The 72,089-nt window shown below is 36.9% G+C and overlaps 1 protein-coding gene across 1 annotated transcript; it reads left to right on the top strand.

The window, feature by feature from the left end:
• Positions 1-1,065: 1,065 nt before the first annotated feature.
• brinp3a.2 (bone morphogenetic protein/retinoic acid inducible neural-specific 3a, tandem duplicate 2) lies at positions 1,066-57,652 on the top strand. Its single transcript, XM_008406674.3, has 9 exons — positions 1,066-2,122; positions 19,645-20,010; positions 35,347-35,537; positions 39,615-39,805; positions 44,205-44,310; positions 44,527-44,763; positions 46,961-47,183; positions 53,085-53,427; positions 56,392-57,652. Exons 2-9 carry the CDS (start codon positions 19,790-19,792, stop codon positions 57,160-57,162), a joined length of 2,283 nt encoding a protein of 760 aa, XP_008404896.2. The 5' UTR covers positions 1,066-2,122; positions 19,645-19,789; the 3' UTR covers positions 57,163-57,652.
• The last annotated feature ends 14,437 nt before the right edge of the window (positions 57,653-72,089 follow it).

Here is a 72,089-nt window from a genome sequence, read left to right on the forward strand (position 1 = left end):
ATTGTTGAATTAACGATATATTGCCAACTTTTTTTTTTTAGGTTGTCACTGTTTGCCCCTTCGTTCTGATCAGAACTGGCACTTAGGAGAATAAAACGGAGACTGTGTCACGCCGGATCAGACACAAACCTCAGCAGGGACGCGACATAAATCAACTTCAGCACCACGGACAGCTCCAGTCCGCCACAGCATACTAAATGTCCGCTGAAACACACCGGGAAGTGGGTTAATTAGCACCACACTGAGGCCGCAGCGCCTATGGAAGAACTCCAGTATCTGATGGCTCTCACAGATTAATTTTAGTCGTTTCAGGGCAGATTTAGTCCATTTCCTTCCGGCTCAGCAAAATAACCAGGTGAACCTTAGACAGCACCACTGTGATATATATATATATATATATATATATATATATATATATATATATATATATATATATATATATATATATATATAAGCGTATGAGAAACTCACTAAGTTTCTCTACAGCACTTTTAATTTGTCCATGGCTTTTCATAATTAACCCAGTGATAAACATCTTGGATGTATTTCAAGCACACGGTCCTGAAATGTACCTGTCAAGAAAAAAAGTGTCCGTCACTGAAGGATGCACAATCTTTCTCTGCTGTAATTCTAACACAACACTTTCCTTGGCTCTAACGGGACATTAATTATTCCTCTGAAAGGCGTCACTGAAAGAAAAGGCGCTAGAAAGGCAACAGTTTCCCCCCCTGAGCAGTCAGCATGCTCCATTCTCTGGAGGTGATTTTGATCAACGCAATCTAAAATGAAATCATGTGCCTGGTTACAGCGCTGATCCCAGCCGCTATAATGTGTACTGTCATGCTCATTATGAAAATGCCAGTCCCCATTCGTTCACTCTGTGGCCACATCGCCGCTGCGTGATGGTTTGAACAGGGCTGCCTTTGGAGTGCCCACTTAATGACTCATGGTTCATGCATAGGTGTGATCGGAGAGGATTAGACGTTGTGCTCAACACCTTTTCTCTCTTCAAACTAATGTGACAGCTCAAACCGATAAGGACTTAAATGTTGACATCTTCTCGGGAGAGGGCGGGGGCGAAACTGTTCAGGAGGGGAATTCATTTCATTTCATTGCTCAAATCTTCAGAAGCAAATGCTGCATTAAAAGAGGCAGATTAAACTTAAAAGTCAATGTCATTTTCCCCGCAGGTCAGCGTTTCAGCTAACGTGAGGAATGGAAATGACTTTTCACAAAGCGCTTATTATTATTCAAGCCACGTCGCCTACCTCTGTCCACCCTCCTTTGGCAGCTATTACAGAGAGCTACTTGTGTTTTAAACATGTGACAAAGTGAGAGAGGGGCGCAGGGGGAGAGCCGAGGCGCTCATGCCTGCTCTGTGCCGAGCGCCTGATGACAGTTCCTACAGGATCCGGATCCTGCGCTCCTCCACACGGCGATGCGGAGTGGGCGAATCAAGTAGCACAATACGCGGGGACCAGACCGAATCCGCAACGGGATATTTCACAGTCTTCTTCTTGTTTGCGTGTCTTTCCACGTCCTTGCATTCCATCACATCTGTCCGACGCTGGACCCCACCGATTCCTGACCGCAAAGACTGCACTTAGGGGTCCCTCTAATCTAATCGGCAGGTCCTTTGCGCGCCTGGTGGCTCGCTCTTCCTCCCTTCTCTCCTCCTCCTCCTCCTCCTGCTACTCGTGTCTTCTCTTGACTCCATCTCCTGCTGGACGATTTCATTCTGTAAAGTCATTAGCCACAGAAAGATCAAAGCCTCCGCTTCCTGGAACCTCGTTTTGCTCTGGGATAAGCTTGAGAGTCGCCGTGCTTTCTGAAAGTTTGTCATTGGTATAGAACCGCAAAGGTTGCTTCGGCTGTTCCGTGTTGCTGCCTTTCTTTGCAAATCACTTTTACCTGTTTTCGGAGCCGTGCACGTGCATTTTTTTTGTTGTTTTTTTTCTTTTTTTTTGAGGTTTTTTTTTTCCATTCTTCTCTGTGGAGTGGCTGTTGAACACCAGCAAACTGTGAGATGAGTTTCGTTGCCATTCTGACTACTGACAACGCCGAGATTCTGCAAGAGAATGGGACATACTGAGTTGAACTTTAAGTGTTGTTCCAAACCTCGGTAAGTAACTGGTAATTATGCTTCTATTTGTTGAATTTAACTGTCTGAACAGCATTATTTATTCATTTATTTTTTGGATAATTGCTCTTAAGTTTTCTGGAGTTTGGTCTTATGCATGAGATATTGTGTTCCTGATCACAAAATAAGCAGGGACTCTAGAATGCTGGCCACATTTGCTCCACTACAGACTCACACATGTGCACAAAGTTCTGTATTTTCTGAGGTTCAAATGCATACACACAAGCTTTGCTTGCCAGAGCACACTCTTTTTCTCCCCCCCGCCCTCCCTTCCTACCTATTCCCGCCCCCACCACACCCCTCATCAACACTGCCAGCCTTTATCTGCCTTTCCAAGAAACATCTCTAATCTATATTACTTAGGGTGTATTGGCATTCTCCACCCGAGGAGAATCAGATCTCCAACACTGATGTGTGGACATAAATGGGGTTGCACAGCATCAGCAGTGAAGAGGAACCTGCCTACTGTTGTTCCAAAAAAAAAAAAAAAAAAAAAAAAAAAAAGCTCCAACTGATTTGATAATTATACATTTCACCCTTAAGCGTCCCCCTCAAAGGCGGAATCTGAGTCAGAGTAACCTCATGAGATCATCAGTGGAGGCTGTGATAGCGAGCCAAAAGCCCTCAAAGAAAGCAAATAGGATTTTTAAATGTAAATCATTCTGGCAAAACTGCAGTTTGGCTTGGGTGTTATTGGTATTATTTTAAACCTGACTTCATATAAAACCCCATATTTTGGAGACACTTTGACACTGGGGAAAAGTGGGTTGTTGTTTATGTAGAGCTTTGTAACATAAAAAAAAAAAAAAAAAAAAAAAAAAACGGGCGTGCAGCAGCTCTCTCTGCCACTGGCTGAGTTTGCACCGAAGTGCCAAAGCTGGTTCTCTGTTCTCAAGTGTCCCTTATCAATCCCCAGAGACCAGTGAACCTCACCACATCCAGGCCTCAAAGGCAAACTGTCTCCTTCAGAGGAGAGACAGATTTCTCTCCTATGTGTCAGTCAGCAAGACCACAGTCAGCACACGTCCTGAGTATCAAATATGAGTTTGGGTTGGATATGTTTGTGTCCTATCTTTTGTGTCAGTTCATTTGTTTACCAGGGCGACAAACGGAACGCCCTCTGTTTTTGAAGTTAATATACTGTACATGAGAGGAGACCAACTGAGTTAGCTAACTCAGTTGGTCGTGTGCCTGAGTTGGAGCACATGTATACTTGAGAATAATGCCTGAGGCAGGAATTACATCCTTTAGAGGGCTCCTTGTTCTTACAGCTTAGTGTTGGAAGGCTGATAGGGCCGAATGCAGCACCATTTGTATGTTTGATGGCTGGGAAAAGAAGGAAGAAATGGGAGGAAACAAAAAGGAGCTTTGCCAGCCTCCTCCCACAGAGTACGCAAGTAATTGCAAATAATGCTCTGCAAAAGGGTTCTCCAGATTATTTTTGGATAGACAGGCCAATGCGTTTTTTTTTTTTTTTTTCTCTTCAGTGCGGTGAATAACAGCCCCTGCTGAATGCTTCGAATTAAAGCTAACCATGACTGATGTCTAATTGTAGGTGGGAGTATGAAGATTGAGGTAAAATCTGTGCTTAAAATAGATGTTAAAGGGGAGAATATTGGAGTCATAAAAGCTTTGGGGTTCGGGGTCTATTTCAGGGTCAAGTTTTGTAAGGATATGCTGAATGTCCACTGCCCATTATTTTATGATAATGAGGAAGCCAACGAGTTTTACTTCAATGTAAAATTGAAAAGAAAGGCTGCAGGGAGAAAGAGATAAAGATATGAGTGTAAAGGAAGGAAAGGAGAACATCATAAAGAGGTGAAAGAAAAAATCTCATTGAGGTACTTGAGATAGACTGGACATTAAAATAGATTAGTTCGCATTAAGAACAGCTGTGGTATTAAACTAAAATGTCTCTCTGACTAAGACAACTGGTAATTGCTTGTAGAGACACATCTTGGAGATTGGCAGACGCAAAAACAACAGTGTTTGTTACAGCAAATTAAAAGTTTTATTTAGTGAAATGTGCTTGGGTAGACTTCATTTATAATGAAATTGTACAAAAAAAAGAACAAAAACATAACAAGAAGGTTATTTGGCTATTTATGTCTGGTGGTTTCTGGTGACCACTGGGCTGTAACAGGGAACAACACCAGCAAAACAGAAAAGCAAGCAATGAGCAGAGAGAAAGGAATGGGTCCCTGTAATTTAAGATGGACCTTTGTCCCTGTTCACACAAGGCCACCACTAGAAGAGATCTATTTGGGATTCACTGTGATTTATAGAAGTGTCACTCTCTGTATATGCTCTCTGCCGCTCAGTTATATGCAACTATAAAAAAAAAAGCACGCAAGTGAGAAGTTTACAGTCTGAGCTGCAATTATTAAAGCGACCCTTTCCCCTTTTAGCTTTTGACTGAAGCTTTTATGTACCATAACTCTAAGATTTACAATACAGATGCAGAGGTAAACACTGAGTTTTAACTTGCGAAAACCAAGTAAATAAAAAATGGAGGGTTCTCCGTTAGATCACACAAAGGCATTTTTTATTTTTTACAATACAATTTAGTTGCTATTTTCTTTGTTAGATTTCCGATTTTTCCAGTTGGGTCTCCATTTCACATGGAAAGAGCTTTTTTATTTATTATTTGAACCATGTTTCTCTGTTGGCCTGGGAGTTGTCTGCTGTCAAGTTTCTAGCTCTTAAAAGGAAATTCTGACATTTTCAAGATCAGATTAGATTTTTTTTTTTCAAAAGCACAGAGTGTTATGCTCCTTAAACACAATGACACAGTGTGCCACAGCAGAGTTGCACTGTGGATTTGTGAAAATGACGCTCGCTTTTGGTTTTTCTGCTATCTGATTCCATCTCTTATGCAGAACCGAGAGCAGATATGGCAGCCACATGAACGGACAGCACATGACATTATCCTTTACTTTTGCTTCACCCCGATATTGGCACCACAGTTACACTCAAGAACAAATACTTAAATGTGCTTTGTCAGTTGCCAATTAGTTAATCTCCCAATAATTATTTTCATCTGTGGAAAGCAATTGTATCCTTATCAGGAACGAAATCCTTGTTACTGCAACTCGTGTCATACTTCCATTCTCTCTGTTCTACAGTGTGGCAGCCTGGCTGACTGCTTGTTCATTTTAATGTGGCTCTCTGTGCCCTGGGTGGTTAGTGTGAGGGAGGAGTGGGTCTGACTGTGTGTTTTGGTGAAATCTTCTCAAGCAGGAGAACGGATGAGACGTTATCATTCTGAGATGAAAGTGTTAAATGCGTTTGGAAAAGCTTATTGGTGTTATTGTTTTTGCTAAAGCTTATTAGAGTTGTGAGTGAGATTTAGAGTTGTGCGGAATTACACTCATTGGCCCTTTTATTAATTACAGGTGGCAAATTGTTTATTAACCCAAATAGTGAATTAGTCAGTCACATGGCAGCAGTAAATTGCAGCGACATAGATGTGGTGAAAATGAAATTGGGAGATAAATCAGAATGCAAAAAAGGGCATTGAAGTGATTTAAAATGTGTGGCGGTATTTGTTGGTACCAGACAGGCCAGGCAGATAATTTCTGAAACCACTATTCCTCTGTTTTTGTATGCTCCTCCATCTCCTCATGCTTATAGAGAATAGTTCAAAAAAACATAAAATACCCGTTGAGCAGCAGTGCCCTGCATGAAAATGCATTGTTGATGTCAGAGATCAAATAAAAATTTGTGCATTCAATACATTAGATTTTTCAAAAACACCAATTTATGCCAGGAGCTTTATCACAAATTGAAACACATTATATAGATTTATTACACACAGGTGGATGCTTGAAAGCCTTTATTTATGTTAATAATGATGATTTTCTATTCACAGCTATGAAAACATGACATTTAAAATTACAATGTTATTATGGACGTATTAAAAAGTTATCTAAAAAACAGAATTGTGGGATTAAAAAAAGAAAAAGTGTTTAATGCCTTCTTAAAGGTTATTTTCACAAGTTACTTTTTAGTCTTGTAAACAACCTATCGGGACAAATATTCTAATTTACTCAATATGACTGGCTCGAGTTGGTATGGCAACAGTTGTTTAAAAAAACACTAGTTACAACCAACATTTCAAATCTAAAAGTAGATGGACTAATGCAGCAGAAGACCATATAGCATGTCAGTCTTTGCTGCTTTCAACAGGAAACTGGTCAGATTTTACACAGCTTCACCAAAATGAAAAACTTCGATGCCATCTTGTATCAGCAGTTCAACCTTGTGGGAGAGGTGTAAATGGTGTGAGGATATTTTTGGCATACTTTAGGCTGTCTCTTGATAACTGAATCTAGTCAATAGAGATCTGCAATGATTTAGGATTTTAAAAAAGTTGTCCCTTAAGTGTTGTCATTAAAAATATTCAAAAAGCCTCTTAAGAAGAAAAATGCTATTGCTTACAAGTTAAAACATTGTAATTATAACGAGTTCCCACACACAGTTAATACTCTAGCATGTAAAATTTGATCATGACATAAGCCAGACTCCCACAGGTTTTTGTGAATTTGTCAAAATTGGAACATAGCTCTTACATCTAATGTGTACAGCCTCAGTACAACCCTGCTAGAGATTCTGTTGCAACATTTAAATCACAAAAATGACCCAGTAATAATGTAATTCATTCTCCCATTACACAATGTGGTGACATCGAATAGTTGCAGCTGGAAATGAAACATGCAATGTGATAAAAACTGTTACGCTATGCTCGTTTTAAACATAATGTACCTGGGACAAATTAAAATACTAAAATGAAAATTGTTTACAGCAAAGGTTAATTTGCTGTACCTGATCATAAAGAAGGAGAAAAAAAAGAAACACACTACTCTAAAGAAATAACAGGTCTTTATGTTTGCAAAATCTCCTTCATTTTGTCTTGTTTAGACCTGTGGGGTACTTGCTTTGCAAAACACCAGCACAATAAGTAAGTAAAGATGATTTACCGAGCACCTTTTCACACAGATGTCACAACCTGCTTTCCAGAAAGGATAACCCAACAACGTACACAATACTGCACAATACAGGGAACAGAACACAATCATACATGACAAGATGGAAAACTGTGTTTCATGAGCTTTAAAGATCACCATGCACCATTCTTACAGAACTGGCCTGTTTCTAATTGGATCTACAACAACTCAAGATGTCCAAAAAATCAATTAGGAGACACAGAGTCATTCCCGCACAACTGCTTGTGCAGAAGTCCCATCCTCCCATAGCTACATCCTGCACATTACACTTCAAACTTTCATTTGACCTTCCACGGATCCACATATCTCTGATTCGTATCTTCTTGCTTCGGGCTTTAGTGTATAGTGATTATAAATGCATGTTTGCAGCTTTGTAAATGTGTGTTTAGCAGCCTGCATGTGAGCACTTTTAATGGTGACATTTCTTGCCTTTGAAGTCTTTCTCCCAGGACACCACAGCAGCTCATCCTTTGTATTTTATTTTTTTTTTTGTTTGACAGCCGGATGAGTGCGACTGGCAGTCGTGTTAGAATTTCACAAAGGCTGTGTTTTACCCCTGGTGCTGGTATGAGAAGTATTGTTGACAGTTGTAGAAGAGAAGATAACTGGGTTAATTAGGGCCAAAAACCTCATTAGTCAGCACGGAAGGGAAGTTTTAAAGTTTATCAGTTCCTGTTTCCTTATTTTGAGGATGGTTTAAGGGCTGACTTGCAGACACGTTACAAAGCGGATCCTGTTGGAAAAAAAAAACAAAAAACATTGAGATGAAATATTTTAATCAAATCCCCTTCTGCAAAGCGCTCGCCTCACAGCCATCTCATTCTCCATCATTGTTTTCCTTTTAATGTGTTCCAACTGTGAGATATCACAAATAGTGCCTCATTTCAATTTGCACATATTCATTCGAACAAAGACGATCTGCGGTGGGGAGTGTTCCCAGTCATGGATATGGACACAGAGAAACCACGCAGTCAGGTAGATTCACACACAAACAGGGCTCTGGTAGGTGACCATCGCTGCGCTGGCATCCTCCAGTAAGTGAGCAGATGTTCAGGGGCTGAATGCTCCTTTTTTTGTTCCGGTCTCTAAAGAAAACGGCTGGTGAAATTTTCAAAAAAAAGATTGAGCTTGGGAGTTCCCTCATCTCATCAAGCTTACTGTAACCTCCTGAAGACAGGCTGAGAGTCAGGGTCTGACAATCCAGTCAGTAGCCAAGCCTTTATCTCTAGAGGAAACATGTAATTTTGGCTACTCGCTTCGAAATTTGGCCAACACAAGCAAATTCAATGATTATAAGCATTGCTGGTTGTTTAAAAAAAACCAGCAGGTGAATTTTTAGGATTTTCCTTCTGTCAAACTGACAGCATTGTTAAATGAGCTGAAGAAATCAGAATCAATTAAAGGTTTTTGGGATAAGCCCTAAATATCAGGTATTATCATTCACTCAGAAAAGTTGAATTGTATTAAATGAAAAGGCTTTTTTTATCACAAGATGCTGGAAAAACAATTCAGATGCAGCATTTGAACTCAACCTGGAACATGTATTATTGCAGTCGTCTTGATCATTTGGAAGGAAAATGTTACATCAACAAAGAAACTGATTTTTACACAGATGTTTCAGATTGCCGGAGGACATGCCAGCCTGATACAATGCACGTCAAACCCATGTGTAACTACCAGCACAGCTTGTAATGAAAAGTGCCTTTGGCTCAACATCTCATCATTTTATTGACTTTCTTTTAAAACATTTTGCCTCGAGGAAAAACGTTTTCTTTAGATCATTCGTGGACACATTTTGTTATTTCTGTTCTTCACTTTAAATAATATGCTATACATATTTTATATATTATAAAAAAAACAATGTGTTTTATTCTAATTCTTTTTTAGCACTACATGAGCACTTCTGTACCTCTATCATTTCAAATCACAAAGAAAACCACATGGTTGATGGAAGTAACATGTAACAGTGCTTAAGAGTTAAGCTTCTGTTCAAGCTTCAGTTAACAAATAACGCGGGAGACCTTTTCTCAAATTCTGACATTTACTTGATTATATGTTCTACAATGTAAAAAAGACTGAAAAGAAACTGACAGAAGATTTGGCAGAATTTTTTTCCCAGTAAATAAACACCTCAGAGTTAATGTGATATTTTTACAACCTAGTGTCCCAGTGCAGCATGTGCAGCTGTTGGGAAAATCCCCTCTCCTCAATCAACATTCCTCTGACTCGCATTTTATACGTTCATAAAGTTTGGGCTGACTGAATGCCCCAGATTGCCATTTGGACTTGAGTTGACTTTTCTCCAGTATTTTTGATGTTTACATTCGACTTGATGTTGTTTCAGGTGAGTAATTCATTTAAGTGCAGAGCAAGCCTGATAAGCTGCTCTGCCTTAGCAGAGTGCTATTATTTGACTCCATTTTCAGAATACGTGAGTAGCGGATTGAATGTTTTTCAGGTTTACTGTTACAGATAAAACACTGTGACCTGTAGCAAATGCTCATTCTCTGGTGGTTTATTACATTGTTTTTGAGTTGGGAAAACATGGTTATTGATAGGTGCAAAATGATTTTAATGGTTGCAATGTGGTAATCAGGTTGTCTTTGAGGAAGGTTAAACAGTATTTAATCTGACAGCAATTAGCCATCAATATACTGCTGTTTAGATCAGTGTTTCCCAACCCTGGTCCTCAAGGCACACTGACCTGCATCTTTTAGATGTTCCCCTGCTTCAACACACCCCATTCAGATGATTGCAATTCAGCAAGACCCTGTTAATCAGCCATTAATTGAAATTATGTGTGCTGAAGCAGGGCAACATCTAAAACATGCAGGTCAGTGTGCCTTGAGGACCAGGGTTGGGAAACACTGGTTTAGATGTTGTTTTGTCCATAAATGTAAAATTCAACAGTTGTATATTAAAAAAAGCCTATTTTTCTAGCAATTGAATATTCCTGTATGTCATCAAAAAAACAACAGAACAGTTTTTTTTTTTGGCGGGCCATTGATCTGCTGGGCCTTTAGGTCGAATGAAGACAAAACATTGCAATTAATACAAGGGAGTGGGGATTTTTCATTAAGTAAATATATAATTAGATTACTACCTACTCATCAGTTAACACTGAATGAAACCTCTTGTTGCGGTGGGTGGTAGGTGTAAGAAGTTGTAGATCAAGTTGTAGATCAATTTTTGGCAGTCACTTAAATGTCCTTTTGTTTCACACCACCTCTTCGGTTTCATGTCGGAACAGGAAAGATCTCCAAATAGATATTTCTTCCCTGTTGAAATATATAAGACCTTGTCAGGTGTTGTTTGAAAGATAACTTACACAGGACAAACCATCAATTCATCGGACAACAAGCCTGAACATGGTGTGCATGGGGACACGTGCTGACCCTCAATTTAGAAAGATAATTGCTGGACATTTTTATAACTTAAATCCTGATGTCAGCTCGAAAGCATGATATATAATGATGGATGCACATTTCTGAAAAAAGTAAAGTGCACAAGATACCAACACTTACTTAGCATCTTCAGGTTTAATGGGGCGAAAGGGTGACTGTTTAGGCTTGAGGTCCTCATCAGTATTTGTGTAGGGTAGTCCATATTAAAAACTACGTACACATAAGTTACATAGTTAGTGTACACAAAACCATATAGACATAGTTAATTCAACAAGTAATCCTGTCCATAATATTAATAAAAACACTTTTTTAAAGGTGTAGAAAAACATTACCACTAGTCATAGTTCTACATTCATCACATAATAAATATGGGACAATTACCTCCAGTGAGCCAAAACTGCTCATGTGGAAGACTGTGACAATCAGACAAAGCTAGTAAGTCTTCCAAATGTATGACTTCCTTCAAACACACCAAACTTCTAACCTGTTATCATGACCAATTTAAAGTCAGTGCTAGCTCAATTCAATTTAATTATGTTTATCGGCAGCCAATTCACAATAAACATCTCATGGTAATTTAGAAAATAAACAAATAAGATAAATATGCAGAAATACTGTATATAAGCAGTTCAATCAATCATGTAGACGCATTCAAAAACACGCATTACAATTTGATTCACGTTATAAAACAGTGCATTTTATAACTTGTTTAGCTTTTTATGTCAATTGACAAAATGTTTTCTGAAACCATTGATTGCATCAAGTCACAGGTTTTGCAGTAAACCCTCACGATGAACAGCCATGTCATTATAATTTGAAGGAACAACTTTTAACTTAGATTTATCTCGAGGAGAAACACAACCAACCTATAAGAATTGAGCCAATAGTAAAAATATGGTGTGAAAAGGAGATTACAAAATGAGTACCTCCTATTATTAATAATTTGAGTGAAATGTTTGAATACTGCTTGTAGAGTAATTGTGATAATGTTTGCACAACTGCCAAACTGAAAACAAAGCAGCCCAGGCCCTTTTATGGTTTGGAAAACAAAACCCAGCTGCTTTTGCTGCAGCTCATCCTATTTTGCTTTTTACCGAAAATAGAACTGGCATCTGCATACTTAGGGGATGCAAATCTTCATTATATTTGTGTCTGGGAAATCTCTTTCTCATCATTTGCACTGTTGTCATAACTCCATTGAGAGGGCCCTGCACCATCAAAAAATGGCTTTCATTTTTATTCAGCATATCTGAACAGCCTTGGGCTATTGCTGGCACGCGTTGTGCAAAATTATATTTGAGTGGCTTTACAGGAGCCCCAGTGCTTGTGCTTTGCATCAAATGAAATTTCCATCCTGTTCTATCCTCCAACCTTTTGATATGTTTTTTTGGATTAAGGGTTTTCTTGCCTAAAGAAAGATAGATGGAAAGCAGTGTTTGCATAAGATTAGAAATTTGACATAATTCTCTTTCAAAATCCAAACATCCGATAGTACAGAGTCTGCTGATAAAGGTTTAGCAGATAACTTTATTTGAGTAATAATGTAATACTGTACCTACCTACACCAGCCTGAACGTTCGCTGGGAAAACTGTCACAGTAAGCATGTAAAATGTGGTGGATGTGAATCAAAACTGGGTTTCGGAGGCATTTGAGATTGCAGAGGAGGAATGTGGGCTGTTTGAGGGAAGAAGAAACAACCAGAAAAAACAAAGACTATGAAAAGTCGGAAGAAGGTGTTGATGAGAATAGACATGGCAGAATTTCCCTGCATCAGCTTTTGGATAGCTGCCTGGGGGCTGATCGGATTAAAGAGTGTTTTAATGTGACCTTTTGTGCTTTGTTTTGATATTAACATGCTACACATTTCCCTTTGTGCAAGGTCACATTTTCTACACAATGTGCACAATGTAGACTAAGGAAGTTTCTACCTGCGATGCAGAGAATTGAATATATGCAGCTACACTGTCTCATTGATCCATTATCATACATTTTGATAGAGCAACCTAGTCTTAAAACAAACACTGTGAGGCTGTTGCCCATAACCTTGTTGTCACATTTTGACAATACACACAAAGGGTGGCTTTTTACTGCTAAAGAAACATATGCTGAAAAAGAGGCAGATACTTGAGCTCAAACAGAGAGCATGGCAGAAGACAACAGAAATGCTGGGAAGACAGATCTCCCTCTGTCTCAGTGCGAATAAACTATTCAGTACCGCTAGTATGAGAACAGAAGCTGTTAAAGTAGTCACTCACTCTTTTACTGCTCCCACAAAAAAATGCAGCTAAGGAGACGTTGCAGAGAATATGGTTGTTTTTTATGGTGAAAAACATTTTTCTTTACACTTTTCTCTTATAATTCTATGCTGTGCTTAATCTGTGTGACTGTGTTTCATATTATATGTATAAGTAAGGTAGAATTCAAATTTTCAAAAGGTAAAAAAAAAAAAAAGTATGCAGACTTGTTTCCAGATGTGTCTTCCTTAGGTATTTTCTCATTGACTGTAAGCTACTTACAATTTGATTCTACATATGCAATCAAGATAAGTGGGGGGCAATAAGCCAAGTAAAAATTTTATTATAGAGTTATCTTTTGATCCACTTCATAAGACTGATGTATAACACCACGGACAGGCAAGATTTTCTTAGTGCTCAGAAAACACTGACTTACTTTGAATAAAAATAATCTCATTTTCTGCCAGTATTCACCAAATTAAGATGTACCTTTTCCGTGTAATCTAGCCGACGAACTGTGCCACGAAACAAAGGAAGGGATGTCGTGGATTATTTTCTAATTATATGTTTTGTGGATGTAATTGAAGACAGAATTTGAGACTATTCTAAGCTGCAACCTATGCTGTGAAAATCTGAAAAACTTTTTGTACAAATGTGAAAAAATGTTACATTTGTATAACAGAAAGTTCAGTATTGTACTCTCATAAGGGGAACAATACCAATGGATCCATTGACTAGCATGTCAGAGTTTTGATGGTTAACATTAAGGGTTTAATCTAGTTATTTACTGTGACAGTGTTTCAGGTCAGTTAGGTTAGGATTTTATTATTATTATTATTATTATTATTATTATTATTATTATTATTATTATTATTATTATTATTATTATTATTATTGTTATCGCAAATGTCAAATAATTTATTGTATTTTTTTTGCCGATTTTGGATTTTGGAGTCAGGACTGGTCAACTCTACACTCAGGCTTGCAAGCTGTCTTTCTTTCAAGTCTCCCTGCAATTTGTTTGTGCAACTGAGAACAGGGCTTTTTGAAGATCACTCCAAAACACTCACTTGTTTTCATAAAGCCACTTAACAAATTTGCTTCTATCCTTAAAACATACAAGCAAAGACCCGTTACTACTGATGTCTTGAGATGTTGCTTAAACATTTCCATGCAATGTTATTTTTCTGACATTGCATCTTGTGAAATGCAGCAGTCTTTTTCTGCAGCGAAGCAATCCCAAAACATTTTGCTGTCACCCTTATACATCAGTGTTGGCACGGTGTTCTTGGACAATCAGGGATCATTTTTGTAGCTGTTACTGACAATGTGGGAAAAAGAAAAGGTTTATTGTCATTTAATTTTCAACAGTGAGAAGGAAAATATAATATGTGATGCTTGTCCTTTTCTTAAAGTGCATGTAAATATGTAGGCATGTGAAAGTTAATGATGCATCCTCCTTCCAAATAGAGTCTATTTATAAGCCGAGTATACCAAGATATAAAAGATGATGGCATATTTTAGGTTTTCATAGAATTACCAGATCGCTTCATTCAGATTGCTTCTTATCTGTGATGTACACAGGGTAAATAAAAAAAGCAAGGTGTTACATGCTGCTTTTGTTGCTGTGAAATCTAGACATCAAAATATTCAATGCTGAGTACACCAACAACAAAATGGTTACAAAGAAAACCAGGTCCATAAAAGGCAAGGGCTGAGACAAGGACAGCCATATTCAATAAATTTCAATATTTTTGCAGAGTTCATGTATTTCAGTAACAATACACTATTCACAGAGGCTAGCCGTCAAGCCTTTATTCCTATTAATTATGATGATTTTCCACATGTAACTAGTACAAATTTGACATGACATTTAATATTTCCTTAAATTAGATAAAAAAAAAAATATTTTAATACAGAATCATAGACTCAATTAAAAGCATGCTCACTACCTCTTAAAGGGAGAGTATTATGTAAAATCGACTTTTTTTGAGCTTTACATCATATAATAATATTATTCGTTCATCCAAAACACACCTGGGTTTTTGCTTTCTTTCATGCATGTTTGAGAAATACTTAAATCTCCGCTGGTAACCATTCTGGGTACAGAAACGAGTGGCGTAACTCAGTGCTGCCTTTTCGACGAATCTCATCCCTGGAGCTTCAGTCTCCTTACCGAGCTTCCGCATTGCATAACACAATTAACACCATTCCCCCACAACTCCGCCACTCTCCTCCTTGAGCACTCAATTTAAGCTGTAGCAGCAATTAGCTGAAGCTGGAGAGTTGGAAAGAACACAAGCTTCTTAAAGAGACAGAGACCCAATTGCAATGTCAAATTTCTTTTAAGTCATGTTTGAAATGTGCAGTATTTTTTATAACTGAAGGTAACATGGTAACTTGATTGTGCTACATAATGGTACTATGTGCCTGGAAAATACATACTAACAAACCCCCAACTAAACAAAATGCAGGGATCATCACATCACAATTAAATTGTCAGAGTTTAGAAAAGTGTTGCTGTTATTTTTAAAGCAACGGAGGGGCAAACAAAAAAGCATCATAAAAACACTATGTGGGGAAAAAAAGTGGATGGCCAACAAATTAACAATGTTCTACAAAATACCTCAACAGCTCAGGGTGTTACCTACATCTTTAGATTTTATTTAGTTTTGGAAATTCTGTCCAAAATTCAGCATTCATTCAAAATCCTCTCTAGAACTGCATCATAGAAGTATTGTATATATAATATATTATATATATATATATATATATATATATATATATATATATATATATATATATATATATATATATATATATATATACACAAAAAAACACAAAAAAAACATACCTAGATAAAAGATAAAAGATTTAGAATTAGTTCTCATTTTTATATTTTGATGTGCAAATGAAACAGGTATTTTATACAGAAATGTTCATAAAGACTGACTGTAGTAAATAACATCAGATTGAAATTGATTTTCAAATTGCTAGGTGATGTAATCTCATTAAAACCATTAAACCAAAGTTCTCCTTCATACTAACATTTGAATAATCAACCCATGTGCCTCTCTCTGACAGTGCACAAACACATAATGAATGGTGATCTAACTTAACCTGTAAATGTTCCTCTGCTCCACCAACTGCTGTGCATTCTGCCTGTGCTGTCAACCGTGTTGTCAGAGTGAGGTGATTTTTCAAGCGTGCTCTCCTCACAAGCGCTCACATGGTTGACAGAATGTCATCAGAATATTGTAATTGGACTTAAGACCAGCCAAACACCAACATGCATTAGTTGACTGACAGCACTCAATACGGAGATCGAGACTAACGTGAGTTCTGTCCGGACAACAGTCTGAAGATTTACATGACATTTTTTTTTAAATTTTATAAATGTTTTTTTATTCATACAAACTCTTTAAAAAACAGTGTTCAGAGTAGAGTAATACACTGTGAGGCCCAAAAAATAAGTGGCCATTTGGATTTAACTAAGCAAATATGGACAAGCCTTCTGTTTTATAATTTCTGGATCTTTCAGTTGGCAACAGATTCTTTAGGGGCCGATTCCTTTCCATGCATCAAGTAGAAAAAAAGAGATAGCAGAAACTGCTAAAATCGGATACGGAACTTTCCGACATATTATTAAAAACTGTAAGGACAATGCTGAACCAACATTTTTCTGGAAGAAATGTGGTTGTAAAGAAAATCTGGAATGATTGTGATTGGTGATCATTTAAGCATTTGATGAAATCGAATTGAGGAAAAACAACAGTAGTACTCAGAGTGATGTCTAATAGTGGAAGCATAAGAGCATTTAGAAATGCACAATGTAAAGGGAACTGAAGTGATTGGGACTGAGCAGCTGTATAGTCATAAGAAAACCACTAATAGGTGAGGCCAACCAGAGTAAGAGGCTTCAGTTTTCAAGAGAGCATGAAGACTGGATTCTGGAGCAATGGAAGAAGGTCCTGAGTTTTAATAGAATTATGTGCCAAAGGAATGAGGTCAGCTGACTACCTAAATATACTTGAATGACCAGGTTATTCCATCAATGAGTTTTTTTCCTTCCCTGATGGCACCGCCATATTCTATAAGATGACAATGCCCGGATTCCTTGGGCTCAGATTGTGAAAGAGTGGTTCAGGGAGCATGAGACATGATTTTCACACATGGATTGCCCACCACAGACTCTGGACCTTTACCCCTTTGAGAAGATTTGGTTTGTGCTGGAAAAGGCTTTACGGTGTGGTCAGACCCTCATATCATCAATACGAGATATTGGAGAAAAATGAATGCAACAATAGACTTAAATAAGTCTTGGGACATTGAGGAAGCTTATCAAAAAAATGCCACAGCAAATTCATGCTGTAATCAAAGCTAAAGGCAGTCTAATGAAATAGTGTTTTGCAATATTTGGTGGCGACTTTGTTTTTGGCCAGGCAGTGTATCTTGCACTAAATACTTTCTTAAGTAATAAATTAGAATTTATTTATTTTTTGGTCTCAATGCGTCAAAGTACATGCAAGATTTGAATGTTTATTAATTTAACAAATACACTTTATGTCCAGTAAATATGTGTTTTACTGCATGTGAAATGAGACTCCTTGCATGCATTTAAATAGATGTAATTTATTTTTATTTTGAAAGTTTATATGCGTTGTTGCTGTTACAGCTTCCTTTTACTGCCATTCTGCTGCTGCTCTGACTTTTTCAAATATCAAGTTCTTCCAAAATTGCACATAGTTGGCCAGTGTGGACTAGCATCAGTGCTGTTCATGAAGCTTTAGCTTGATGGCTTGAAACTAGGTTTTTACTTTCAATTTATGTAGTTGTATGCTCTGGAAATAATTTTTGCTAGCAGTTTTTCATTCCCAGTGTACAAGCTTCTGATTTTCATTTGACAAGTTTACAAGGGCGTTCGAGGCTTGGTCAGTTGTATTTTGTATCTTTTTTTTCAAACATGCATCTGTAGAAGTCACTTAATGTCTTGAAAATGTGAAAGTTGTTGCCGACATCTGAAAATACCATAATAATAATCATTTTAAAAAGTGCCTGGCCAATTTAACTGTGGTTAAAAATTGCTAAGGAAATAAGTATAAATCTGTTTGTTTTTTTTGTGTCAGCAAAATTCTGTTTAGTTTATTTATATAGTGTGGATTCAGAGCAAATACAATTTCAAGACACTTGACAAAATAAAACAAGTTCAGTTCATGGACTGAAATGTGTAGTTCCTCCGCACAATTCAGCTAGATACATTTCAGTTTCAACTTAGCATAACATGGCAAATCGTAAAAAAAAAAAAAAAAAAAAAATCTAACTAAGTAAACCCATCAAGTCATTAACTTTGCAATCTCTGATACAAAATATCATGTGCTGACAGTGAAGAGAAAAGATTCCCCTTTTAAACCTGCTGAACCTAGTTTTGTGTTAGCAGCTATTTGCGTCGACTGACTGAGAGTTTGAGAAGACTGAGTACACACACACCACACACACAGCGGCACTTTACATGTTAACGAAAAAAATAAAGAGCAAAGAGACGTAGTGGCTTTGTTTAGGAGAGAAACACAGCTAAGCAGATATGCTCTGAGTCATTAGTGAAATGAATAGGATAAAAAACAGAAGGCATGAAGTTAGTAGCACCATTTGTTCCTTTAATTATTTTGCCTATAAGAGAGATAAAATGGAAGCATATTCTTAACATATCCAACTGAGAACAATAACATCTTTGTTTTGCACACAAACGGTGAAATAAATCAGGCTATGCATTAAGGGGATTTTTCCTTCTCACAGCTTCCTGCCTACACTCTCAAAGTGTGAAACAAAACATTCCTACAACCAAAAGGATGAAATAACATTTGTTTCATGGCATTAACATTCAAAAACATTCAAGTGAACAGCAATGCATGACATGGTCCAACAAATAGAGAAGCTTCTGTCATTTCTTTGTTGCAGATATAATAATTTAATGACTACTACAGTTTTAATATGGTCATAATTTTGATATGCAGAGCGAGTGCCGATAGTCAATTTTTCAGCTAAGGATATTTAAATAAACCAAGTGTTAAATTCTACTTCACTCATAACTTAGTTACGTTTAAAGTCAGTGTTGTCAGCAAATATAGGTAAAGGCTGTTTTACTATTTTTAAAAATAGTAAAACAGCCTTTTGGTTAGTTCAAATCATGGAAAATTTCTCTCACTTTAAAACTTTCCAGGCTTAAGGATGAGCTATGGCAGCTTACCAAAGCGACCTGAAGCTGTACAAACACTACATTTGAGCAGTAAAACTTTTTTTTTTTAAATAGCAATTTTCTTTGAGACTGGCAAATGATTAATGCTCTCTAGTGTGTACACTTGTTTCTAAACATAGGATCAGGATCCTATAAAACAGGCATCAGAAGAAATGCAAAATAAATAAATAAATGAGGCAGTGCAATTCCCTAATAATAAATGGTGTGATGCACTGTTAGTAACCAGGAAGTTGGATTATGGCATTTTTGCTGTGACCTTTAGCATTTTAGGCACTGTCATATATGTGTCCTGTGAGGAGCTTTAGTGAAACTCCATCCTGCAGGCTGATTATCTTACAGACATACAAAATGTGCTGTCTTGATAACTGAAAATAGAAACCAAAATTGAACGTTACAAACAAATTCTTAACAGTAATTCATTTTGTGATGACGATAGATAACGTACCTCTTAACGAGAGGTCACCTCACACATTTCATCCTATGCATGCAATGAGATGCCTTTAAAATAGTTTTTTCAGCTTTTCATTTGTTGCGTTGCTTGTATTGTGTATTTTATGGTTGCCGTGTTGCTTTGGTTGGTAACTGTGTGTTTATATTTTTTTCTAGGCGTTTGGGGGGCATTGAGGTGATGCAGGTCCCTCGGTTATCCCAGTGGACGAGCCAACTAATGACGGGTGCATTTGTCTGCTGAACGTCCCCCATCACCACAAGCCTCCATCCCTCCTCCCCTCCCTCCCGCCCTCTATCGCTGATGGCTCTATGGGGCATCATCAGCCTCAGCCTTCATTGCTGGGTGTGTTTACGACCCTGCGCGACAGCAACAGCTGCTCTAGCCAGCCTCCCTAATGACAAACCCGGGGGACCTCTCGACTGGCTCCTTTCAGATAAGGGGCCCTTCCACCACTCCCCAGAGTACATCGACTTTGTGGAGAAGAACCGGCAGGGCTTCTCCACCAGATACAAAATTTACAGGTGAGCTGTGCTAATGTGATGAAATGCCACTTTAAATAAATCTACACCTTCGCATATTTCACCAGACATCGTTTTTAGACATTAAGCAACTCTCTAGTTTCACAAAATACATTTTGAAGTTGCGTTTAAAAATGATCGCATGGCTGTAAGAACGGTTCAACATCAGTATATCAGTAAGCATTGGTATTCATACAAGTTTTTCTTAATCACAGTTTTTGTAGGAAATATAAAATCGGAGCAACTTAATCATCTCTGAAACCCTCCAGCTATTTTATTTGATTAATAAAAATGTGGAAATGACAGTGAGGAGACTTTCTTTTAATAAAACATTTATGTTTTTGAATTAATGAAGTTATTATCACAAAAAAATGTACAGGCACCGAAGACAAAGACTCTAAATTAAAATATTTCTGAAGGTGGCATAATGTAGTAATATGGAGTGAGAGCCATTCTGCATCATATTCCACTGGGGTGCATTCACCACAGCCGTGCTTTAGTCCACTTTAATGAAACGCTAGTTCATTTGCCTGGAAAGTCTACATTGTTTGGGGAGCTTTGAATGAACAATTGAACTCTGATGTAGACCAAAAGAGCAAACCCTGGTCCACCTAAAAACCTCGGCTTCGGTTCGGCTAAAGTGAACTCTGCTGTGGTTTGAATGCATATGCAAATGCCAAGCGGACTCATGACTGCTCCAAAAGCAGAAAGTGAACTATGGCACAGGGCATTATGGGTCAGTGTAACCAAACGCTGAATAATCTCACTGATGCATATTTTGAAAAGTGTAACAGAGGAAAATGCCCTTTGATGGACCCCAATCTTTCCCATGTGTACTCTTCATTTTGTCTAGTGACCTATTTCTCTCACAACGCTGTACGGCATAATGACACAGTAGCAAATGAATCAATGAATGTTTGTTGCAAGACTATTTAGATTTGTTGTGAGTGCATTGCTGAATTATTCATACCCTTTGACTTTTGTTATAAAACAAAATTAATCTAAAAATCCAAAAACTGTGGCTTACATGCGAATGCAGACCCTTTACTCTAGTACTCTAACTAAATTAAAAACAACCATTGGCCAGATTTTTGGTAGTATCAGAAGTCACAAATACTACATTTTGTCAATTTGTGTGAGTTAATAGTATAAATACAGCTGTTCTGTGAAGGCCTATTAGTTCATTAGGGAATATTTATGACAAGAAAAGAGAATCATAAAGACCAAAGAAGACACCAGGCAAGTCAGAGATGAAGTTGTGGAAAACATGTAAGTCAGGGTTAAATTAACAAACAAAATCTAATAGCACGTGGTGGAGAAGTGGCGTGGCAGCCCCAAACACAGAGGCTGTTATTTCTTGATGCAGCTGTTCAGGGTTTGATTCCAGAATCTGAGATCTTTGTTTCCCCCATTATCTCTCTCCTCATTTTCTTTAAAACATTTAGATTTAATTTTATTCATCTTGTGAACCTTTTAAGTTTAATTTTGAGCTCATTAGCCCTTTAAATATGTTCAATGTATTTTGAGCGTATTTATTTGATCTGCTGCAAATAAAGGCCACTAGAGGCAGAAAAAAAAAATACAAAATTGAAAAAAACTTAAAAAAGCATTGGACTTCTCATGGAAAGCTATTTTTATTATATTATCAAACAATGGAAAGAAATGGCCACAACTGCAAACATACCAGGACTTGGCGATGCTCCCAAAGCAATAGACCAGGCAAGGAAAACATTAATCAGAAAAACATCTAAGAGGGCCAAAGCAACTATATAGAGCTTCTGCAGTCAGGGTGGTGAAATGTGTTAACATTATTATCTGTTGATAATTATTCGTTTTGCAATTCACAAATCTGGTCTTTATGGAACAGCAACCAGAAGAAAGCTATTATTGAAAGAAAGAAGTCACAAATAGTTAGCCTAATAGCATAATTGCATAAGATTCCTCTGCAGTTTGCATCAAAACATATACCAGACTAAGCAAATATTATGTAGGAAAGTGTCCTGGTTAAATGATATCAGTTTATAACTTTTTGGCATTATTGCAAAATGCAGTGTGTAGCAGGAAGCTAATACTGATTCCATACTTGCCACCTTGTTACCACAGTGGACTGTGATGGTGTGAACGTCATGCCACAGGGATGCTTTCCCCTCTTTTCATAAGCAGGGACAGAAAAATTATGCAGTGTTAATGGGAAGAAAAGTTGGTCAAAAAAAAGAGCAGACCTGTGAGAAGTTATTTAATAATAGAAAAGAAAGGTAGGACCTGGGAGGAAAATACAGTTTAATTAGTAAGTAACCATGTGTTCCCAGCACCCTTAAAACCATGTGCTTATCAGTAAGTGTTGAGATTTTGTAGGAATTAAGCTAAGTTAAAATAACAACTTAGGAACAAACAGAGGGAATCCAAAACTGATGGGTATAAAACATCGTAAAAGTAATTTAATCTATTAATTTATATTAATTTGTGTGTGTGTTGTCATAGAAAATTACTTTAACAAGAGAATCAGTGAGAAGAAGTAACAGATTTATCAAAACCTTGCAAGGTGAGAGCAATTATACAGAGCCAAGGGAGTCTGTCATGTCTGCTCTAGCTAACAGTGATTCTGGCTGTCTTTTATAGGTTGCAGTCAGATCTTGTGACAGCAGGTTGTCACTTTTTGTGGGTATTTCCCAACAAAGAGAAGAGAGGCTTGATTGAACTAAAGGCGTGAAGTGGTGGATCGTTATGCACCATGTGCTTCATGGAGCTCAACAAATCTCCATAAAGCTCAACTGTTTGCCTTTTGTTAAGAAAAGAGTGACGTCTCTATTTGATGGTAAAGAGGATAGCTTTGATCCTGATAAGTCCAGGACGGTAACGCAAAGATTGGTCTCAAGCATGAAGGATCAATTCCCTGCTGTTTTTGACACAGATGAGAGAGCATTTGACCAACCTTATAAAACTACAGTATTCAGCAACTCTAGAAGAAAGTAGGGATGAGGAGCACATCATAACACTTTCTATTACAATGTGCATGTATATAAATCTCTGATATGTGTGTATTATGTAAAAATATATATTGTTGAGCTTTACATGATGCTGTGTTGTTACTCCTTCGTAAAAAACATAACCAAAATATTGCTTTGATTCTTTCATGCCTTTTTGTGAAAACCTTGAATCTCCTATGGCAGTCATTCAGGGGTGCCTAAATGGTTGCTGTCCCTCAGCACCACCTCCTCTCTGAAGCTGCAGTCTGCATCTGAGATTACACTTCACAGACCACTTCTCCCCTGCACCTCCCTCACACAGCTCCTCCAGACTAGTGGCAGCAGAAATTAGCAAACACCCGGTAGAACTGAATGTTTGCTGAGCTCATGGAAGGTAAAGTCCTTGATTCTGAATAATGTTCCTGATTGCACCCCATAAGAATCAGTGATTCACTCATTCGTTCACTAATTCACATGCTCATGCTGGTACTGTGCTGCCGCGGCTGCCCTAGTGCACATTGCTGGAGGTGTGGCTTCCATTCCATCAGTGCCACCGGGCCCTTTGACCTCAATGGCAAGTGAAGTGTCTTTCCCAAGGACAAAACAACCGAGACAGATGGAGTGGGCGTTCCAGCTGGCAACCCGCCGGTTTCATGACAAACCCCTTGAAAAACCCTGTCAAACCCCACCAAAGACTGGAAAATTGATAGTCACACTTTACATCAAATCTCACTTGGTGCAAAGTGGGTAATACAAGCCACAAAAGGATTATTTATTGTACTGAATTTAAATTATTGGCTTTTCATATTTTTAATTCGACTGAAGACATGTCTTTCATCTTTTCAACTATGCACTACTTGTGAGTATGCCACATAATAATACTTTGAAATACATTTAATTTCATGGTTGTTTAACACTATGTGAGCCTCATAGCGTTAAACTGGTGCAAGGTCTAGACTTCCAGCAATACTTAAGGGTCCAGACCAGCTGTACGAAGAAAGGCATAGAACAAAGGGCTGTTGTTTTTTTTTTTGTTTTTTTTTACCAGGCTATTAAAGCTTAGGTAGCAGAGAAAATATTTCATTTATTAATTGCAACAAAGCTTCCAAATGGGTAGGAAGGTATTTAATTAAATGACAGAGATGAAATGGAAAAGGAGTATATTTTATTTAGCCTGTTTGAATTAGATGCAAATTTACCAAATGTGAGTCCGAGGACAAAGATTCAACTCTAGTTAGGTACATGTTTTGTCTTTCTGTGTTAATTCCAGTACACATACTTCGCACTACACTACGCTGATGCGCATTTGAGTTCTCCCCTATGTATTTTGAAATATTTTAATTACTCATACGTTTGCTTTTAGAGACTGCCCTTATTAAACTAAAACCGATAGAGGGAAAAGAAAATGCAGCTGATGTTGCACAGTGGTCAGAGTACTTTATGAAAAACCCTTTTATGGATGGGTTGATGGCAGGCTGGATTATTTGGCTTGCGATTCCTCACAGTCAGGCTTCAAACAGTCTGCCGTATGCAGACAGAATCACGATGTGCTACATGCTTGCATGAAGTTATCAGATGACTGTATATCACATTCCTCTGGCTTCCAGAGCCTCAGGGGTCCACCTGATCATGTGGTCAAATGAGATATGTTGATTAGTGGTGCAAAAGAAAAAAAAAATTGTCATGACAGCAACACAGTCTTAGGTGCTGGAACACAAGGGTATTAGTACGGATTGTGTCATGAATCACATCCGTCGTCACTAAAAAGGATGTTGTCCGGGCTCCTGGAAATGGATAGACAGGGTTCTTGACATCTATGGATCGCTGTAGGGATGCTTTATAGCTTATGTGATCAGTTGCCATGTTTAAGCTTTTTAATATTTCCTTCTCTGGCAAATGGCAGTGGTCCATTGGAGCTAAGCTGCATGGGCGGCAAGATTAATAGTCTTATCATGTGGCCAAGTGATTAGTGAGCTCTTAGTACTTATTACTCTGCATTATCACAGAATCCCCTGAGAGGTTTCTGTCAGCTGCAAGGTTGTGTTTGAAGCCCTCTAGATTACCACAATGCGGCACTGATTAATAGTGTTGATATTAAAAGGAAAAACTAACCTAAAAAGTAAATAGCCTGTAAATCTCCCCAAATTGAATTCACTTGGATTCAGTCCCATTCGATCTCGTAAACCGAACCAGACAGCTGTGGGATTGTTTCTGTTTTGGCAAATAATAGCTTTGTTTCAGTGCCTGTGTGGGTGAACTGGTGATGATTTTTGAGTTGGCTTTCAAATAAAATAATCAGTGATATTTTTGATAAAAGAAATAATAATAATAATAATTAAAAAAAATAAATCACAGAAATATTTTTGTCAAGGGATAGTGCTGTTCTTAACTAGTAATATTGGTCCTTAATTGCAGTTAAATTATGTACTTAAGTAAAATAATTAATTGTGACTCAAACTTGGGTTTGTCAAACATTATTTTTTTGTTAATAATCAATCAATATAAAGTTAATTAGCACAAACTGATCCCCTAAGCATCAGACATCTATCCATAACCTAAAAAGCTGCATTTTTTTTTCTGAGCTCCTATGTAACAGATCTCCCCCAGTCCGACCCTCTGATTAAATGAGTGTCTTGCTACACATCATGTTTATTGAGTAATTCACTAGATTTACTCAATAAGTGTTTTACCTGGGCTTTAGTTTGGCTCAAGAGTGCAAGCATGGCTCTTTTTAGGAGTGAAATTTGCCATGGGAGCTTATACTGCAGCAAGGTCTTTTGTGATATGTAACACCTGGCATTCCCTACAACCAAGGCCATTAAAATCACTACCTATAGTGATTACCATCTCTCTCTGTGTTGGAGGGAAATGCTGACAGTACACTTTTACAATTAGTGGCTGACTAGCCAATCTCGTTGTGTTTCTTGAATTTGGTTTAGATAAAAAAATATTGTGTTTTATCATCAGCATGTACAATCTTTGAGACAGGGTTTGCACACTATGTTTGTTGTTTGTCTTGTTTGGGCTCTCCATAAGTTTATTCATCAATATGTCTGATTTCAGAGTTCTAGGTAGCTGCTGACTGGAGTCTTTCTCCACCATGTCACAAAATGTTTTCTACACCACACACAAAATATTGTCACAGTAATCTCAGCCACTCACAGCTTTTCAAATGTTGTCACACTGTACTCCATAATAACTAGGAATTCAAAATGAGCAAAAGATTCATCCAACCTGCATATACTGTAGGCTCAACATAAAAAAAAAATGGAGTTAGATGTATTCTGCTCTTCATTTTGTAAATCAAATATATAAGAATACCTTCACAGATGCCATTGGAATGTTTCAAACATATTTAAAAAAAATAAATTGACATAAAATTCGACTCGACAAACACTTTTTTGAATGATTCATTTCTTAGTTATTCAGAAAGTACTGCAGAGGCACTGGTTATCAAGAAAGATCTCTAGGCATACGTCAATTGCAATGCGTTTCCACAAAAATAATTATCTTTGGCTTGCAGAACATGAACTTTGATGTACCTCCTCGGGTTTTAACAAGTTGTTGTGTCGTTTTTCAGATGCGTTACCTGTATATCAATAAATAATGAGCCATGACAGCGGGATTCCAATAATTCACCAGACACAATTTATTTAACAAACCAGGGCACATATGGTGCGCCCTCCCTCTGAGGTTGATGAGATCAAAAATAAAAGTAACTTTCTGTTTGATACAGGAGGCACTTCAAGTACAAGGAACAAGAGCAGATTTTGTAAGCCGCAGGTGAGTCTGCAGAAGCTCTGAACAGAGTTTAGGTGAGAGTTATAAGGCAGACTCTCCCGATGGTACTTCTTAAACTCCCAGAGCTGCATTTTTTGCTCATGTTTGTCACTTCATTTATTTTCCTAAATTCTTCTTTAAGGGTTTTAGTTGTTACTTGTGGCAACATGTACTCCTAAGGGTTCTTTAAAAACAAATTTGACGTCAACCTTAAGAGGAATTTTCAACCCCTTTTATCATTTTGTAGAACTGGATACATTTAATCAATTCTGTATATCATAGTCTACCTCATTAATTTGGTTTATTGCTATAGGCTATAAAAGATCAATATTTCTCTTGAAGATTACAAAGGACAATGATGACGTTATCAGTTATACTATTTTTAGTGGTGGGGGGTTTTAGACTCCCCATAGGTCTATGGTTAGTCTGCACTGACCACACACAGCTCCTACAGACTGCAGAATATTTCAAACAAAAATAATGAAATGGACTGAATTTAGTATAGACATTTCTTGTCCCTTTGGGGATTCATTAACTTTCCCCCTAGAGGTACCAAGCACTTGGCATTTTGAATGAAACCTCTCCACACCTTGAGATTGCATTTTCTTAAAGTCTCTAGGACCTTCTTTGGGGTGAATGTTTAAGTTCAGAAAATACTCCGTTTAAAACAGATCAGCCTAAGACACCACGATGCCATCAGTTTTGGAAATTGCTGTGTTTTCTGCAAAATAAAGAAAATAAAGTACAAAAAATGTATATCACATATTTGTGAGATTTGCTGGGTTAGTTTGACATTCCGATAAAAATATTTACCATATCCAACATCTGACTAAGTAGAAATGCAAACTTCATAAAACAATTTACTCCGGAAAATCAGCTAAAAACAAGACTTTGTCAAAAACAAGACTTTGTAAAAAGACACAATTTGTCAAATTAACACTTTTGGCAACCTGTGTATATTGCTCTCTCTCACACTCTTTTTCTCTGTCTGTCTCTCCCACACTTTGCATATTCTTGTACTCATTTTCACTAGACAAGGACTCTTAAGCATCGTGTAGCACAGAGCTCTTGGGTAAAAAAAAAAAAAGAGGAGGCGGAATCTGTCCCCACAGAAATTAGGCCGATGTACTAATTTCACAGTGTTACATAAGAACGGTATCCCTTACCTGGATTCATTGTTATAATCTGCAAGTCTTGTTTGTTTTGGACATGCCTTCTACATCTTTGCAGACAAGAGGCTGAAAAACAGCTTGTTGACCTTGTATGAGACATGAAGACAAAACCCTCTCATCATTATTCTTGTTAATTTTAACCAAGCAAAACTCTCCAAGAAATTTCCAAGGTACAGTCAACAACAAAGGGTTCCACCATGTATAAAAATAAACAGGATCATTGCTACACATCTTTAAAACATACATATTATACTGTCACCAGCAGATACTCCCAAACTCTGGGAGTTTGGGAGTATCTGCTAGTACTCATTCCAGCCTACAGACAGAAAAAAATAATAATGGAGGAAAACTTCTTTGCCTTTGATTTAGACTTTTAGAAACCAGACTGGGAAGTTAAGGCCAGAACTTCAGACTCGCTTTAACTCCACATATTGAAGTTCTGTTGTAGCTGTAGCTAGTTACCTGGATGAGCTTGCTGATCATCACACACTGGGTTTTCTGAGGACATGTATGTGCGGTTTGCTTTGTGGGCACACAGTTCTGGCAGATGTTGTATAGTCAACCTGGAATTACTCTTCATCCTGCACAATCTCGACCACCTAAGGAGATACGGCAGAATCCTGTTCATGGATTTCACCTCAACCTTCATCATCACCAACACAAACATGCACCGCTATAAGCTCATAGTGTCGCCTTCTACCTGACAGCTTCCTGACTGACTGGCGGCAGCAGCTGAGACTGCGCAGCAATATCTCCCACACAAGAACACTGCCCACTCTCCCCACTCTGCTTCTCTCTTTACTCACTTGACCGCACCTCCACAGACCCATCTGTGAAACTCTTGAAGTTCACACAGGACTTTACTGTATTGGTCTGATCCATGACAAGTCAGCATAAAGACAGGAGGTGGATCAGCTGATCCACTGGTGCAGTCAGAATCACATGGAGCTTAACCTGCTCAAAACAGAGGAGATGATGATGCTCTTCCAGAGAACATCGCAAACAATATTAAACAATACACACACTTCATAGAAAAGACAGGACATGATGTTTTATTTCTATTCCAAGTCCATTTTACCCACGCTGTGGCAGTTTACTGATGCACAAATGAAGCTAAAAACACAGTAAAATTATGTCACCAGGTATCAAAGATTTCAAATGGTATTTTATACCAGGTGGTATATTTGTACACCACCTGGTATCCATTTCATCACGGGTGTTATAAATGGTACTTGGCTTTTATTGCATGTTTCATGTAAAAAAATTATGAGCTGTCTTTAGAGATATCAGGGCTGACTCATTATCATATTTCACCATAAAAAATAATAAATTGTGAATGCCACTTCTCCTCCCAGGTAAATCTGTAGAACTAATGCCACAATTTAGTTTTACAATGTTTTTTATTTTATTTTGCATGTCAACAAACGGCCACAATATAGTAAAAGGGCTTACCTTACACTTCTTAACAGCTAAACCAATGTAAAATATGTTGTAATATTTACCAACATAGTAAAACAGTTGAAGTTGTGTTTGGCTGTTTCATCTTGGACAGTGGCTCTCACACTATATATATATAGTGTGAGAGCCACTCACACTATATGTGTGAGTGGCTATATATATATATATATATATATATATATATATATATATATATATATATATATATATATATATATATATATATATATATGTGTGTGTGTGTGTGTATTTTTTTATTTTTTTTTGCAAGGTCCATCCTTTTGTGCAGATCAAAGAGCAGTAGTTATTGGAAGTGACAATATTATTTTCTGTTCTGGTCTTCCTCATGCACATCTCTGCTAAATTGTAATAAATGCTCAATGACAGGAGAAGATGAATTACCAGAATCAGCCCTACGAGCCACCTCAGCAGTGATAGAGTAATAAATCCGCACCACGTTATGCAGGTAATCAATTCCCTGCTTTTCTTACTGATTGAATATGAAAGAAGTTTAACTAGTGCGTTGAACTAAATGAAGGGAGGTTTGTGTTTTTGAGGAAGCATGAGCATATTTGAGTCTGTGTGCTTTGTAAATTCACTGGAAAGCATCTCCATGACTTGGAATACAAACACAATGTGGGCCTTCCGCCTGAGCCACCTGTTCACAGCAACTGTTGCCAAGGGAAAGCTGCCATGTTCACCAGGGTGAAGGTAGGAGGGATGACATAGGTTTGGCCCTTTTCTAAGCATATTGTATTAGGATAATCTCTTTGATTACTTCATTGGGTTACAATATGATTATGTTTCAGACTGGAATAAGCTTTATGGGTAGTATTCAAGCCTAAAAATGGAATAAAATAAAACACTGATATTAACTGTTGTTATGTACTGCTTAAATGCAAACCCACCATTCTAAAAACATTTAATAAACACTTGAGCCTTAACCCTGTTTTAAACACATTTCCACCAAATAGCATCAACCCTCCTCCCTATCCCACACTACGTAGTATCTGCTACTAAAGCCCCTTTTACACTGCAGTGCCAGGCCCGGCCTGGCTTCCAACCCAGGTCCGCCAATGTTTCTCGCAGTATCTGTTGGAACTAAATCTCCAGTGAGGGGGGTCACTGCCTCGAGCGCTCCAATGACCACGGCTACTGCTGTTACCTTCACCTGCCTTGCTCTCTCTCACTCTTCCCTGAGCCGACGGTATTAGTTGACTTTATTGTATTCCATTTTCCTGCTGTTTCCATTGTTTAGGACGGCCAGTTCTATCTACCCTCAGCTGTTTAACAGTGTTAAGAATGCTATTTTCCACTGCCCTGGAACGTGACCTCCCCTTTGACCTCAAGGTCTCCAGTTCTTCTAAAACTTTTATGTGTACACTTTCTCTTTTCGAAAAAAAAAAAAAGACAATCATACAGCCTTTTCTTTTGGATGCAAGTTCACACAAACTGGATATAATTAGTGCTTTCATCTTATTCTTGATTACACTTTACTTTTTGAGAAAAGTGGAGGCTCTTGTTTCCTAAAAGTAAATAATAAAAAAAATCATCAATTCTAAGAACTCTTTAGTGAGATAGTGCTTTGAGAATTAAACTTGTGAAACTGATGTGCCACTGCAAACAGGAGCAATAAAATTGATAATAATAATGACTTAGGTGGTTGTAGGAGGGATTGCAGACCCTAAAATCAACTCTGTGGTGAAACCCATTTCATTTCATCCTCTTCCTGCAGGATGAACCATTTGGCCTATCGGGGTTTTAAGATAAGACAGGGCTAGCTTATCACAGTCAGCGATAACGGAAGAAACGAACGACGGCAGGGATTTGCGAATACACTTTCTGTACCTGTATCACCCCCAACTGCCCTCCCCCTCTCCCTATGTATTCCTCTTTTTTTTTTCTTGCACAGAACATGCTGCACCTTTAAACTTCTGCTTCCATGCTGCAAAGTGGAACTCAGGAGACACCGTGTCCCATTTGAAGAGGTCATTTATTTGTATAGCATGAAATGAGGTGGAGATTTATAGCTACACTAGATATGTCTGAGCAAGAAATTAGTCAGTGGCTTTGTCTGAATACTACAGTGTCAGCAAAAAGGTCAACGAGCACCACTTCTCCATTTAACATCATTATGTTTACTTCCCACGCTGCTTATAGCTCCCATTTAACAATGCGCGCAACCGTCTCCGACTATCTTAATATGTAATAATAAATTAAAGCTAAATGCGAAGCAAATCTGTGCTACCTGCTCTTTAGGTTTTCTGTGCTGTAGTTTGAATCCCCAGTGATTTACACCTTGTATCATTTAAACATCTGTGTGTTCGAGCTTTCCTCATTACTCCTGGTTTAATGTGATATATACCCTTTCAAAAGGCCACACTCCTTCCATCCATCATCTGCAGCCAAGGTTGCCCAACCCTTTCTGATTACAGCAGTCAAGCTTTTACGGTGACAAGAGAGAAGTGCAACATTTGACTGATTGGACAATGCAGTTCATATAAATTTACTAAAGGTTTATTTCCGGCCGCACAGTGAAGTGTGACCAAAAACAATCAATCACTCAAGACAGCGTTTGATTTTCAGGAGGCATCCAGATGTAGCCCTTCAAAAATGAATGTCTTTAATAAATAAGAATGTTGTCTAATATGACTAATGGTTCTAAAAGAAACATTTTCCCTTTCATCTCATATTCACCTGATTATCTGGAATGTAGCTGCTTATTGCCAGGCTGACAGGAAGACCTAATACCACACTTTGCAACTATGAGATACATTTCTCAGCCTTTTTAGCTTCCCTTGTGATTTCCATCTGTAACTTCTTTCTCGGAATTCAAAACTTTGTAGATATCCGTGAAGTGCATTTGTGAAAAGAGAAAACTAATATCCTCAAACTGTTGCTCTACTATGGCTAAAGCTTTAAGTTTGAAAGCAAAAATTCTAAACAGCTACAATTAAAGTTGGTGAACTAAGTTATTTGTTAGTTTAGATGTAAAATACTTGCATTTCATCCTCGATTCTGATCCCACATCACACGCATGCTGTTTTACATAAAATGTAAGTCAACGTTGGTTTTAAAGTTGGATTTTTTTTTATAGTTCTTTTCTTATCTTGGTTCTTTGAAGTTCTTGCTTTGTTTCCCGTCATTCTGCTGTCCACACTAAATACACAAATTAACTCAGAAATATGAAAGAAATATAACATTTTTGGATTTGCTGTACTATTAATTATCAAGCAAAAACATTTAACTGAAATTAAAAAATGATGAAAGAAACATTTCAATAGTATTACTGGAGTGACAAGCTGACTTGGCATATAATCTGTATAAACTGTAAATCTGTAGAAACAGACAATAGAGACAGACTCAGAGCTGCATGTTTCAGTGAACTTTTAAAATAAGCTCCTGAATTGTTCCCACATGCAAAGTGGTTGAAGTAAAGATGACCAACATGGATATACATTTATGGCAGATATGTCTCTGACCTTGACTGGTTTTGTGCTAAAATTGATAATACCGAAGCTAAAGTTAAATGGAAAACGGACAAATGCCCCCTGTCATATTCAACTGAGTCGTTTCCCAGGCAACAGCTGTAATTGAAAAGGACTTTGCAAACAATACCGGACCACTTATAAGATTGTAGTTCACATTTTCCTTGGAGACTAAGTTTTCTCATAATATGGAAAAACAGAGCTACATCATTTTTTAAGTTGGTTCCAAATATGAATAATAAAGGCTGTGTTTTTCCATGAAAACATCCAAATGTGCATAATTTATGTGGTAGATTTATAATTCAATTTGAAGGCCAATATTTTCATGAGTGCGCGTACAGTAATATTTTTCTTTTTAACATTAGAAAGATGATTTAAAAATATAGTAAAAATCATGGCAAAAGCAGTTGAACATGTTGGCAATTCTGGAGCAGTTTGTGTTTGAAAGATTATTTTTATTAGAACAACTTTGACTTTTCTTATCCAGTTTCACATTAAATTGAGCTGTATTCAGAGGAAAGCTTCCTGTATGCTTGGAGCATGTAGGACAGATTTCATTGGTTTCAGGTGAAAACTCTTTTTGGAAGCAGTTAAACAACCTAATGCCGAGGCCCAGAGGCAGTTCATGTGTATATGCCGCCCTGGACTTACCCATCTTTCTGTGCCTGATTCTTTCTCGTTTTTTTTTTTCTTATCTTCTTAAATTGAAGTAAAACAAATACATTTTTCAAATAAATCTAAACTGGGTTCTAACGAACCAGTAACCAGTTCAAAAATATTTAATCTAGGTTTGACTAATCCGAATATTTAGTATTCGTTGCTGTGCCAATCTAAAGTTGTCTTGAAAGAATAAAAGCTTTATGAAAATAAATTAAAATTTGAAAGAATCTTAAATTCTGTGTAGAATAATGTGGTTATTTGATCGACTATAATACAAACCACTAAGGTTGATTCTTTTTGCCCATTGCCATTATCAATTAAAATAAATCATTGAACAAACTTGGAATATTTTGTTTTACTACATACCAGGATGTTCAGTTGTTTGAGTTTGTTTTGGGTTTTGTCATTTGTGCTCTTTGCTTATTTCTATTAGTTCTGACTTGTTTCTATTTTTACTTCAGTTCCTGCGTAGTGATTCTAGTTATGTTCATTTATTGTGTCTAGTTTAGTGAGATTAATTTCCTAGTCTGTGGTGTGCTCTCCCTAACCCCCGTGTCACTCTCTCTCTCTCTCTCTCTCTCTCTCTCTCTCTCTCTCTCTCTCTCTCTCTCTCTCTCTCTCTCTCTCTCTCTCTCTCTCTCTCTCTCTCTCTCTCTCTGTCTCTCCTTCTCTCTCTGTCTCCTCAGCCTGATTTCTGCTCTCGCCACACCTGCAACCCATTAGCTCTTCAGCCTGAGTCTTTTGTTCATCATTTAACCTCCCAGTACTTAAGCAACTCATTCTCAGTCACGCTTTGCTGATTCCTCCTGTTTAATCCTGAGAATTCCTGTTACTTGACAGAACTTCCTGGTTATGTTATTTTTGTTTTGCTGTGGCTTCCTGTGTTCTGGCTTTTTGTTGTAAGTTTTTCTTTTTTCGTTTTTTATTAAATCTTTGAAATTAACTCAAAGTTTCAGCCTGTTGCATTTGAGTCCAACATCAACACACACCATGACACTTCAACTTTAGTTTTGGTTATGGTGTTTTGAACTGATATTAATAGGATTTATGTTTGGTTAGTCTAATTGCTTATTTTTGAGAGAATATATAAGTTAGTCCTTCGCAATGTATTTATTTATCATACAATGCTAAACAAATGGGTATGAACTTGCTATTGATGTAAAATTGCTAATTTTGTGATACAAAAGTTGAACTCACTCTTTGTAGTTAATCAGTTGTTTTGATTTTAATAGGATTTGTATTTGTCTAATTATTTTTATTTGAGCTTAGGGAGAATAGATCCTTTAGGCCTTTGTAATGTATGTAAGAGCATGGGAGTCACTCTAAAATAATGTAATATTTATATATACAATTTTATGGCAGATAATGTTTGTCTTCACTGAGGGATTAACAAATTAGGCAACTAAAATATATTTTTTTGAGTAATTAATTAAACAGATTAAATAGTTTATCTAAAAAAGTGTCCATGATAAGTTCTGTTTCTATAAATAACCTCAGTTTTAATTACATTTTAAGATCAGCTTGTTTACATCTTGTTTTCTTAAGTTCCTGTTTTTGGTCAGTCATTTTATATGTTACTTTTAACTCTAAATCAATAAGGTCATAACCAAAATAAACAACCTTGTGTAGAAAAACAGCTCGTGGGTTTTAGAAGTCTGGACTCCCTGGAGAATATTAAAACATCATCACTATGCTTTTTATTTTTTAGCAGTTTATATAAAAATACATTTGCTTTCAGCAACTGGCATGTAAATCTTTGGATTTTTTGTTGTTGTTTTACTTTATTTTTTGTTCTTGTGTGACTATTCCTAACAGGGAGTTTGGACGATGGAAGGTGAACAACCTTGCAGTGGAGAGAAGAGATTTCCTGGAGTCACAGTTACCCTTAACCCCAGAGTTCATCAGAAACATTCGACTTCTGGGCCGCAGACCTACAACCCAAATGATCACTGACAATCTGATCAAAAAGTATGGGACTCACTTCTTATTAACAGCAACACTTGGAGGTAAAAGAAATTATTACTGCTTTTCTCTGAATGATCATTTTTGTGTTTAACAGCAAGAATGAATTAGGCAGGAATGCAGTTGTAATATTTTTGTTGAATGCTGCGATGATGTCAGCTGTGGTATGTCCACATGTTCATAAGTTTTCTTTCTTTTGTTTGAGATTAAGACACTTCCAACACTTACCTGAGCTAATCAGCCTCTGATCTTTTCAACAGCGTCTGGTGTGGGAATCTATTGCAGTAAATCTGCTTCCAACATACTGAATTTTTAATGGAATGCAAAGTGTGAACGCTTAATAAATAATAGCTAACACATTTAATATTCTGAAAAGTCCCCTGCTATGTTAATAGTGCATACTAAGATACTGTGAAGACAAAGCAATATTGTGCAGTCATATATGCTGCATGGATTCACCAGTTGAATTGAACTTTATTCCTTTTAAATTAACAAGGAATAAATTAACAACATTCACTTCAAAAGTGCTTTTGTACAGAGACGTTTTGAAGTCAGTTGTGCAACATTTTTTCTTGAAGAACCCTACAGAAGTGTGCTTTTTTTATAGCAAGGCACTAAACCTTATGAGGTTCCTGGTGTGAGACAAGACCATTATAGACTATAACAGCTCTACAGCTATTATTGTGTAATTTATGAATGCAAATATGAGTAGGTCAGAAAGAGATTTGATAAACTGTCACAGAAAGGGAAGCTATTTAAATACCTTCTTCTTTGGTATTCATTTTTTTTTATATCTATGTTTCACTGAACATCCAACAGTAATGCAACGTGAAATGACAACAGATGTTGTTGTATGTATGATATATATGCACATCAGGTGCAGCTACAGAGTTAATCAGGATTTTTGTTTTTCTTTTTTATGCCATTGGCTTAAGACAAAGTAATAAAGCCACAAGAATGCACCTTCTTTTCTTTTCTTTTAATTATTATTTAAATTTTTCACAGAACAAGCATTTAGTTTATAAAATATGGTATGGCCCAGGGGGAAATGTTACTGAATGAATTATTTTCATTGATGATGATCTTGGCTTCACTAAACTGTGCAACTTGAGATAATAAAATCTTCCAGGTGTTCTCCGTGGACAGCAGATGGTGATTCACATTACTGGAGTTTACTTAAAGTAACCAAAAAAACTTCATAAAATAATTTAATATATTGGCTTTGGTTGCCAGGTTGAACCCCGGCGGTACTCCTGTACCCCCCCATCTATCTCAATCGTGTTTTTCGGCAATACATTTTCCTTTCTTGCCTGCTGGTGGTGGTCAGAGGGAATGACTGACTGTAGCTTGTACCGTTTTGTCGTCCTCTGACTTGATAAAGCACTATACAAATGTAGACCATTTACTATGTATTCGTAAATACTTGTGCAGTGTCATGGTCATCCAAAGTTTTTTTTTTTTTTTTTTTTTTTCCCTTCACAGACTGTTGAATGGTCATGCACTAATGGCTCGCTGACTTTCCTAAAAAAGAAAAGGAATAAAAGGAAAACTTTTTTAAGATGCCAGAGAGGTCGAGGCTTCTCTCAAAGAGATTTGCTTTTACAAAGCAACACTTGTCAATTACTTCGGCCCTAACTCCAAGCTTTGAAAAGGTTGCTGTTGTGAGTGGCTGTACATAATGCAACCATCTCAGGCATCCTGAGCTGATGTTGCCCCACACTCTGGCTCTCAGCCAGTGTGTTAGTGTCATAGACAGAGGAGAATGAGGAGTTTGCTTTGGATCTTTGCCCGAGAACCGTCTTTGCGGTTCCGTATGGATTGCCTCTGTGTTCAGAAACATATGGACTTAATGAAATTAATAAATAGATTGTGATATTAGGAGTGTGCCCTTCAGCAGTTGAGTAAGAAAGGCAGTTGGCAGAAAAATGACTCAGAAGCATTAACACTGCATTATAATGAGAAAGATGATGTGCAGTGTCTGAGGAACTCTTAAAGCATAGACCGTCTGCTGCACCCCAGCCCTTAAACTTATGAAGAGGCGATTGCTATGATCAGTGGCTTTAGATGCTGGGTGGCACGACCTTTTCTAGCTATGATCAAGAATCCTTATTCTTTAGAGGTGCTTATGGAGGATGTGCTGGTGTTTTGTGAAGCTTATAATTATCTGCTTTTTTGAGTGGCTCTCCTGAAGAAAAACAAATTGTGCTTTAAGGTTAAGCCACTGTTAAGCTATAGATTAATTTCTGAAAATTACTCATGAATGTTTTTGTGGTGCAAATGTTTCTTGTTTGAAAATGTGTTAGATGACATAGAGTATAAATCTTGGGAACCAAAGTATAAATCAAGTTTACTTCAGATAAGAGAAGAGGACTGAAGAACCTTATCAAAGAAATTCCACATATAGATTACAAATACAACCTTTTTTTGTTGTTGTTGTCATCTTGGTAATGTGACCATCAGTCATGGTTTCTCTCTAATGTTTGTAAAATAATATTTGTTGACAAAGTACCTATTATACATATAATTGAATAAAACTGTTAAAAAACTATTTGTAACGTGGACACAAAGGGAATTGTGGCCTAAACTACCAGTTTTCAAGAAGTGTGCAGGGAAATAGACATATTTACTGTCTGGAGTTGTAGCTGGTGAAATTCCAAATAAGTTGTCAACAACATTTAATATGAATCCAAGGTTGTTGTTATTATCAGGTACATCCTTTTACTGTGAACTGTTGTTTATGACAACCTGTTCATGTACATCGAAGCCTCATAATCATAGTGATGATGACATGTATATCCTTCAAACGTAACTCTTAAATTATTTTTTTGGGCATTTCAGAGCAAAACAAATAAAGCAAAGAAGAAGCTTACACCTGACATTTTTTTTCCTCAGGCTAGATTCATTACAAAAAATAAAATGAAATAAACTTGTTCTGCAAAATAAAGCACGAGCGGTTTATTGTGCTATTCAGTTTCTTTTTGTTCACTGACTACAGTGCATTTCACCCTTTGTTTTGGTTCGGCATTGAATTATGTCGGGACCAAAGGTAGCTAATCTAATAATTCATCTTAGTTCATGAATACTTTACTTATTAAAAACAGACATGCAGTTTTGTAATGACTTATATAATCCAAATATCTTTAAATATTTAGAGCGTCATTGTGAATGTTGATTCTGTGGGGCAGGAAGGATATCCAGTAGAATTCAGCTTTGCAGCAAATATACCTGTATTTATATAACATAATGATGATATTCTCAATATTCTGGATGAAACCATCTGTTGTTAGCAAGCACTTCTAATCCATCTCATGTACTCTTTAAGTCCTAGTCTGGTAGTATGGATGGAAAGCCAGACTAAAAGATGCTGGTGTTGGGAATATGATCAGTGGAAAAGATGGTTTGAACTTCCTCCTTTTCTCTCTGTACTTTGGTTCTGCTCTTTATCCGTGAAGCCTCCTTTTCAATTCCTCTGGGGTTTGGGGTCGTTGTTCAGGTATTAGTTGAGCTTTTGAATCTAATCTAAAGCACTTGTTGCAGTGGTTATGAATCTTAACAATAACCCTGAAAGTAAAAAAAAAAAAAAAAGGGAGCAAAAATCCTTCCAGCTGCACACTATCCACGACCAAAGGGAGTAATTGTCTGAAAAAGCATTCCCTAATCCAAAAAATTATGAACAAAAGTCTGGAAAATGAACAAATCAGAACAAACATAATAGAGCTACTCCAACATGAAAAGTGCAATTCTACAAATATTAGCAATAGTCTTTCAATCAGAAGTCACTTGACAAGCATGTACATAAAAACACTAGGGTTTTCTGGGAGCATTCATATTACTTCTGGTGCCAGAAATAGACAATGTAAAGCTACACTCCTATTAAAACAGTTGGAAAGCATGACACTTTGTCACATTTAGATAAACACTTCATTTTTATGTGTTCTGGGTGATAAAGTCAGAGAAAAAGCCTGAAATCATACAAACCATTGCCACTGCAGAATATTCTCTAGAAAGCTCAGAGAAAGGTTATTCTTGCAAGGCTTTAATGCACCTCTGATTCATAAAAAAAAAAAAAAAAAAAAAAAAAAAAAAAACAATGAGAGAAATTCTGTTCCTTTTCCATGCAGGGGAAGAAGCTCTTACAATATTTGTGGACAAAAGGAAGCTGAGTAAGAAAGCAGAGGTGAGCGATTTCTCTGGTAACTCCTCTACTGTGACTCTGGAAGCTCTGCACCAGCTCGCCGCTTCTTACTTCATTGACAGGGAGAGCACTCTGCGCAAACTGCACCACATCCAGATTGCCTCCACTGCCATAAAGGTAATGACTTTTTATTAAGTTTTTTAAAGATATTATTTACGAGAGTAAATGCACATACTATCACACTTTCCATCCACATTGAGTCTCATATAAAACAATGACACATTAAAGAGAAACGGCATCACTGATATATTGACAAAAGTCTGCAAAGGTAGCTAGCGACACGTCTAAATTCTCTATCTCACATCTGGCAATTTCCTGTTTTCCCTCCTAACCTATGTTCACATTTATAAATTACATTTATTAATGTTTACTGTCTTGGAACATTTGAGCATTCTCTTAAACTAAAAAAATCATCTTTATCATGAACAAGTGTTTTAGACTATTTTGAGTAATATTATTTCATATTGTATAATGCAAAAAGTACAGAAGAAAAAACAAAGTTCTAGAAATTTACAGTAAAATGTTGAGTTAAATTACAAGAAACAGCTTTTTATCTCAAAGCTGTGCGTGGTCCTGAGGCGATTAGCCCATTTCCTGTCTGACTAAGGTCAATAAAGGGCGATAATACCATGTAAAAGAACAAAAGACAGAAAACCAGCTGTTGGCTATGAGAATCATCAACAATTATTAGCTTATCTGTACATAGATCATAAGGAATAAATCTAACATTTTGATTCCAAAACCTTCCAGGGACCAATAATTTCACCAAGCTTTCGGGAAAGCACAGATACTGCAGCCAAAATGTCCTCAACTCCGACAGTCAGATCACCAGCATGTTGTAACTGTGGTTGTCAGACAAAAAGTTTGCATGTGTTGGAAAAGGTTTGTCATAATCTAAAACAAAGGTGTGTAGATTTATTAATAATTGGTTTTATTTTCTCTCACTTACTGTCTTCTAGCTGTCAAACAGCACAATTGCACATAGAAATATGGATTCAAATTTACACAGATAAAATGTGTGCATATTTTTCATACATGTATTTTTCTTTTTTAAATTGGGTTAATTTCAAACAGTTTAAACGCATTTTAAGCAATCGGCTCTCAAGCTACACATTTGAATTTCAGATTCAAATTTAAAGATGGCTAGTTGTGCACAGTTGTCATAGTTAATGTCCTTAGTAAAACACCATTACAGCATCAATGAGAGCTAAAAAGAGAAATACTCGTTTTATTTGCCTGCTTGTGATAAAATATGATCATCAGCTGCTTTGAGCACACTGAGTCTGCAGGAAGCACTGTGATGAGCACATATGGTGAGGGGAAGATAAATGAGTCCTGTGAAACACGGCTGGGGACAAGTCACAAGCTCCAGTTGTCACCTTCAGGTAGCGTGGGGTTAATAGGGTGACAGAGGGAAGGGTGTCCCTCTTCTCTGCCATTTTCTGTTCTCCGGGCACAGCGGGAGCTGGCTGTGGTAGCTCCTTCTCCAACAGAATATGAGTCACATTCTCTACACTCATGTCAAAGCTCTGTGGCTGTTGCAATAATTTGTTCAGAGAACGGTGAGTTTTTGCAGTCGAAGTGGGCACAGCAGATCAGTTGCGGCAAATGCTTTTGTCTGTTTTATTTCTGGGAATCAAGGATTCCTTCTGTGGTTACAGAGGGACAGAGAGTATGTGAGGTTGTGCTTTAATAGTCCAAAGGCAGTCATCTGGTGTGACTGACAGGTGGGAAGTGGAAAAAGCACAGATTCACCTTTATAATCAGTGGAAAGTGAGTCAAAAGGGTGACAGATTCTTCCACACTTGTGCATCCTTTCCTAAAGGCGTTGACCCACAGAACAGATTGGAGCTCTCTGCATAAATCTAAAATCTAGCAAGCTGAGGAATGAATGAGAGAAGACCGATGAGGCATTGCCTGCATGCTTCAGCCATGAAAATTGCAAATTGAAGCTCATTTTTGAGGAGTATAAATGCATCACGATGCCTTTGAAATGTGGAATTTCTTCAGGACGTGTTGGTACAGGGTGAAGTTTTCTGATTGGATCTGCTTGTTTGTACAAAGAGTAATGACTTCAGAGATATCCAAGAGCAAAGGGATGCATTTTTGTTGCACCTTGCAATTTTTGTGAACCGAATCAATAGAGATACCTCTGCCTTACTCAAATGTTGTTTGCCAGTCACTCTACACAAAGTGATAAACAAGGCTTCAGTCTTGACCAAGAGAACAGCAGGAACCTTTAATTTTATCCTGCCATCCGATGGATTGCCTCTGGATTTATTGCACTCTTGTAATGACAAACACATTTCTGTGTACTCAATCTCTCACTATTGATTGTTGTCTGTTCCATGACCAAGTGGATTGACTACAGTGGGAAAATACCAAAGTATGTTCATAAAGAACTTCACTTATTGTGAGTTGACTGTGTTAATGACTTCACATTTCTGCTGTCAGTAATACAATTCTCATATTCAAAAAGCAGACTCTTTTTTTAGCAAATAGGTTCTGAAATGTGCAGTTTGGTGCCTAGACAGTACATCTATGCAGCACACACTAACAAATTTGAAATTTGTAGGAAGACCAAATCATGTAAAAACAAAAACAAAAAAAAAAAAACTAAAATTATAAACCGAAACTATAAGCCCTTAATTAATTTATTCTTGTCGGATGAGATAATTTAGACAGATTAAATAATTTATTTTTTCATTCAGCTGTGTTATTCTGTTACCACATGAAAATCTACTTATGCTTACATTTCTGTGCATACGATTAATTCATCAGTATCACTAAAGATCACATTTATTTAACATTGACACACGTTGGGTCAAATGAATTAAAGTATCAGGAAAACAACACAAAAAACAACCACAAGCTTTTTACCCATGTATATTGAATGTATGAATGTGGACAGACCATACACATATGCTTTACGGGTTGATGGACTAATATACGGTTTCAGGTTTAACATCAAAAAGGTAAAAACAAACTCAAACTGTTTCAGTCACACTTGCATAACTGTTATCACACTATTTTATAGTTTTACTGAAAGAGTAATTTCCAAATTAGGTAACATCCTACACCTTTACTAAGCTACCAATAAATTGGCACATGAATAAACATATGATGTACAAACACACTTAAATAATATAAACAATATGTCAGTATTCAACGCTGTGGATAACAGCTGAACATATTGATAGCTTCTGCTGTCACTTTTTGAAACCTCCTGATTTTTTATATGCTTTATAAAACATCAGAAAAAAACGTACGTCTTTTTGTTTCTCTATTCTTGTTTGTTCTAAATTTCTCAGTTGAGATACCCTAATAAAACACATCATCTTTACCTAATAAAGAAAGTTGCAGTCTTTTTTTTTTATTAAAACAAAAATCACTCAAATATATGGAATATTTCTGCCTCAGTGTACACAGAGCATCAAGTTCCCACATCATGAGAGACACTGCTAAACGCAGAGGAGAACCACAGTATTCCTCCATCCACATTACTTCCAAATTTTATCATATGCCTACATACAGGTGGCTAATAATGTCCTATTAAGCTTTTTGTAATATACCAGAATGTATCAGCAGTGAAAGGCAGCTGCTAAGCAAAGCGGAAATCGAATGTTCTGCTCATCATTCAATGTTTTTCCATATGGCATATCATATGGCTTATCAAATAATTCATTTTAAGGATTAAATATGCATGTGGTTAAGAATCTAGCATTGTGTCTCATTTCCTCAGATTCATATAAGCATTAAAACCCCACATAATTCAGGAAAGGATTAATAAAGTGATATAAATGTATTTTAAGACATTCAGTAAAGCAATGCCCCTTTCCTTCTGTTTATTCATTGTATTTGTCTTTTTGTTCCAATGTTTGATGTTGTTTTATAAAAAGGCAGAATACTGAGTTTGTACAACAGCAGTTTTTTATTGAACCCTTTATGATGATCTTGCTGATCAACTTACCCCAATTGTCTTGCCTCATCCATCTATCACTGTACAACAATTGTCTCCTGGCAAGCCAGAGTTGGACAGATTGCTAAGCAAAATACAAAGTCAAAAAACCACAAAGAGAGAAAAACGAGATCTACTTGTATGCACGTCACTGTCACCGTAAGAGAATGGGAAAAGGTAAAATGGGCTCTTGCAGATGAAGTGAAGAAAGGGGCTTTGTGGCAAGAGTCATTTGGAATGTCCTTAATTAAGGGCTTAGACAAAAAATAAATAAAGAGTGTGGAACCATTCTTGCCTTAAAATGAGAACAGCAAAGTGCTCCTTCAGCTATTCAGCAGAAAGGAGCTTACTTATTTTACATTCAAATGTACAATTGATTATGTTAAAATGGCTTTATTTTAAGAGATCAGGAATACCAATTTACATTACCCATTTACATTACCCTAGAAACATTTTTCTTTTCTCATCAAGTAAGAGTACTCTTTAGGTTAGCGATGCACTTTGCTAAAATGAATAAAGTGGAGTAGTTATAAATTACATTTTGTTGTTGTTGCCCAGGTGACAGAGACGCGAACAGGCCCTCTCGGGTGTAGTAACTATGACAACCTTGACTCCGTCAGTTCTGTCCTCGTTCAGAGTCCTGAAAATAAAGTCCAGCTGCAAGGTTTGTACATTTTTTACCCGTTTTTTTTCTCTCGCTCTCTTTTTTTTTGTGTGTTTCCTAATATATCTGTTTGGCATACAGATATATATATATAGATTTATAGATTTTATTAAGTAAGTTATCAGCTCAGCCAGCACTTTATGGCCCCCACACTTTCAGTGTCACTCCCTCCGTGCACATCTTCATGGCGGTACTAAAACCAGCTTGATTTTACAGGCTTGCAAGTGATCCTACCAGACTACCTGAGAGAAAGTTTTGTGCAGGCTGCTCTCAGCTACATAGCCTGCAATGGAGAGGGTGAGTTTGTCTGCAAGGACAATGATTGCTGGTGCAACTGTGATCCCAAGTTTCCAGAGTGCAACTGCCCCTACATGGACATCCAAGCCATGGAGGAGAGCCTGGAGAGAATAACAGAGACATGGGGGTTGCTTTATAAAGAATTTGAAGAATCAGGTGAGAAAGTCCTCATAAAAAATAAGGAATTATTGCTTCCCCTCAGCTTGTTTGCCTCATCATACTTGGAGAAAATACGACTTTTGCATATAAATCATTTATATGAGAGAGGGTGGGCATGAATTCAGGTATTTTATCCGCACCATTAAACCTGACTGAGAATCCTATTCATATATCTCTCCCTACTCTGATTTAGGGTTGAACAATAATAGCTGAGTAAGAGTATTGAATTCTGGCATGCTATCTGCATATAGAATTAAAAACATGACATGAATAGCATAGAATAAGATAAAAAATGTAAAAAAAAAAAAAAAAGAAACAACTTTCAGCTTGGGCAGTTTACAGTAAGTCTGCAGAAGATTAATCAGCTATAAAACCCATTTATTGCTAGTCCAGCTTTTCCAATCACCGGGGAAACAGAGGTTGAATAGAAGCTCTTAGCACAATGTTTAGTTATTATTGCTGTGCTCGGTCACCCTGCCCTGACCATTATTACTCAGGTGAAATCAAAATTGATGTCTTTTTATCCAGATTTGCATTATTCTGAAATATTACTCACTGCAATTACCTTCAAACTTTATGTTTTAATTGCTGGCTGTAAAGTGAGGGCAGGAGTGTGTCCAGAATGCAGACACCTAAAAGTGTCATAAAAATGTCCTTCAACAAGAGATATCACAGTGCAGTGCTTTATCGACTAAAGATGCAAATAAGTCCTAGCACTAAAGCAGAGAACGTATAGGGCTAAGGAATTTTATCAAGTGCCAAAAATATAACATGGCACCTTTAGTAATAAATTAGTGATATAATGTTGCCTGAGCTGTGCCAGCTCCTCTGGATGTACAAGTATATCTCCAATTATATTTTTCTAAATCAGAATAGAATAGAACAAAATGGAAACTGCCTTTGCTGTGTGTTTGTGTATTTTCTTATTAAAATGCAAATGTGTCACATTAAGTATGTGAACACAACCTACACAATATGCCTAATTTGCTGTTATGGCATTTAAAATTTCAACACTTTTGTTTGTTTATATAAAGATGTTGATGTTGTAGCAGCTGGTCAGCAATACATTCTGCATGTTAGTTCCATAGGTCTCTGCAAAATTAAAAATAAAGATTGCAAATTGTATGGCAATTAGTTTACAAAGTCAGCAGAAACTGTCTGTCAGGAAAATATGGCGATTACACCCAGTTTTGGGCTTCTAGACAAACATTGGATTTTAAGGTCTAAATTCAGATTTCATATTCTTTGACAAAATAGAAAGGGTTTGAACATTGTCTTCGGAGCTGAATGAAAAATGGGGTCTCTACTTGCAAAACATAAAGGGTGCATCCAGTATGTTTTTTAGCATACTTGGCTGCATGCCGATCTGTTGTTCAAGAAGTGATTCTTGTCATTTATAGAGGTGCGTGCCACATGAACAAGCAACAAAAAAGCTACAGCTGAATTTATGTGACGGAAACAAGCCGTAAACATGAATGCAGTCTTGTTGGCAAGCTTCACATGCTGTACACTCATGACAGGGAAATCTAAGTAAGAGGTGTGTGGTGTGTTTCAATGTTTTTCATCTGTTCAGATGTAAATTCTTTCAGCTCACACTACAAACTTCTCTCTTGTCCTACTTTCCCAACCCTGATAAACTAAACTTTGGCTCATGAAAAATACAAGTTTCCAAAAGACTTGTTTATGCATGGCTCATGCAAAACATGGATGGGATGACTTCTAAATGAATATGATTTCCTCTATCTATTCTTGTAACTACTGTGTGCATTGGTACAGCAAAAGGTCAGGTAAATTCCTATTGCATCCATGTGTTTAATAAAATTCAGTATTACTTGTTTTTCTGTAAGTAAGAACTTCAAATCTCATTTCACACACCTAACTATTTTTGAAATATGTTCTTGAGTGCTATACTACAGGTACAACATTATAGGTACAATATAATGTTGATAGTAGACAGTTATGCAAATGGTGCTAAACCGCACTTATCGCCCTCCTCGTTTTCTAAAAATATCAGGAACTGGTTTCTTTCTGTTTTAAAATATATTGTCTAAACTGAATTGTGGTGTTTCTGCCTGTCTATAATTTTTAACACAATTTCCTCCTTTACATCCAAGTCCCCGTCTTGCTGTGCTGGATGCTGTGTTTCAGAACATAAACACTGTGATGATGTCGACCCTGATTATTGTTGTTGCAGATGAATTTAAAGCCTTCTACACCAGACTTCCCCAGAGCTACTTCCTGAATGTGTCATCTATTCAACACTTGTGGTCCTTGGACAGCCTGTTTCAGTGGCGGTATGAGCAGCTTGAGAACAGCATGCGGGTCCTCTCCAGACGAGCCCAAAGAGTTATTTTCAAGCTCTTCAGTCTCAGTAAAAGATGTCACAGACAACCTCAAATTCGGATACCAAGAGAGCGGTGAGGACACGTTTATATTCTTTCTTTATATGTTAAATGTTTGCTTAAGTAAGGGCTTTTTGAAGAACAACAACAAAAAAAAAAGTGTGAACATTTAGCCAACTTCACCAAGTCTTTGCCAGCAATAAAATGGATAGTTTTTTTTCTACCATTTAAACATATGGTGAGCAAAGAAACAGAATCTGGGCCACACAAAATAAAAAAAGAAGGAAATACGACCAGAATTATTTAAATTTTAGATTTTCATGGGCTGGATCTGAAGATCCTCCACTGCCATAGTGTTGTCTGCTGAGCCCTGGGAGGTTTTTGACTGGAGGGTAAATGAACTGCAGTCACAGCAAAAAGCAGTTCATACTTTTGTCACTGTAAATGACAAGGCAACACAGGCATCATTTTGCATCGCAATACCCACCAGCTTAAGCAGGCAAATCCCACAACATCAGTGAAATATGTGAATGGGGTGATACGTATAACAACAGCAAAAGTTTAAAGAATGAAAACCCCTGCTTTAAGTTACTCTACTTCATACATCCCAAATTTACGATTATGATTTCATATGTTTTGGTCACGTTACTCTTATTCACTTTAAACTATATACAGTTTTTTTTCTCACATCTTAAGGTAAGCACCAACCTCCCTGAGAAATTCGATGGTTTGGGCATTTTTTCATCATTAGTATGAAGTTCAATTTTTTAAATCTTTCATAATTATTTTTTTTGTCACTGGCCTCACAGCTTAGTTTAGGTGTTTTATTTTTAGAAATAATACCCAAGTCTATATCAGGGGCTTCATTTTTTTCACATAAACAACAATGGTTTATTTAAGGCATCTTCACGTTTACTAAAATAATCACGAGCAATTAAATGTTTTCAGAAAAATAAAGAAAACACCCGTATTAAAGTTGAAATGTTATTTGTCTAGGCCACTCCAACCACCGTCATAGCGATGTGGTGTGTTATAGCAGTGCTTGGCTCCTCCAGTGTTCACTGCCGAGGAAAGACAGTCATTATTTCTGTACCAGAAAACAGTCACTTGTCAGTAAAACCTAGACATGCCAATGCGAGGGTGCTGAAGGGGTGTTTGCAAAAGGTGATGCTTCTAGCCATCACTGTCAGTCATGCTACATCACTTCAGCTCAGCTACCACAGTAATGGCAGCAGCGATCGTGGCAACAGCACATAGATCAACTGCCAGATTAATCTATAGAGGGTTCTTGACATACAGTTTCGGTCTCTTTTCTCTCTGAGCATTCCTGCTTGTGAACTGCTCCGGTTCCTCCACCACAATACCAAACTCACATTAATCGCTTATCTATGCAGCTGATATTGCCTTCCACAGCAGGAAGTTTTGTCGCCAGCTTCTAAACCTTGCTTATCTCAGTTTTTACAACCACATCGTCTTTAATTCGTCTCTTAGGTTTTCTTTCTCTACACGGTGATATTAATTCACTGTGGAAAGCCATTTTAAGCGGAATATTTGCGCCTTTGAGCGAGAAGAGGAAGGTCTCTCGTTGACATCCCGTTTTCTACACCTGAGATTAACAAGTGACTTGTGATTGATTTTTGCCTCTCTTGGATTGCTTCTTCATTGTGCTGGCAGTTACAAGCAAATACGAGAGTCTAAACAAATCTTATGTTAGGGGCACACCACATTTTTGCCCAAAGTTTGACTATTTGCATTAATGATTTATGTCATCATTGGAATGATAGACTCAGATCTTTTTTTTTATTTTTTATATATATATATATACTTCTCAAAAAGTGCTTTCCTCATATGCGTCTTCCTGACTGAAGGCTTTCATGAAGGGATCCTGTAATCATCCATATACTTGTTGAATGCTATTAGGAATTCACTCTAAAATTATTTCATAGATTTTTAATAATCCTTTCAAGGCTAAATTTCCTATAAATGTTGTGTTTACATCTGCGGTCATGTCTGAGGCAATTTAATCTCGCATGAAGGGCAAACTGGATTTATAGTTGTAACATATTTTACTCTGATTCTATGTAAAGTTACTTCATGATTGATTTTGCTTGCTTATCTTGCATGGGTTAACTGGTTTACTTTTCATGCAGTGCCTTGTAAAATATTACAACCACACATTTTAGTGATTTTATTGGTATTTGTTTTGATACACCCATAATGAGTGAGTTGTAAAGTCGAAAAGAAGCATTTTTATAAACAAAAATCTGAAAAGCAAGCCATTTATATTTATTAATAATCATCTCATTGCAGTTCTGGTTGTCAGGTTTAGAGTCACAAACCTTGTGGAATACCAAACGGTATTCATGTCTTATGTCTTTTGCTGCCTTAAATAGATTTTCCTCAAATATCTCTTTCTTTTAAACATCATTCATCTTCTTCTCAACTCTGACCAGCTTCTCTGTTTCCACTAATGAAAAGCATCCCTACAATATGACTCTGCTACCCACTGCAGTAACATTATATTGGTGGGCATACTGTGTCTATGGTGGCAAGCAATTTTCTGCAACACATTACATTTTGTATGAAGGGAAAAAAACATTTTTTTTTTTTTTTTACATCACATCTTGTTTCCTGTTCTTGACTTGCAAACTTTAAACATGACATCTTGGACCTTTCCACTTTCACTGGTACTTTATAAAGGTCTGGGTAGTGAACTGCACTACCAAGAGTTGTTATGTGTATCGACTCTTACCGTATACATGGACATCTGCTGCTCCTCCAGAGTTGCCATGGGCCTTTTTTTGCTGCTTCTCTGTAAAGTTCTTTCTTTGGATCACAATTCAATTTAGGTTGGTTTTCAGGTAGTTTTATAAAATTGTTGAAATCCATGAAATAGTTTCATTCAACTTCATAACTATGCATTTTTGTGTGTCTGTTTTATAAATTCCCTGTTAAAATCATAAAAATCTGCAGATGTAACATGACAAAATATCGAAGAGTATTTGTAATAGAAAATATATTAGAACAGGTGATCTGGAAGAAACAGCACAATGTGTGTCTTTTCTGCAGATATAACAGTGAAGATGTTGGTAGTAGTTAAATAGCAATTTGATTAGTAATAGAGGGACATAAGGAATGACTGATAAATATAATTTTCTATGTAGCAATCTTTCTGTGACTTAGACACATTATTAAGTGGTTGCATAAAAACTTTGTCTAAAGAAAGTCAATAAGCTTTTTAATTGTAATGACCACACAAATTCTCATGTTGACTTGAGGAAGTATAATGACCATTAACAGTCTAGCCTTCAGGCAAGGAAACTAACAGTGTGTAATCTACATACTGGTTTAATTCCTAAGTGGAAAATTAACTTTCCCTGTGATTTGTTATTTGGTAGCCTGTTGTCATAATTCTCAGTCATAGTATGAATGGGCTGGTTCAAAATAATTCTATTTTTACTTCAAATCTGTTGGATATAGTTGTGTCCTAAGTGTACAGGAAGCAGGTTCTCATCCCCATGTTAACTAAACACACTAATTAGAAAATTAATGGAATGAAAAGCAAGATCTTCACTTATAACAAAGTACTTTCAAACATCCTCTTCATAATATGTTTCTTATTGTAATTTCAATGATGTTTACATCTTTTACTTTGTTTTTCATAAAGCATGAGGCACATGGAAATTCATTTCAAGAGAGAAATGCTGTCTATCATTTTTTCTCAGAGATCAACATTTAAAAGCAGCAAACAAAGATACAAAAGTATACATAAATGATAGTCAGATGAAAAAGAAAAAATGTATAAGCAGGCAAGAAACTCCTGAGCTCAGACAGAAACCCTATCCGAAATCACATTCATCATCTAACAAAGGAGTGGCAAGAGAAACCAAAAACAAGGACACAAGCAAAATGGGCACAAATGCAGTCGTAGACTCCAGCAAGAGAAAACTGACAAGCTGACAACTGAAAAAGAGGAAGATGTGATTATAATTGCATGGAGAACTAACTGGAAAACAAGATGCAAGTGAAGCAGGAGACAGAGAAAATGCAGTTATTTAAGATTAAACGCGTCTCACCAGGAGAGCGGAGTCTAACAGGCAGCAGCAGCGGGCAGAGACGGAGAGCTGCAGTAAAGATCTGAAGTCTCCAGCAGTCTTCATTTTGTATAAGAAGTCATAATACTCTCAAACCTATACATGAGCTTCTGCACAGATATATGATTTATACTTTTAAGGTGATAGTCAGGATATTTTGAAGTGATGTTCTGAGATGTTTTGACGAATAATAGCTTTCTCACATTGATAAGATACAAAGCTGTGTAAGCCATCCACTTGCAAAGGATCTTTGTTATATTTTATTGCTGTTTTTTAGCCAAACAATTTTTATATTGCGCTAAAGTTACTTTGGTTGACAGTGTTGGCTCTTGTCAGTCTGACTCAGTAGATGTGACTTCCCAGTCCACTCTTGCGAAGAGTAGAAGCAACTTTTGGATTTTGCGACAGGCTGTCAATTGTGCGAAAGCAGCAAAGATGGTGTGTGTCCACAGTTAGTTGTGACGACCTTGTCAGGTGACAATTTGCCGAGTTGTTGCAGTAGAAGATCCACTGACTACATCGGCCAATGGACCTGCAGGATCAGGTGGATAATTACAAACTTAGTTTAAGAAACTAGATGATACATATTCATTGCTGTTGCATTACATCCCAGATATATGCCTTTTCAGATGGCTTTAAATTGCAAAAAAAAAATAAAAATACTACAGGGAATAAGACAAAATTGGGTGTGTTTTTTCTTTACACACTAATCTGTGTACTGCAGGGTAAAGGAGCTATTAAACAAAATAATAGCTCCTTAAGTGCTAATATGTATATTAGCACTTAAATATATATATATATATATATATATATATATATATATTAGCACTTAAAAGCACTAATATATATATGTTTTTTTTTTTTCAAATTCCCATTTTAAAACTTTTGCTTCCTTAAAGAAATATTTTTATAGTTCTTATGGAGAAGATTCTTATCTTTTTGGATGTTCACTGAATTTTTTAAAATTAATTTCAGTAATAGCCCTTAGAGGCAACAGTTTTTTAAAAGTGTTTTTTCAGGCTTACAAGATCACAACAGGAAACTATCAGAACCATCGTTGGCTTGTCTTTACTGTCTTAAAGCTGCTGGCTTACCCACAGGTCCTCTGAGAAGATGAGAAAATGTGCTTTTAGTTCATTTCCCAGAAGTTGTACTTCATTTTAGTATTAAAATCTGCACATTTCTGAACTTGGGCTAACGTCTCCATGAAATTTAATAAATTCTCCAAAAGTACTTCAACAAACACTTTAAATTTAACTTAAAGTTTTCCTCAATATAAACTCATAAACAATGCTTTATTTTTTTTCAAACAAAAATGCAACTTTTACATGCTGACCATTTCACTTCTTTAAGCAAAGATGATAAGAGGCATAAAGGGATCATGGTGGAAAAAATACAGTAGCATGGAATGAAACTCCAATTCACATTGGGGGAAATGTGTGCATGTCTGAAACTAAGTCACCCTCCGGCTACAGTGCACTTCTAATATTTATGACATAAATTAATCAACGATAACATTCTCTGCTCTTCTGTATGTCTGTCATTTTCTTTAATAATCATCAAGCATGGCAGGAGTTCAAATTCATAAGCATTCGTGAGAATCTCAGACTGGAGAATGTCGACTGATATTCCTGGTAAACAACACATCGTGATAAAACAGTGTTAAACGTTGGACAAATGTTCTAGATACACCTCTTTTGATCTGCAAATGACCTTAACCAGGATTAAATTCTCTCTGGCCTGTATATTTAAAACTTATAATGAGCCAGCTGTCTGGTGGCTCATTATAAGACAAGTGTCTTATAAAGCCTTTCCCCAGTTAATCAGCTCATGTTGAAAGTGTATTTTGATCTCTTTATATCACTTATTGTTACTCCTGCAGGCCTCACTCCTACTGGCTAGGACATATCCAGTCCCTCCTGTACTGCTCAGAGAACAACCAACTTGGAACATTCTCCGAGGAGCTTCACAGCTGCAGCTGCCGATATGAACACAGCCCCTGTCAGTCGCCCCCACCCTGCTCTGTTGGCGAAGGCTCAGCCTGTGCAGTGTGTGCACCAGACAACCACACCCGATGTGGAAGCTGTAACCCAGGATTTGCCTTGATGCAGGGAGCTTGCAGACCTATGGTGGCAGACTCTACAGAGAACTACCTGGGCTTTGAGACGGACCTCCAAGATTTGGAGTTAGGCTACCTACTGCAGAGAGCAGACCGCAGGCTTGAGGTATCTCTTTGTTCGCTTTTGTTTAATGATGTCAGGTTCACCGCTAGTTGAGCTGTACGAAAGCTGTGCCTAGGAAAAAAAAAGACACATGGACTCCTGGGATTGCATTGTGTAGTGGCCAGCTTCTGGCAAAGGGAAGCTTTATAGTTTCTCCACATTTCTGTTTAACAATTTGGCACACTGTGTTTTAATGGAACTTAGGTATGTAATATCATGTAATATCAGTGTATTTAATTTGTTTGACCTTGCCAGATATTGAATACATAAATATTGCTGCACTGTAAAGTATGACTGTCTGTGCAGATCTACATGGATTCCACAACACATTAAAAACAGCGACGGTACATATGACAGGTTGCATTTTTAGATTAATGAACCCAATTTCTCTAAACAAAATAAAACATCTTCAAATACATGAAACTTCACATAAAGAACACAACATTCTGAAATGTTTAATTTATAAAATGAAAACTTACTAATAAAGCTAATTAGACTTTTTGAAAAGTTTTCATAAAGTACCTGGATTCAACTCCCTGAAAAGACATGCTTACCGTTTGAAAAGAAATCAAGACAGTGAAAAGCAACCCGGTGATAGTTGAATTTGATTTGCGAATGTTCTGCAAAGGTTCCAGTGTCAATAGACTTACATGTTTTGGCAGTTTTGTGGTTTGTAGCATTTAATTGTATTGGTAAGAGAGACTTTTGCAGAGATCTTAGAGCAGCAATTGCATGGTGTTCAATTATTCATTAAGACATTTTACAAGCGGATGAAAATCAAGGCAGCAACCGATATTGCCAGAAGTGGATGTGTCCCGCTAGTTTACTCCAAAGTCTGAACAACAAAACAAAAGGCCATTAGCTATTTCCCCACTCTTGTAGCCAGTTAGATTTTTTTACGCTAAACATAAACAAATTTAGATAAAAAAAACAAAAAACAAACCAACTTAAAAGTCTACCTGATTCTTGCAGTAGTAAAAGCAGGATTTTTTTTACCAATCCCAATGCTGGAACAGGGGTAAAGCACAATCTTCATATGGAGGCCTTAGTCCTCGACTCGGACGTCACAGGTTTGAGTCTCAGCCTGCCAACCTTTGCTGCATGTCTTCTCTCTTTTTTAAAAGTACTTGTGTACTGGAAGCAAAAGGTTTGGACGTCACTTCTGCAAATCATTCATGTTCACAACAGTCCTTAGAGAAAGGAGGTGTAAATCCTAACTTCAAAGATATATTTTACATTTTCAAACCGGTTTTACAACAAAAAATAAAATACAAAATCAACTGAACACAGAAAGCTCTTTTTAAGTCATACTGACTGGGAACAGGGGTTAAAGGCCTTGTCTAGATGCACATCCACAGGAAGAACCTGAGCTCAACTTGAGGATTGTAAGACAATTACTCCCTTTGAGCCACAATCGACCAAATGACCAGCACAGCCCCATGGATCGCTAACAGGTTTTTAAGAGCGTATGCTCTCTCATGCTTCTTTCATTAAATATCTGGTAATGGTAGAAAATTCCTCTGCTACTGAAGAAATCTGTATAAGTTTCACAGTATTACTGTTGTACAATGATCATACATTTATGGCTAAAACTCAGTTTTATCACCAACATTTCTCTTCTGTTCTCCCCTGATGTCACAACAGAAGCATTAAAACACCAACATTTATGTTAAGAAAACCTCATTTTTTTAAACCATTAAACCTCTATGTATAGTTTGTAGTGACTGTAAAATAATCACTGGTCACAGTTCTATGCTGGAAATCAGGTATTTTTATTGTTGCAAAAAGGAAGCCTCACTCCCACATTGTGACACTTGACACTGCTGCAGTGAAAAGAGTCATTCTCTCACTGTTTGGCTTTGTTGTGCAGTCTCCACAGTGAAAATGCTTCTGGATAAAATTAAATAAAATAATCCAGAGTGAAATGAAAGAATAACTTTGGGTTAAGATGGGTCTATATCTCACAGTTGAGACATTCATAACAATTACTCTGGCCTGAGAATCACTTTGCATTTGTAAGATGGAAGGGAAATTTGGCAAAAATATGTAATGTGACAAAAATAATTTAAATCTAAAAGAAAAACCTAACATGTTCAGTGGGATTAATTCTAGCAGAAAGCATAAGGGTTAGGGTACTTTTGCTTCTTTAGAATCTCAAGATATTGTGTTGTAAATTAAAGATTTACATCTGCTTTTGTGAAAAAAAAAAAAAAAAAATCAAATCAAAGGTCTAGTCGTCAATTTTAGAAATAAACTGAACTGAAAGTGACTTGACTAACAGGAAAATATCCAAATAAACACTCCAAATCTATAACAGATAGGTTGAAAGAAAAACATCTGAATGCTTTAATTACTAAGAAAATCTCTGGATAAAATTAAAATGTATGGTTCAAAAGGGAAGTTGTTAAAAATAAATGCTTTCATATTAAAAAAGCTATTTTGTTCCCATTTATAAAAACAAATTCTAAGAGACGTGTTAGATGTAGTGAAGAAAAAAATTATAAACAATGCTTTGGATTGGTTAATTTGTTGTCCCTGAAACTAAATCTGCTTCTTATTTTAAGAAAATTTAAGGTCTTGAACTTGTATGACAAAGAGGTGTGAAGTGTGTCTGCTGCTCCTTTTTCCCAGCTTGACTTTCCTCTTCCTTTTCAGAAACCAAATCTAATAACAGTAGCAATAATGGCAAGGCTTGCTGTTCATTTAATATTGTGCATATCCTATATCTACATATACATCTAGCATCTTATTGAATCTTACAGTGCTACATAGACTCGAGTGAGGATTTTGAAAATTATGGAGCTTGCAGTGTGAACTATACAACTCTACAATCCAATTTTGTCATGTTTTTTTCAGTGATGTTGCATTGCAAGGATAATATCAAATATAAAACTTTCTAAAAATTGCACGCATTCAATATACATCATGTTTTTTAACTGAACTAATTCGTTTTTTTCGGTCTCACAGGTTCATGCTATTTTCATCAGCAACGACATGAGACTTAACAGCTGGTTTGACCCATCGTGGAGGAAGAGGATGCTGTTGACGCTAAAGAGCAACAAGTATAAAACCAACATGGTTCATATGCTGCTTGGAATATCCCTTCAAGTTTGCCTTACAAAGAACAGTACCCTGGAGCCTGCTCTCACTCTTTACATCAACCCTTTTGGTGGGAGTCACTCAGAGAGCTGGTACATCCCCGTCAATGAAAATGGTTTTCCGGATTGGAAGGCCACCAAGTTGGACCTACCCTTCGAGTGTTACAACTGGACTTTGACATTGGGTAACAAGTGGAAGACGTTCTTTGAAACTATCCACGTCTACCTTCGTAGCCGGATAAAGACTCAGGACGGAGCAAATGACAGTGTTTATTATGAACCTGCCGAAATTACTGATCCTGCTCAGAGCCTGGGTTACATGAAGATTAACAGTATCCAAGTGTTTGGCTACAGTATGCACTTTGACCCAGAGGCAATTCGTGACTTGATCCTCCAACTGGACTACCCTTACACACAGGGCTCCCAGGACACGGCCATCCTTCAACTCTTGGAAATACGAGATCGTGTGAATCGCCTTTCCCCTGCAGGGCAACAAAAGATGGACCTGTTCGCCTGTCTCCTCCGCCACAGGCTCAAACTCACTCCCAGTGAGGTGGTTCGTATTTTTGCCTCCTTGCAGGCCTTCAGTGCACGTTTACCTAATTCAGTGGATTATGAGACCACCAAGCTGTGCAGTTAACAGCTGGTTGAAAACTCAATTGTAAATTGTGTACAAGGAAAACTTTTTAAGTCCTTAATACAGATGCATACACATGTGCTTTGTCTCTATTAATTATCAAACTCTATGGTTAATCTTGAGGCAACCAGCCATGGACAGCTGAAGAATGTACTGGACAATGCCCATTTCAGTGCCATGTGGAAAAAATGGGCTGGATCTTTGAGGAAATGCACAACTGTTTCTCAAAATAATATTTCTGCTGTAGAAACTCAGAAACCACTGCATACAGCTGAACCATCCTGTTTCAATATGATTCTGCTCATTTATACTGTAAGTACCAATGCTAAATGAATAGACATTTTATGGTTAAAATGGTACTCTCTGTTTGTTTGTATTTTTTATATGTTTCTTTGCTTTAGTGACTGTGCACTTTCCATGACTTGAAGATTGCAGTGGTGTAAAACAAGATTTTGTAGATAAATTGATATTAAAGACATCATGTTATAACAGAGTGGATCCACTGAAAAGTTGTATTTTAAACCCACTAGAGTGAAGAGAATTTATTTGAAAGCCACAAAGAAATATGTCCTTTTGTCTGATTAACTTAGGGTTTTCTAAGCGAGCGGTTTGAATACATGCCTCTACAACAGAGAAAAAACACACTGAACAAGAAGATTAATTTACTAACCTCTTTATCAGGTACACATTGCAAGTACTATTTTCCCGTATGGCAAGCTGTTGAAAACATTCCTCAGATTTGGGTCCATATCAATAGTGGTGCAGCACAGTTACTGTGTCATCCATTACATCCCAGAAGTGCTCTGTTGGATTGGGATTTTTTAGAGTTCTGAAGAATAATGAATACATAGAAAAAAACAATTTCAGATTTCTTAGTTGAGCTTTTCCATTTGGTGTGTTATCCTACTGTTAGTAGCCAAAAGAAGACGGGTGCAGTATGACCATGACATGGTCACCACCATGTCATGGTCATACTGACATGGTGGTGTCAGTATAACCATACTGACACCACCATGTCAGTATGGTGGTGTCAGTATGGTCACTGACACCATACTGACACCACCATACTGATATTTAAACCAGCTCTCACGGTTTAAATATTACAGCTAAGCTGTAATATTTAAACCGTGTCTCCCCAACCACTAGACCCCACATGCTTATATTGCTACCTGAGTCCAGAGTAATGAATGTGTAGTCATACTTGTGTCCCATCTTCCATCTTATTCTGCCCCAATGGTACACTACAATATTTGGGAGGAAAAGTATGATCATTGCAAGCAAAAGGTGAACAATACTTGTCAAGTTTTTTGCTTTCTTCAAGCCACCTCAGCTTCTGCCCAAACTTGAAAAAGGCTTGCTCCCATCAAAGAAATGCAGGAATCACTCATCTCAGCGACATTTTTTATTTATTTATTTTTTGTCTTTGGATTCTTCCAACTGACAGTGCAAAACTACCATGACTTTACATGGAGTAGTCAAGATAGTTACAGAAATCACAGAGCAGGTTGAAAACCTACAAACAAAAGAAACTAAATCAATTACAAATCACAATGAACTAATCAACTAGTTTTCCAGGAAATGTTAATTTACTTTTAAGTTATCAGTGAATAAACAAACTACATTCCAAATACATAAACCCATTTCACCAGCAAGGCTGATTAGGTCTTCTGAATGCAGGTTAAATGATAGAATGTCCAGTTCCTACCAGTGGTGTCTCTGTGGAAGCTTGAAGCTGAGGCTCTATGTCTGAAGAGATCATTCAGAGCACAGGTGTGCCAAGTTACCTTATAGGCTTCTGAAGGCCTGAGTGAAAGAGATGGGTGCGCTTGATTCTCTCTGATGCATGTGCCAGTTGGGTGGAGATAGCAAATGCACCCACAAATGCACCATTTGCTGTTTAAACTTGACAATACTCTCCTATGACTGATACTCACTGACTCATCTAAGCCAAAATCAGACTCAACCATCTGAATGTTGCAGCTTACATTGAGACGCGTTGGACCAGACAACATCCAGTTTTTTATATTTCATAATTTAGATGACCGACTGAGTTGTTGCCTTGGTTTCTTTTCCTTGGCTGCCAGAGTTTATGGTTCGATGTGCTGCACAACTGAAGATGATGCTCTAAAAATCTCAGTTGTCAAGAGTGCTTTTTTTTTTTTTACTTTTTGGGAATTTTTCTCTTAACACAAGATGTGGTTATGTGTCAAAATCAAAGTATACATGTTCAGTTTCTAAAATACTCAGACCCATCTGACAGCAACAATCCTGAATGTTCTTTGTCCCACACTCTAATCCAAGATTACAATTTAGAGATAGATATCCTCTTCTTAGGAAATGTTCTTTTTCAGTGTTCTCAAATGTAATTTAGCAGATTTCATCATCATAAAGACTTGAAAATGGCTTTATGTGCTCATAAATATAAGCCGCTTGAACAGCACCGACTTAAACAGGCCCATATTTATGGTATTTTTTTATTAATTTTAATTATGTTTCCCGGTGATTTAAGCTTTTCAGCACAACCTTGTAGGGGTTAAATATGCAGTAGTTTTTACATTCTCTATTCGGAAGGAATGAACAGAAAAAAAATATTTTCTGTATGCTTGCTTTCCAGTTGATCATACAGTGCAATGGGCTGTATGTTATCAGTAAGGTCTGACTGAATGTGTTTTAGTTCAGTTTTCCATTTTTCTCATCTTCTTTGTTATTGAAGATGTACACAGAATTTGCAATAATGTGGTGCTTTTTTTCTGCTTTGCACACATTGCAGCAACATGAAGCTGTCGGGAACATTTTTAACTCCCTTATGCAAACACATACGGTTGGGTAGTGGGCTCTGTCAAGCAGCCACGAGTGCACAGCACTGAGCTATGGTTAAACAGATCCAGTATAGACACTGACAGAGGACAGTATCTGCTGCTATTGTACTGCTGACATGCAGCTTCAGCAGTGTGTCCACTTTTAGAACAAATACAAATTAGCTCCGACAGCATGCTGCATTTCTGTTCCACTCAAATGCAAAGCAAACCATTACCAAACCATGCCTGCACAAAATGTCTTCATGTGGCTGTGTCACCTTGTCAAAGCACTCTGAAAAGAAGGAGCAAAGTAAAGTGCTCTATTTTTAATCAGTGTCATTATCCTGCACTCAATGTTGTTTGTTTGTGTAATTATATTCATTCATGGTCAAAAAATTTCCATAACCTGGATGTTTTCTTAAAAGCATATTTAAAATAAGTGCAACCCCTTTTAACAATGTAAATATGAAGTGGAGTTATTTCCTATTTCAACTGTATTTCTCAGAACTCACGTTCTTTGTACGGTTTTCGCATAATCAGTTTTGCAACTTGTCAAGTTCCAAGCCGTTTGGTGGAAGCCTTTGGAACTTTGGCACAATCATCTCACATGCATCTCATATACGAGAGGGATGAAGTAAACATAAAATCCCTTATGATGTTTATTTGCCCTTAAATACGGTTGACTCGCCTTGGTTGTTTTATGTTGAGGCAGCGGGGGCTGCTGTTGAATATAACTACTAAAGTAACTTGTAATGTAACTTACTTTTAAAATCAATCAGTCATTAAAGCAACTAACTTACTTTTTCGAGAAATGAGTGATCAGAAATCAAGTTACTTTTTCTACGCGATCACTGCCTGTCATTAATTGTTGATCATGCTCTTGTTTGCTGTAATTTTGTTGGGGTTTTTTGGGAGTTTAATTTCTACATAATTTAGTAAGCTATACAGCTGCATAGATCAGCTGTATAAATTGTTATATACAGCAAGAAAAAATTTAAAAGGACTTGAGGACAAGCCTTAATTTTATTAATTTACTTTCAAGACCATTTAAACTGCAGCATAATTCACTCCTTACGAGTGACAATGGAGTCTTTAAAGCAATTTTTTTTTTTCTGTCAGTCAATTCTAAGTAGTATAGCGGAAAGACTGCAATAGTGTTATTTTAGCTTTATCTCTACTAATCTGAAAAAACAATGAATTTACGAGTTTCACAAAGTAATCCCAGTAAAACTTTATTTGAAGGGGGGTGAATAAGACTGTCATGACACTTTCATAAACATGACATAACACATGTCATGAATATGAATAAGCCCTCATGAATATTTATGACTGTCGTCATAAAGCATCATTCGGTAAATTATGACACTTTTAATACAAAGTTGACATTATTCAAAATGTCTTTGTTATGACAACTTGACATTATCATTACTGATATAAATTTGTTATAAAAGTATTACTGATTGCACTTTAAAAATGAGGTAACCTTATGTTATTAAAGGTAAAGTTTAAACAGTTTCGTTGCAGCAAGACTATTAATTTTGGATTCCAAAAAGTCACAGGTTTCAAATGAAATTTCACAGCCGCACGTTTAGTTATGTAGGCTTGCTTTTGAATGCTCAGTTTGAGTTCAATCTTGTTACCATTGTTTCCAGTTTAAAAGTAATTTAATAAAGCTAAAGAGATGCAAAAACCTGGAGGGCTTTTCAGTCCCCGATCAAATGCTTTGCTTCTGCACTGCAGGTCAAAGATTCCATCAGCTTTATTAATGTCAGGTGCAACATGCCATCTCTAATCAGAGAGCTTGTATGAGCTTCAGTGACACTATGGGCCAAAGGGAAGTCAAGCACCTGTGAAGGTTAACAGTCATCACCTCAATTTGTCTACTCCTCCCATCAACTCCAACTCATGTCAAAAGCTACATTGGTCGGGGGCTGTTTATGGATGAGTAGTGTTTGATGAAATGCAAGTGGTGGAATGCATTGCAAAATGTCAGCATGTCTGTTCCCTGAAATAATCGGTGTCAATTACACAGAGGAAATGAGTCCTGCACCGTAGCATAGGAAGAGCAAGCATGGAATATTTAGGGACACACGCTCCGGTTGCGTTTGTGAATCCTTTGTGATTTTGTGTCAACCTGGGGACGACTAAGTGTCCAAAAGTGATTTTGGTTGGTTTGAAAAGAACTGCCGAAGAAAGATTATTTGAGACAAATCTGTCTGAATATTATCACACATCTTTATGAAAAATGCTTTAAAAACTCCACAGTTTGAGCAATTAGGGAGTTGAATGATCCTTTTTTTTTTTAAGTAAAAAGGATGTTCGGGACTTAAATATATCTATGTATTTATTCATGCCTCTAAAGAGTGTGTGTGCCTCCTCCAGCAAAGTAAAAAATCCCTAGGTAGTTTGCCCATAATTACAATGTTTAACAGCACTCTGCTCATAGCGCAATTACCAGACTGGTCCCTAAAAACCCTTTCTGTCGAGGCAGCTCACTATAATTTATTGCTGCTTGTAAGCTGCTTTTTTCCCAGCAGTTCCTCTAGTCTTTCTTGTGACAGTGTGATTCCAGAGGAAAATATTGATTAGAAAATCTCTGACTTTTTGTTGTTTGTCAGTTTACGATAGACTAGAACTACAAATCGAGCTAATGGTGTTCTCAGTCTACATTATGAACAAGACCTCTACCTCTCCATACTTTGTTTGATTGAACCTGGAAGAAACTTTTATCTAAAATCTAAAACTTTTATGCACAAGTGTTGATCTTGGAAAGGTAATGTCAGTAAATGCCTAACTTTAATATGAAAACCAGGCAGGCAAAGAGGAGCTTTAACGCAGCTGACCAAATGCATTTTCAAAATGACTTTGAACACCAATAGAAGTTTTCAGTATGCAATATCTTAGTTTGTATAACCTGTTTAAATTGAACTATTAACCGAAACACAATACCTTAGAATATTTGAAAATGCAGGACATGTAGTTTTTCTACCAGTCTTCTCTTTGGCCCATTTCCTGTAAATGTACTGTTCAAGAAAGGCCACTAAAGCTTGAAAGAATAAATGCAAAACTCTTTCTTCCATGTTTTACTTTGCTAGTAAGTGTGAAGAATCAAGTATGGCTCACTTAAATAATAAAAGTGGTAATAATGTTTCAGAAGTACATTATCAAGTGGTGTTTTATCACAATTAATTTGACATATAAATGTGTGGAATATATATATATATATATATATATATATATATATATGTTACAAAACCCCAGAGATCAAGGTGACTTACAACAGTTTTTATACTTTAACATTCACTTTGAAAGAAAACTGAAACAGAATGTCTTATTTGGAACTGTAGCATATCTGGTCTGTTTTGTACTCGGATGGATATCAGCTCTTCCTCAAAGCGACAGCCGTAAGACAGAGACCTGAAACACCATTGCACCGTTCATTAATATTTACTTGCAAAGCGAAGTACTTCGTTTATGAAGCAAGAAAACAGCTCTGTTAGTAAGATTTAGCTGCTGTTTTGGAGCAAAGCAAACTCTCCAGAAACAATAGAAATGTAAAGCTCAAGTTGGAACACAAAACTATTGTGAATCATTTTATACCTAAAGTGTGGAATTTAATATCTGAATAATTCTCGTTTCAGAAAAATGACATGTGCAATGTCTTTTAATAATAAAATCACCCAAGAGAAAGCTTAGCTTTAGCTTTAAACCAATATTAAGATCTTTTCTCCAAAACAGGGAAATTTCTCGTTGTTGAAATTTATTAATTATTTTTAAAGGTCAAATAATGTGTTTTCTTTGTAAAACATGGAATTATAAAAAATAAAATTTGAACTTGGGAAATAAAAATGTATAAGGAAAAAACAAATCATCTAAATTCATAGGTTCCAGGTTTAGGCATATCATTGAAGGGAGAAACATTTTACACATAAATTTTATTTCCTATCTTTAAGTTTAAACTTAATGTTTTTATGCTATTGAGTTTTGCAACACTTTAAATTCAATGTACTTATCCATGTGTGTAAAGTAACAACATTTGAAATGTGATTAAGTTGGCAGAGTAAAAGTATAAAATTCTCATAAGGTTAATTAATTGTACTGTCAGAAATGACAGGAACTCAGAGTCACAAATAAACAGCTGTACACATAAAGTGAACATTTGCTAATTTCTGGACCTTCTCCCAAAATTCAGACTTCTTAGCACATAGTATTGGAACCTCTTGGCTCACTTAATAAGAGTAAAGTATGGGGAGAAACTTGGCAAGTAAATGAAGGCCCCCCTCATACTCGGGCATGTTGTCCGTGGACGGTTGAAACTTTGTACTCATACTTCATACAAGTTACATTGTAATGCTTAGAAAGGGCCAAGATTTAAATTTTCATTAACAAACCCTGCAGGGGGGGGATTTTTTGTAACAAGATTAAGACAGAAAAGCACCTCATGTCCACCGCAGAGTATATATATAGCGAATCTGTGACACTGTAGGCCAGTTTCTCCTCCAAACACCCAGTGGATCTTGTTAAGAGTGCAGGGCATCATGGACTCTCTGAAAATCCAGTCTTTGTAAATGAAAATCTCGGTGGCCCTTACCAGAAAACTGAAAATGGGTCATCACTGGGCCGTTTAACAGGACAATGATCTAAAACATTTGGGTAAATCAACGCAGAAATGGTTCATTGAACACAAAATCAAACTTCCACCATCCCTGTCGGGAGACCTAAATCCTTAAGAGAACTTGTGTGGACAACAGATAAGAAAAGTTCATAGGAGAAGACCAGGGATGCTGCAAGGTCAAGAGAGATTGTGCAAAGAAAATGGTTCAGATCTCTCTCTCTCTCTATGTTCTATAAGTTGCCAGTTTTACCATTTGTGATACTGAGAAAATAAATCGGCACGTTTGTGAATAATGACAATGTCCCCTGCTCTGAGAAACATCCATTTCACAGATATGTGCTTGTTCTGATCAATACCTCCTGCAGTAGTTTTGCAGAGAGTCTAAATCTCAATGTCAGAATGGATGTGCTTTTACTTAAAGTGTAGTGCTTCGGCTTTTGTACAGACCAAACTTTTCCTCTCTGGAGACCCGACAGGGGAATGAAACACAGAACAGGAGGAGAAGGCAAAAGGTAACTGTCGCCCGCCAATAAATCAATACGCTGCTTTATTACTTCAGAGAACAAAAGGCTCTGCACCAAGATCGATTACTGAGCTGAGGAGCCTCCGATATGAAAAAAATATAAATAAATAAAACTCTGCTGGCATTTGGCTGCTCCATCCCCACGACCAGATCAGCATCAATTTATTACTGATGTGATGGTTTCCGCCTGATGTGTTTTTGTATAAGCACAAATCAATCCTGAGTTTATTAGCTGCTATGATGCATTGTAAAATGACATTACTTGTGGTGCTAGATGAATGCCATTCATTAGAAGGGCGGACTGGATCGACTGATGTGCTGAGAATAACAGACAGAGTAAAAGAGGTATTAAAAGCGGAGCATTCGGGTGTTTTGGATGAACATAGCAATGACTGGATATTATAATCTACTCTGTGAACTTTAAGTTTTAATAGTACGTGTAATACAATCAATAGTATACTTTCCACATGCAAGATAAACTACCCTCCCAAGTAAATGAAGCAAAATCTGCTAAATAGAATAACATTTAACTATATTTATGGATATAACTTTTTAAAAAACAAATCGAGTTAAATGTCTGACATTTAATCAAATAGCAGGTTTTAAAAAGTTGAACAATTCCATTTAGTATGCATCATAATTTAAAAGAAAATCAGCTCAAAGTGTAAAAATGCAGTTTTACTGTTAACCGTTAGCTTTCTTTTAATTTATGTGACAACTTGTTGGTTAGCTGGTCAAGTGCAACAACCACTAGATTCAGAGATGTGTAAAAGACGAGCTTTGTCCTTTAAATCATAAAAAAGTAGCCCTCCGGGATTTGTTTTGCTTTCACGGGTATCTGTAATGTATGAGTCAGTTTTCAATTTGGGAAAAAAATCAAGTTCTTAAGGCTCCTTTTAGTGCCTGAGTGAAGACAATCAGCCAGGAACAGGAGGAACCTCCAGTGCCAATCACTGCCCCTTGAGCTGTTGCTGTGGTTACCTCTCAGTGCACAGATGACAGCCATCCCCTGCAAGGAGGACCTTTGGAAGCTGACAACAAGCAATGTTTCTGGATGTTTTGTTGTTAAATATCTGGTTTAAACATTGTATTATAGGCCCATGTTATGTATGATAGAATTGTGTATTTTACAGCCAGTTTACAGGAAACGCTGAACTTACCTGCAAACATTTTTACTGATTAATCAAACATTCCTTTAAAAAGTTAAAATTCCACCATCTCCAGCCAGTTTTGTTTTTCATGTTCCGTTATATTGCATCTTAAAAAAAAAAAAAAAAAAAGAATACATTTTCTTTGGAAAATGTAAGAATATGGTGTCCTTGTAAATTATCTCACACAGAGAGGAGAAAACAGCATGAAACAATCAGCATAGAGGATGGCAGAATGAGTCGGACACTGGCTCTACTTTCATTACGGAAATATTCTTTCAAAAGTCCTCCCACAACATGGTGGTAATAAGACTGCTCAGACATCCCTGCAGAACACAAATGTTCCACGCTTCAATGAAAGTGCAGCTCATAAACCACCAAAAGCACACTGTGAGCTCACTTAAGAGTGATACTCCACTCACATTCAAGGACCACTGATTTATGTGGGGTAACAGTTGCTGAATATACACTGTACCTTAAATAGTGCAGAAAAGAAAATAACTGACGTGTAAAAATGTTTTCACTAAACTAGTACTAAATTTGTGTTGGTGCTCGTTTCAGCTCCAGTTTTTTGTTTTGTGTGCGTTTCTACCATAACATGTACGTGATACAGGCTCTGTGTTAGTACCAACTAGGAGCTTCACCAGGGGAAATGATTGTTTTGACAAGGACCAAGAGGCTGGCCTATGGAAATCAAAAACTGAGCTAAAGTCATATTTAACACTCAGGAGTTGCTTTGTGTTTTGCCAAACACCAAATAGAAAATCACAAAACTTTAATCAAGTAAACTGATGTCTTAGCAGAGGAATAACAAAACAATTGTTGTCTCCGTCTTCTCTATGTCTCTATTGTTGGATATTGGTTTTGTAAAAATAAATAAATGAAACACGTACAAAGTGGGTATAGTACCAGCTCACTTAAATCTTTTCCACAGTCAACATGAACATGTGGGCCTCAAAGTGTCTTAGGTTTGGCTTGGGTACTTGGGGTTGCCATGTCATACTACTTGTATTGTACCCACCCAGGTTGATTAAATATAAGTTGTCAAACTTTTTAAAATAAGCATTGCTATTCAAGCTGTGTGACATTGTCCTGCATTGACATAGTTCTACATAAAACCAATATTGTCCATTAACATATAAACAACACTACGCTGTATACAAACTCAGCTCTTACACAATTTTTTTTTACATTCTCCATCTACGTATAAGCATGTAAAAAATGCAGACATTTTACTTATACATACTTAAGTATATAAACATGTAGATGGAATTATTCTTTTCAGCATATTATCCTAGGATATTAAAAATTGATTGTGAAGATTTAAAAGACGGATTGAAAAACCGTTTACCTTTGTTAATGATGGTCAATTCTTGGACTTCAAAATACCCTTCAGGTCAGCAGCCACACATTTACAGATTAGTTGAAAGACAAATGACAGTACACGCAGGAATCTTAACCGTAATGGGATAATTGGATATGAAACTGCCATTTTACCTGGTGAGTGACTGGAAGGCGAGGGAGTGCAGCCGGCGTGGGGGGTAATAGTGAAAAGAAAACAACCAGCAAAAAAAGAAAAAAGCAACCTAATCAGCTGTCCCCATCGAGAGCCATTTTATGCTGCAACATCAATTACTAAAGAATTGCTTTAGGGAGACTGTGGCCAGGCTTTCCATTGCTTCCCTTATTAGTCTCTCCTTTGCTGTGACATGTACTCATCAGAGGATTCAGGCACAGCCACAAGACAAGGTCATTTATGAATTATTGGGATTGTGTCAGATTTTAGCAAATATACAGCTTCACAGTCAATGTCTGGATCTGTGTATGTTGACAATAGAGTGGACTGTAAAATCAGCATTATTTGTTCTCTGGACAAAAGAGGCCTAAGGCATATCGCAGTCGTCACTCCGAAAGGATTTTTCTAAAGTATTTTTTTTACCTTGAGGGTTTTTAAAGTGGCTGATTGTAAAGGTTGCCTCTATTAATATCTCTTCAAATAATTTTATTAGGGTTTAGATCTCTAGATATAAAAAGAAAACAATACTTATTACTTAGCCACATGACTTATGCTATGGTGTGTTTGTGTGCGGCCTATAGGGAGCAAAGGCTTCACACAGTCCAACTTTTACTCAATAGCTGAACAAAAGGTTAATCCAAATCTGTTTTGTGGAAATCTACTTCAGCCTCAAGTTAATAACAGCACCTATAAAATCCTCTGGAGTGTTTGAATACTCAACAGTGTTGTCTGTATTTTCATGCTTAGCAAAAATTAGAATTTCTTCTGCTACCCACCTCATTTATCATACATACATTTTCATTTTGCTCATTTGAGGATTTAGCAATTTGGACATGAATGCAGAGCACACTTAAAGTCTACATCAGGTTTCACATTGTGCTTGTAAGACTGCCAGTGTTGTCTTGCAGCGTAGCAGAGAAAATGAAGCTGTGTCAGAGATTTATGCTTGCTCAAAATAAGGTTCAAGATTTAATAGCATGCCAAAGGCTTCAAGTTATGCCGTTTCAGTAGCCTAAATATTACAGGAGATGTAAGCAGAAAATAAAATTGTATGCTTATTCAGTTGACAAGATGGACGCTAATGGGAAAAAGAGGAAAACAAATTTTTAGCCTCTGGAATAGAACATATTTTCAGCGAGCAGCGATTCCTAAAGAAGGTTATTTTTTCTTAAAACAATGCCACTGGATGAATCTAAACTGAGTGCAAATTATTGCTCATTGCGTAACACTGAAAAGTCTTTCAAGAGATTATATCTAACCACCATGAAAGGTGATTTAAACAGTCTGTTGCTGTTGATCTCTCTTGCGTAACTGCATACAGGAGTGAGGGTTCTGTGGATGGAAAGTATTTCTTATCTACAGTGACGGGAGTCTATCACCAGCATGACGTTATGAAATTATTTTAAAATTTAGAGGCACAGCATAAGAAACCCAACAGTTCAAAGCCATATCAGTGCTAGTGGTCTCCACAGTCAAGTTTTGGAATTTTGGGAGATTTTAGCAGAAAATTAGGAAAGTGTGTCTTCACTTTCCTAATGTGAGATGGCAAGATGTACTGATCTGCTTTGTGCTTTGGATTAGCTAGAAGAACTCTCCTGTACATGGCCAATAACATTTTTAACATCCTTTTTGCTTGTGTAGTTCTGTGCAAAAATTGGCTCTTCACAGCATGACAAACTTATATGTGTCAGACAGCATCTCTGTCATCACTAATATGAAATAGTTGGAGTAGTCTCATCCAGCTTTTTCATCACCACTTTCTCGGACACCAAGCAGATATATTCCAAATACTGCCTGGACAGATAAATATCCTGATATTCTACAGATGCAATTAGATGTTTACATACACTGTAAGAAAAAAGATGATAGAGGCCAGGTGGAGACAAAAGAATGGATGCATTTCAACTCAGAACCCCAACCATACTGCTTCCTTCTGTGACATCATGGTAAAAATAAATCAGCCAATATGTCAAGAAGGAAACTGGAGACCTCCAGAGATCTACAAATGTTTTGACATATCACAATGGTTTGACATATTGTGGATCATCAAATTAATTATCTAACAGTTTCAAGTTTGTAATGAATGATGCATTTTCTTCACACTCCAGGATTACTTGAGTAGTACCACAGGATTCTGTATTTGGACCTCTTCTTTTTGGATATGAAAAAAAATATAAATATTTTCTTAAGGCAATTAACAAAACTAGTGAATTAGATCAAAACTATCAAGTCAGTGAACCACCTGAATTCCAGAAAATTAAATAGAAATGTTTTTGAAGTTTGAATAATGAAAGTGTGGTGTTTGATGAGCAGGATCAGTTGTAATGCAAGGGTGACTGATTTAATTTTTTTTTTTTTTTTATGTGAATTGATGCTATAAAAGTAAACTGAATTGAATTAAACTGATACCTGAAGGGGTCTCTTTCAGTTGCAAACTGCCTGGAATGCTGGTGGGAATGTACTGTCCCAGGAGGAGGCACAATCTGTGCTTTTTTTTGTGTGTGTCTAAGGTTTGTATGTTCCAGAAAAGACGTTTTATTCCTGTGAGAAATCAAGGCTGAACACCGCAAAACTGTTAAAAACAAAATTAAGAATTCCTGTGACAGCGAGACAGTCAGAAACAAAGACAGTACTTATGTAAATAAAGGATGGAATATGGCTAGTTCAATCACTTCAAAACACAAAAAGACTTCTTAAAAAGGAATGATTGAAGATTTGGAAAGTCCATCCCGAGAGACTACTTGTAGGCTTTTATCAATAAAGCTTCCATTACAGACACACACAACATATCAAACCTTGACCAGCCTTAAGTGTTAAGAAATGATCATTAAGAGCCTCAATGCTACTCCAAACGTTGCAGAGGATGCTTGTACTCACAACCTTATGGTGATGTATGTCGGTAATCAGCAGAAGATGTTGACTGAACGACTCGGATAATTAAGGTTGAACCAGCAAACATAATCAAAGTCCAATCAGGCTGCATTGTGGCAAACCACTTTGCCTGAAGAACCCCATGTTAATTTATGTCCCAATAAAGTGTTTGGCAAGGGGAGCAGAAGTTGTTTGCATTTGATCTGAGCAAAAATAAATGTTTGTAGATTATGATAGAAACCTAGTCACAACTGGCAGCAAAGATTTACACAGCACTTATGTAAAGGTTTTGAATTGTTATAAATTCCATATAAAAGAAGATGGTAAAAACGAGGTTTTCTATTCAACCTCTGTGTTTTGATGACTTTTGTTTTTTACCATCATTTAGCATCCTGCCTCAGGCAGAGGAGAAAATGCAGTTTAATGCACTTTAATAGCTGGGATTTAGTCAATCAATTTGACCTCTAACCTTCATATCTTCTCTTTTACTTTCAACAAAAACAGCTGTTTTTATTTGGTTTTGCAAACATTTTTACAAATGATCATTGTCTTTGCAGACTAAATTAAATGTTTGACTAATGTCATTAATTTAGATTAATTTTACTTGTGCTTAACCCTCCCATGGTCTTAACACGCTCATGAAAAGGGCAGCAGATGTCACGGTAGGACAAAGGTGAGTGTGGAGGGTGTCCTGACAGACTGTCAGTTGCAGAAACCACACACACACACGCAAAAAAAAAAAAAAAAAAAAAAAAAAAAACTTGTAAAAGGTCATGCAGGGTCAGTGAGGTCCCACTGGACTGTGCAAGGGGTGAAAAACTTGTGGGGTCCCAATGGTCCTGTTAAAACTGCAAGCAGGCTAAAGGGAAATAAAATGTTGAGATATATAAACTTTTGCTGAACTGAAAAACCCCTTAACCCTTGTGCGTGTGAGAACTGAGGCAAACATAGAGGTCTATGGAAAATGATACAGGTTATATGTGTGTGGGGTCATTTGGACCCCATTTTGACATACAAGGGTTAAGTGACTGCTGCCACCTAGGTGCCACAGGCCCTTCCTCCTAGAAGCTGAAAGGTGTTTTAACCACCGTCTAGAGTGAGGAGTGAGGTAAGCTACAAATTAAACCCCACAGGAGGATCATTCCGTTTTTAGAACAGAAAGCAGTCAATGTCAGACTCCCACTGTGATTTACATTGCCAGTCAAATAGGATAGCCTGAGACATCTTCTATTGTGATTTGCTAGGTCTGAACTGTCACTGGATCAAATGTTTTCCACTTCAAGTGGCTTCATACGAAGCAATACAAGGAGCAGTTTGATCCCACAGTACATAAATGGCACCATGGCAACTTAATTTTGTTTTGTTTTTCAAATATATTTCTACATATGTTTACAAGTAAATTAAATCTAATCAAATAAAACATATGGAAGAAATACATTATAATTGCGACAACTTGCTT

This window comes from Poecilia reticulata, chromosome 4, assembly GCF_904066995.2.
Source record: "Poecilia reticulata chromosome 4, P_reticulata-male-v2, whole genome shotgun sequence".
Classification (NCBI taxonomy): Eukaryota; Metazoa; Chordata; class Actinopteri; order Cyprinodontiformes; family Poeciliidae; genus Poecilia; species Poecilia reticulata.

Excerpts from the sequence above, each read along its gene's own strand:
- brinp3a.2 (XM_008406674.3), top strand. The coding sequence starts at position 19,790 with ATGGCTCTATGGGGCATCATCAGCCTCAGCCTTCATTGCTGGGTGTGT. Across the intron at positions 20,011-35,346 it reads ACCAGATACAAAATTTACAG|GGAGTTTGGACGATGGAAGG; the intron begins GTGAGCTGTGCT and ends TATTCCTAACAG. Across the intron at positions 39,806-44,204 it reads TTGCCTCCACTGCCATAAAG|GTGACAGAGACGCGAACAGG; the intron begins GTAATGACTTTT and ends GTTGTTGCCCAG.